General features: G+C 44.6%; 1 protein-coding gene and 1 pseudogene across 36 annotated transcripts; one reads left to right on the top strand and one right to left on the bottom strand.

Moving 5' to 3' along the window:
• LOC118402701 (cystatin-like) overlaps positions 1–1,224 on the bottom strand; it is a 3,063-nt pseudogene extending 1,839 nt beyond the window's left edge.
• Positions 1,225–6,279: 5,055 nt separating this feature from the next.
• LOC118402698 (uncharacterized) lies at positions 6,280–61,270 on the top strand. Of its 36 annotated transcripts, none has more exons than XM_052477601.1 (26): positions 6,281–6,822; positions 7,012–7,109; positions 8,656–8,728; positions 8,936–9,055; positions 9,352–9,468; positions 11,260–11,357; positions 12,830–12,945; positions 15,962–16,104; positions 16,589–16,739; positions 17,226–17,366; positions 17,623–17,798; positions 34,316–34,435; positions 38,610–38,661; positions 43,309–43,391; positions 45,795–45,877; positions 49,656–49,749; positions 52,073–52,513; positions 52,562–52,603; positions 52,736–53,056; positions 53,218–54,822; positions 54,927–55,214; positions 55,365–55,438; positions 59,233–59,457; positions 59,553–59,682; positions 59,792–59,957; positions 60,149–61,270. In XM_052477601.1, exons 1-26 carry the CDS (start codon positions 6,769–6,771, stop codon positions 60,433–60,435), a joined length of 5,298 nt encoding a protein of 1,765 aa, XP_052333561.1. In that variant the 5' UTR covers positions 6,281–6,768; the 3' UTR covers positions 60,436–61,270. The 36 variants fall into 36 exon arrangements, with proteins under 36 accessions (XP_052333554.1, XP_052333551.1, XP_052333544.1 ...); XM_052477611.1 differs by having other exon boundaries at positions 52,073–52,603; positions 52,736–52,801; positions 52,934–53,056; XM_052477607.1 differs by having other exon boundaries at positions 52,073–52,603; positions 52,736–52,801; positions 52,868–53,056.
• The last annotated feature ends 2,683 nt before the right edge of the window (positions 61,271–63,953 follow it).

The raw sequence follows: 63,953 nt of genomic DNA, 5'->3' as shown, positions 1-63,953 counted from the left end.
TCAAGCACCCAGGTAAACGCCGCGATCACATACGCTCAATAAATACAAAATATATGCACCACACGTTGGAAATGAGCAACAAAATGCAATTAGTTTGTTAAGAGTGTAAGACAGTGACGCCATCTGTTGGTCAATGTTAATTACTGCAACTCGAGTGTTTACCGGTGTGCTTGAGATACCCGGAGGTATTGCAATGTACTGAACAAGACTGGTTACTTGCGTCAATGCCTCGGTCTCGTCATTTAACATTCAAACAATTTGTTGCGATTGAACTGTAGTTGGTAAACTTGCTAACTACTTCGAGACAAATTAGTGTACACCTCATGACCATTTTACACTCCCTAGCAGCAGTGGAACAAAAAGCCAAATTACCACACTTGAGTTCGAGTGAAGAAAATGACTAGTTAGTTACCCAGTAAAATACTACTTTAGTTAAAGTAGAAAATAACTACACGTTCCTTACATTAAGCAAACCAGAGATCACGATTCTTGTGTTTGTCTTTAATGGATAGGCAGAGGCACACGCCAACAATTAATGAACTAAGCGTTAGTGTTTAATGAGTATGTCAGAGCAGAGTAGTAGGGATGATCTCTTGATATGGGAACATTACTCTGACTAATTTTACTCCATTTTCCCTAACACCCAAAAGTGCTCGTTACATTTCATTTGATGACTGTTGCTGTCAACAAACTTTTTTTGGCCGACGTTTACTGACCCCGGTCCTATTAGACAAGTGTCGTACATTAACTAAAACATTGACCTTTCTGCCGCATTCGGAGTGCGTTAATAAATTCACTGGTCTATATTAAGATATTTCAACCGAGGAAACTACGCTACACAACGAACGACCAACATTTTGTCTTCGTTCAACTGATAAAAAGGGACTGACCTGTTTCTGAGCCTTGACAACCTTGGCCATCTGCCAAACATACAGGTCGTTTGTTCTCTTGTTGTATTCGGCCACAGCGAACTGCAGCGCGTCTCTGGTAGTTTGGTCGTTCATATCTGCGTCCACGACGCCCCCGGTGTCCCAGCGACGCTCGCCACGATGAATGCCACCGCGAGCAAAGGAACGACGATCTTCCAATCCATGAGCATTTTTCCCGTCTGATATCGATCTTTAATTGTAACTCCGATCGTATCAAGTAACGTTACACCACAACAAATCCTCGCCTCCGACGACTTTTATATGAACGTGTTGAGGTCACTTCTGATTGTTGATGGGTGGGGCTTGATTCCACTAATCACTTCAATTAAAAACCTAACGCCTCCATCACACTGACAGTGAAAAATCGCGCTAATTGGGACGAAGCATCGTCTGGATATGTGTGCTACAAAAGTTAACCATTCACCTTCTGCTACCATTTCTGTCAAACCATTTAATGCATACAGTTTAGAGTGGCACGCCCGGTTTTATTTGCTTGGTTGTAGGCTACAGCTATATAACTCACAATGGAAATATATTATTAAATGAGAGCCCGCACAGCAATGGATTTCTTAAAAAACTATATCTTTTTTTTTTAATATAAGTGTCACCAAACTAAATGGGACTATGCTTTGTCTTTAGGGAAGATCGGCTATTTATACATTCTAGCATTAAGCCTACTGTTAGACCACAGTTAGAAGTTACCAGTGTCTTTGACATTAGACAGTGGTTACTTACAAGCTAGGCCTGGCAAGGACTGTCAAACTCATTCTACTGAGGGCAGAGTGTCAGCGGGCTTTTGGTTTGTCTTTCAATTAAGACCTAGATACCAGGAAAGGGTAGTTCCTTACTAGTTAGTGACCTTAATTCATCAATCAAGAACCCTTACAGGATCATCACAATAGACAAGATTACAGCAGTAGTATAGTATGCTATAGTAGTAGTATAGTATACTATAGCAGTACAGCAGTAGTATAGTATACTATAGCAGGACAGCAGTAGTTTAGTAGACTAGCAGTACAGCAGTAGTATAGTATACTATAGCAGTACAGCAGTAGTATAGTATGCTATAGTAGTAGTATAGTATACTATAGCAGGACAGCAGTAGTTTAGTAGACTAGCAGTACAGCAGTAGTATAGTATACTATAGCAGTACAGCAGTAGTATAGTATGCTATAGTAGTAGTATAGTATACTATAGCAGTACAACAGTAGTATAGTATACTATAGCAGGACAGCAGTAGTTTAGTAGACTAGCAGTACAGCAGTAGTATAGTATACTATAGCAGTAGTATAGTATACTATAGCAGTAGTATAGTATACTATAGCAGTAGTATAGTATACTATAGCAGTACAGCAGTAGTTTAGTAGACTAGCAGTACAGCAGTAGTATAGTATACTATAGCAGTACAGCAGTAGTATAGTATGCTATAGTAGTAGTATAGTATACTATAGCAGTAGTATAGTATACTATAGCAGGACAGCAGTAGTTTAGTAGACTAGCAGTACAGCAGTAGTATAGTATACTATAGCAGTACAGCAGTAGTATAGTATACTATAGCAGTACAGCAGTAGTATAGTATGCTATAGCAGTACAGCAGTAGTTTAGTAGACTAGCAGTACAGCAGTAGTATAGTATGCTATAGCAGTACAGCAGTAGTATAGTAGACTAGCAGTACAGCAGTAGTATAGTAGACTAGCAGTACAGCAGTAGTATAGTATGCTATAGCAGTACAGCAGTAGTATAGTATGCTATAGCAGTACAGCAGTAGTATAGTAGACTAGCAGTACAGCAGTAGTATACTATAGCAGTATTTCATTATTGCAACAAGAGAAGAACAGACATCTGTGATTGAGGGTGCTTTCACACAGTTGTTGTGCAATCTGGAATACATTTGTAATCTGAATTTAAATGCTGATAATTTCATTTTTTTTATTGCAGTATTGGTCCATTATTTTGACTGTATAGCCTTAATATTACACCAACACAATCACTGAGCATGATCATATTGCAGTGTTAACATCAATGATTGACCCAAGTATTTACCTGATAATCAGACAGTGCTTCTGATTTTTAATCTTAGATTAACATTGAAATGTTTTTAGTACAAAGCTACAATTATTATTAAATAGTGTCTCATTGTTTTTTTAGGAACAGCCCATGTCATATTAAACTGGACAGGCCCTGTAGGAACAGCCCATGTCATATTAAATGGACAGACCCTGTAGGAACAGCCCGTGTCATATTAAATGGACAGGCCCTGTAGGAACAGCCCGTGTCATATTAAATGGACAGGCCCTGTAGGAACAGCCCGTGTCATATTAAATGGACAGGCCCTGTATGAACAGCCCGTGTCATATTAAATGGACAGGCCCTGTAGGAACAGCCCGTGTCATATTAAATGGACAGACCCTGTAGGAACAGCCCGTGTCATATTAAATGGACAGGCCCTGTAGGAACAGCCCGTGTCATATTAAATGGACAGACCCTGAAGGAACAGCCTGTCATATTAAACTGGACAGGCCCTGTAGGAACAGCCCGTGTCATATTAAATGGACAGACCCTGTAGGAACAGCCTGTCATATTAAACTGGACAGGCCCTGTAGGAACAGCCCGTGTCATATTAAATGGACAGACCCTGTAGGAACAGCCCAGGTCATATTAAATGGACAGGCCCTGTAGGAACAGCCCGTGTCATATTAAACTGGACAGACCCTGTAGGAACAGCCCGTGTCATATTAAATGGACAGGCCCTGTAGGAACAGCCCGTGTCATATTAAATGGACAGACCCTGTAGGAACAGCCCAGGTCATATTAAATGGACAGACAGAATATCTCTTTCCTCACCAACCCCAACAGAATATCTCTTTCCTCACAAACCCAACAGAATATCTCTTTCCTCACAACCCCAACAGAATATCTCTTTCCTCACAACCCCAACAGAATATCTCTTTCCTCACAACCCCAACAGAATATCTCTTTCCTCACAACCCCAACAGAATATCTCTTTCCTCACGACCCCAACAGAATATCTCTTTCCTCACCGACCCCAACAGAATATCTCTTTCCTCACAAACCCAACAGAATATCTCTTTCCTCACAACCCCAACAGAATATCTCTTTCCTCACAACCCCAACAGAATATCTCTTTCCTCACAACCCCAACAGAATATCTCTTTCCTCACAACCCCAACAGAATATCTCTTTCCTCACAACCCCAACAGAATATCTCTTTCCTCACGACCCCAACAGAATATCTCTTTCCTCACGACCCCAACAGAATATCTCTTTCCTCACAACCCCAACAGAATATCTCTTTCCTCACAACCCCAACAGAATATCTCTTTCCTCACGACCCCAACAGAATATCTCTTTCCTCACGACCCCAACAGAATATCTCTTTCCTCACAACCCCAACAGAATATCTCTTTCCTCACAACCCCAACAGAATATCTCTTTCCTCACAACCCCAACAGAATATCTCTTTCCTCACGACCCCAACAGAATATCTCTTTCCTCATGACCCCAACAGAATATCTCTTTCCTGTTCATGCAAATAGAATAGGTTCATTGTTTTGCTGGGACAAATAAAGTTGTATTGTTTTGGCAGATCTGACCATCATTTGATTACTGTTGTGTTAGCCGTTTAAAATGATAAACTTGGATTAGCTAACACAACGTGCCATTGGAACGCAGGACTGATGGTTGTTGATAATGGGCCCCTGTAAGCCTATGTAGATTTTCCATTAAAAAAACCTGCCGTTTCCAGCTACGATAGTAATTTACAACATTAGCAATGTCTACACTGTATTCCTGATCAATTTTACGTTATTTTAATGGACAAAATATTTTGCTTTTCTTTAAAAAACGAAGACATTTCTAAGTGACCCCAAACTTTTGAACGGTAGTGTATATTTGTCAATTCACAACCCAAAGTAAACAGGCTGAACTGTAGCTTGTACCTCTCCAGCCCCCCATCTTCCAAGTCCCTGTTGTTGTCGTCAGTCCAGGTGGAGAACTTCTCCAGTATGTAAGCAGCCAGGCCTACTGGAGAGTCATTCACTCCACAACCTGCAGGGGGAGACATTTCACAATATGATTAGTACAACTACGACAGCTAAACTATCAGAGGTCTGTGTCCTTACATTAATTTATTTTACCAGGGAGTCATACTGAAACCATGGTCTCTTTTACAACCTTGAAATACAATACAAAACACACAAAATACAAACCCCAAACAGAAAGAAAAACAATCATAAAAAAGAAAGACATTCATCGGTAATAAGGTCATTAATCAGCTTTCTGAATTGCCCTTGAGTAGGGGTGGGAAAAATATTTGGCTCAAGGGCCACATCGCGATTTTGTAATTCAACAGAGGGCTGCATTTTTTAGGGGATTAATTGTTTGTTCAAATCAATTTGCGTGGGCCTCCCTAGTGGCGCAGCGGTCGAAGGCACTGCATTACAGTGATAGTGTAACCAATGTGAAATGGCTAGCTAGCGGTGGTGCGCGCTAATAGTGTTTCAATCGGTGACGTCACTTGCTCTGAGATCTTGAAGTAGTGGTTCCCCTTTGCTCTGCAAGGGCCGTGGTTTTTGTGGAGCGATGGGTAACGATATTTCGAGGGTGACTGTTGTCTGTGTGCAGAGGGTCCTTGGTTTGAGCCCAGGTTGGGGCGAGGAGAGGGACGGAAGCTATACTGTTACACTAGAGGTGTTACAACAGACACGGGTTCGATCCCGGAGCTGGCAGCGACCAGGAGACGCATGAGGCTGCGCACAATTGACCAGGATAGGAGAGTTTGGCTGGTCGCAATGTCCTTATCCTGTCGCACACTAGCAACTCCTGTGGCGGGTCGGGGACATGCACGCTGACAAGGTCGCCAGGTGCACAGTGTTTCCTCTGACACATTGGTTCATTCCGGGTTAAGCGGGCATTGTGTCAAGAAGCAGTGCTGCATGGTTGGGTTGTGTTTCGGAGGACGGCACCTTTGTCTCTCCCGAGTACCTACGGGAGTTGCAGCGATGGGACAAGACTGTAACTACCATTTGGGTACCATGAAATTGTAGAGAAAAAAGTGATACATTTAAAAAATAATATCTCTGGGGCTGATTGAAGTGCCCCCCCCCCCTTGTGATAGGTCCACCTCAAACTCAGATCAGATCACTTTCAAATAACATGTCTTCTCAAACGTTTTAGGATTTAGGCTGTGGTCAGGGTGTGCTAGTTTAATAATCGCATTTCTTTGCAATACAACTAATAACTTATATGCGTCAAATAGTTGATCACCTGACGTATCATACGTGTCATATGACCTGGTTGACGTACCTGACGTATTTGCGATACATTTAACTAGCTACAAATACAAGCAAGTGAACATCATGCCTAAGGGAATAGGAACAGTTAGAAGAGACGCACCAAAATCACTGACGTGTATTTAGTTTCCTCATCTTTCGTGCCGACTACGGTGTCGTTGGGTTTCATCTGACCTGAAGATATATCATTTGCATTGGCGCTGTTTGGTGTGTTTCTATATTTTATTGTTGTTGTCTGTGTTTTTTTTTTTGGGATCGTCGCCCAGAGGTTTCTGTAGCCGTTGATTCTTCTGGGAAGTCGTTTTGTCCAGTTCGGGTAGTGACATTCTGTATCGGATTCAATGTGTGTCGTTACGTTGATCCCCCTTTTTTTTTTTTTTTTTTTTTGCGAAGTTTGGATGCATATTTTTGAACGGAGGTTGTGATAATTTGTGAATGTATTAGATGTTTCTAAACTCACTGCAAGCACTTTCCCGTTTTATTTGTACCGCCATCGTTGTGTTGAAAACCCCTCTGTACGTCGCATCATGGGAAACGTCAGTAGGAAGACTGGAGCCCAGGTCAGTTGGAGCCACCAAGCGGTGAGTCTGTTCAGACCGGGACAAGCACGTGGCGGCAGCACACTGTTCCATTCAACATGATATCAGTCTGTTCTATCGGAAGAGGCCTGTCAAACTAAATTACCCGCAGCCATGAAACTTAATTACTACGTTACCATTTTTCAATTGAACTGATTGTAGTTATGTGGCTGACCGGCTGTATTTGATCAGTTCGCTGTCAGGTGCAGTTCTCAGGTGATTTGGACGAAGGTGCGCCGTGCCATGGCGTCAGTGTGTGTGGCTGTCCGTGTTCGACCCTTGAACAAAAGGTCGGTTTTCTGAGTTATTCTGTCATTTTATTACGTAAACCCGCCTTCAATCGGAATGGACAATCCATAACAATGTTGTTTTCATGTTGCCATATCGGGATTGATATAACTTGATTTATGATGACATGACTCAGCATATGAATGAATCAGTGTAGTCTGTGCCATTTTAAGACGCAGGACGATCATTTCCTAATGGGCATTGCCTTATCTTTTGTTTTATTACAGCATATTGGCTGGCCGTCATTAATTTTCCATTCACCCAACTCAATCGATAGGTTCAGGATAGTACATGATACTCGAATTTCCCCATGAAAGTTTACGATATAGGTGCACTGGTCTAGAGGTTTTTAATCAAGGTGACAGGTTAGTGGCTGGTCAGGGGCTGGAACGTAATTACAAATCATTTGTAGATTGACAAATTGACCACAAGAAGGCCGGACATATGTTTGACTAAAACAATAATTTCAAACCTTGTTTACATTTCTATATGATCAATTGTCTCATGTGTGGGAATACTTGGGAACATTTCTTAAATTAAAATAACTTGGAATTGCTTTCCTGATGTTTTTACAGTCTACTGTCCAACAATGAAAAGAGAAACACCTGTGGGCCACCAGTTGGGGAACTCTATTCTAGTGTAGTCACTAAGCGGTTTAGTAGTTACTGCCCCGGAGAGACAAAGTAAGAACACCAAAAACGTTAATTGTTTTGGAAGAGTTCCATTGTTGGTTAGCCATAGCCAGCTACCTAACATAGCACCCCTCTCTGTTTTGAGTTGGTTGTTTGAGTAGGCTAACTTGCTATAATGTATGCTTTCAGTACTAGATTCATTCTCTGATCCTTTGATTTGGGTTGACAAAAATCTCAGTTAATGCTGCAAGAGCTCTGATAGGTTGGAGGATGTCCTCTGGATGTTGTCATAATTACTGTGTAAGTCTATGGAATGGGGTGAGAACCATGAGCCTCCTAGGTTTAGTTGATGTAAGCAGAGGATGAAAACTACCTGTGGTACACCATGGTGCTACCCTACAGAGTTCTGTTGAGGGCTACTGTAGACCTTCATTTCCTATTACTGTTTTAGTCAATTATTTGGTGACAAATATATTTAGTATAGTTTTACCTGAAAATTATACCTTAAATGTTTCATGTAAAAAATATTCACTGAGGATGATGGTCCTCCCTTTCCTCCTCTGAGGAGCCTCCACTGGAATGAAGGCTATATATAATTAGAAGAGTAATGAAATATGATATATATTCTATATATAATGTTGAGGGATAAATATAGTAATAATTTACTCAACACTTGAAGTCCAATGATGCTTTTTCAAAGAAACTGCACAGTTCAAATTCTTGTTACCCGATAAGGTGTTTTCTTGTTCAAGTAAATTATCATCACGACTGACTGTAATTTATCGTCATGGCACTTACTCACCCACAAACGAACAATATATCGGCTGTAGGCCTACATTGGGCATTGTTTGCTGTTTTCTACATAAAGCAGCCTGACTTCCTGTAAACTGCTCTAAAACCTCCATCTGTTTCACAGAGAAAAGGAAATGTCAGCGAAGGTGATTATCCACATGAAGGGGAAGACCATTTCTGTAGACGGAAACAACAAGGTCAATGCAGCATGCAATCAGCAGAAACCTTCAGCTTTTGGTTTGAGTGACATAGATTTTAGGGGAAGGAACTTATTATTATTGATGATGATGATATGGGGAATGTTTGTACAAATATCGGGACCAACCGAAGGTTCTAGAATGAAGATGGCACAATGGCTCTCCTGTTTATAAATGAATCAAAACATTTTTTTGTTTTGTTTGTAGGACATACACAAAGGTATTCCTGGCATTGGCCTGACGGACCGAGGAAGACATTCATTCTCCTATGATTTCTCCTACGACTCTACTGATGTCGGAAGCCCCAATTTTGTGCCTCAGGAGAAGGTATAGCACACACACACACACACACACACACACACCCCCCCACACACACACACCTCTGAACCTGAAGCCACTCACTGTTCATCAGTTATACCCTCAGTGGGACACCCTTTGGTCAGTTCTCTACGTGGAGGAGAGGCTGTACATCTCTTATCTTTAAGTTCTTATAGCTCTTTCTCCTCCAGAGCAGAACTCCCACATACCAACTGAACTCGCCCTGGTTTCACACATGCATCAGGCTTAACCCCTAATTCACATCTTACCTCCCACCCCCTCCCTGCCATCCCTGTTCATTGCAGGTGTTTAAAGACTTGGGCTGTGATGTCCTGAAGGCAGCGTTTGAAGGTTACAACGCCTGTGTTTTCGCCTATGGACAAACCGGGTCAGGGAAGTCTTATACCATGATAGGAAACTCAGTAAGTCATCCAGGATGTGTTTGTTTTTTTGTATTACAACTTTGAAATTGTGACTTTTTATTGAATTTTTTAAAAAGGACCTTTTTACAGTAAAATTCATAAATTAAATGACCTTGACACAATCTGAAATGTAACTGGTGTGCGTCACTGCACTTTAGGAAGATGAAGAGCTAGCGGTGGCTGTGCGACGATTCGCGCCACTCCTTACTCTGTTTACTACAAATATATGTTGTAACTTGTCACTTTGATCTTTAAGGGTTAGTGTGAAATGTTAGCAATAAAGCCCTTTCTCAGCTTAACCAGAGTGGTTGAACTCGTGGACCCCTTTTTTTTTTGTCTGTGTGCATTTTGAAGTTGCTAACTAGCGTTAGCTCAATTGCTAACAAGCATTAACACAATGACTGGATATCTATTGGAACAGATGGCACAACGATTGTATGCTAACTCAAGTTAGCAATGGCTCGCAAAACTGCTTTCAACTTCATTCAAACTGCTGGCAGATACATAAATGGTATCCAAGCCCGTCTCAGCAGAAATATTTGTAATGAAATTGTATCGTAACAGTCAAGTTTGGACACACCTACTCATTCCTAGGTTCTTCTTTGTACTATTGTCTACATTGTAGAATAATAGTGAAGACATCAAAGCTATTAAATAACACATGGAACCACTGCATATTTGAGTAATAGCTACACGTAATTAAAGTTTATGTTGGTTTACATTACCTCATTTTTGTGACAGTTGGGCTGTAGGCGACTCCTCTAGCAGCTTGCTCGCTAGCTGGCTGGCTAAAAACCTCAAGATAGCCTTTTTGGTTTCTACATCTCCCCCATGTGAAATAATCAGATTTCTAATGAAATAATATGGCCTGGTAAATATTCTTATACTACTTCAATGTATTCTCAACCATAACTGCTGAAAATAGAATTCCATCATATTTTGTTTACAGTGAAAAAGCATGTGGTTTGGGGCTGTTTTTAGGTGCAGGTTGGAATTTGTCATGAATCTTGCCGTGGAGGCTTGCTGGCACAACCAGTCATAAAATGTTATTTTAAACCCTTACCTTAACCACACTGCTAACCCTAATGCCTAACCTTTAAATTATGACCAAAAACAGTATTTTTGTTCATGCATTGTTTTTAACAGTCGCTGAGATTATAGTTGGTTATCAATGCAAAGTAGACTGCTTAGACTATTTAATGCAAAGCGAAACTAAGACTGCGGAATCTTGAAGTTGATTGGTGACAATTACTTTTTAGCCATTTTTCAGACTGTCTTACAGAAGCAATTAGGGTTAAGTGTCTTCCTCAAGGACACATCAACTTTTCGGCTGTAGGTTTAATTATTTTGTGAAACCACTGTTTCTCTTTCAGAAACAATCTGTTTTCCTGGTTCCATTTTCAACCAAAGCGAGTTCGGTGGTAAAATAGAGTTTCATACGACTCAACACCGCCCCGATGCCGCTCAACGAATTGTGCGCTCCGTAACAATATTTGTGCGGCAGGTAACTCAGTAGCAGAACCATGCAAGCAGCATAGGCAGGACTACGTCCAAGGTTCCGCCTTTATTTTTGTGACGTGAAACGACATTCACATATTCCGTTGAGTTTTGTGTAAGGTGGCGTAGACTCTTTAACTTCACATCAGATTCCCTGGTGGTTTGGTTGGGGTTTGTAGAAGGTGTTGCTTGACTGTGTGTGTGTGTATATAGGACAGCAGAGGAGAGGGAGTACAGGATACACTGTATGGATGTTGAATGTACATGACTTCTCCTATTATACTTGTGTTCCAGGGAGATCTAGGTCTGATTCCACGGATCTGTGATGGACTGTTCTGTCACATATCAGAGATGGACCAGGTGGATGGGGCCTCCTTCCGCATAGAGGTCAGGTAAGAGTCGGGGCTGGTGAGAAACTACCAACTACTACTGTAGCGTGCTGTCACGGAACAGTTGATTTGCTAAAGCTACTGATGTCCTTGGGGTGGTAGCGAGACCACTAGCAGTTTAAATAAGTGTGGCAGACAGTGTGGTCCAATGGTGTTGGCTGGATGGCTTGTTAATTTGGCACCCATCTAAAATGTGACTAATTAGCTGAGGGTCGACCATGTACGGTCATCTCTACTGGTATTCACAACGTTTACCTGTCCCGACTTTTAGCCAGTAGAGCAAATTAGAACAACTGGGGGAAGATGAACATTGGCCTCTTCACCTTCTGTATGATGGGTCATCTAGAGTCCCTCAGATTTAACTGCCAAACCCCATACAGTAGCGCTAGGATAGCTGAGCTAACTGCCAAACCCCATACATTAGCGCTAGGATAGCTGAGCTAACTGCCAAACCCCATAGAGGAGCGCTAGGATAGCTGAGCTAACTGCCAAACCCCATAGAGGAGCGCTAGGATAGCTGAGCTAACTGCCAAACCCCGTAGAGGAGCGCTAGGATAGCTGAGCTACAGTAGTGTTAGGATAGCTGAGCTAACTGCCAAACCCCATACAGTAGCGCTAGGACAGCTGAGCTAACTGCCAAACCCCATAGAGGAGCGCTAGGCTAGTTAACCTGACTGCTAGTTGGATGATGTACGAGTACAGCGTGATTACAGTACATCTGTATGCCGATGACCATAAAGACAAACTGTCTTATACCAGCTCCGCTGCAGTAATTCTTATAGGTTTTATGACTAAATAAAATACTTTCCCCAGCCACTGTCGGTATATATATTTTTTTATAGAACTATTTTAATTAAATAAACATTCAGGGTATTAAAACTTAATCAGGTGGAAATGGTGTCTGCTTTCATTTTTGTGTGCTCAGGGAGGGATCGTTGTGAGTGTTAAAGTTGGTTCCAGACAACTAAGCAATAACTTTCCCTGTCTCTATTTCCTCCCACTCACAACAGAATCTCTTTCCTCACAACAGAATCTCTTTCCTCATAACCCCAACAGAATAAATCTCTTTGTTCAGGCTGTGAAAAGATGACTTGCTTTGCTGTAAATGGCACTTTAATCTCTGTTAACAATAGATTAGGAAAATTATTTTGTGTTTTTCTGACAGGATTGAATTAGGTAATTCACTAAGTGAGTGAAAATGATCTTGAAAATACAATTTGTCAGTGGATGATTTGGATCAAGTGATGGGTGAATGAAAGCAGCTAGTCAGTGACTGAACAGGAAATGGAGTAGCTATCTTAACGTCTTCAGAGTATCATGTGATGTGGTTAAAGCTACTTATCCCCCCCTTCCCAACAAATAGCAAACACCTTTCTACAGCCTGTAGATACTGAAGGAAGCTTGCGGTCAATTGTTCTGCAGCCTGATGGTGGGGATGTTTATGATGTGAAATGTTCAATGTCTTTGTTTGTTAGCTACCTGGAGATTGATAATGAGCGTGTACAGGACCTCCTCACGACTAAGACGGACCCAGGGAGCGGGTCAGGACTCCACCTCAGAGAACACCCCAAGGATGGGCCCTATGTGGAGAGTAAGACTTTATCACTCACAATCGCATTGATCGGGGGTCTTACAACCTTTTCTTGCTCAGTCTTGGTACTCAAACTTGTGCCACGTCAGCTTACACCGAGGTATGTGTGGTCTGAGCTATTTGCAACCACAGCTCACGCTGTGGGTTTGGTTAGTCTGAAGAGCATTTCCTAAGGAGGGGTTTTTATTCGTAACAATAGAAAAGGTGCTTCCATGACGCCAGATCATATCTGTGTTCACTGGGGCCCGGCTGGTGACTAGTTAAACTTTACAGGGAATACAATTCTCCCAAAATGTAAAGGTTAACATCACCTTACATCATTTCACAAATAGTTTCATCTTCACTCATCCATTTTATACAATAATTAGATGCAAACACCATAATTGAGAAATGTCCACGTTCAGAGATATAGTTCTGTGTGTTTCCTGTCCTTTGTGAGGTCACCAAATGAAACACACGCAACATAACTGTCCCCTAAGTGTCCACGGACCCTTCCCACATTCTCACATGTGGACATATACAGTTGGAAGTCGAAGTTTACGTACTCTTAGGTTGGAGTCATTAAAACACGTTTTACAACCACTCCACACATTTCTTGTTAACAAACTATAGCTTTGGTAAGTCTGTTAGGACATCTACTTTGTGCATGACACTAATCTTTCCAACAATTGTTTACAGACAGATTATTTCACTTATCATTCACTATCCCAATTACAGTTGGTTAGAAGTTTATATACATTAAGTTGACTGTGTCTTTAAACAGCTTGGAAAATTCCAGAAAATTGTCATGGCGTTAGAAGCTTCTGATAGGCTAATTGACATCATTTGAGTCAATTGGAGATGTACCTGTGGATATATTTCAAAGTTTACATTCAAACTCTGTGCCTTTTTGCTTGACATCTTGGGAAAATCAAAATAAATCAGCCAAGACCTCAGAGAAACTGTAGACCGCCACAAGTCTGGTTCATCCTTGGGCGCAATTTCCAAACGTCTGAAGATACCACATTCATCTGTACAAACAATGGTAAACAAGTATAAACACCATGGTACCACCCAGCAGTCATACCGCTCAGGATGGAGACACGTTCTGTCTCCTAGAGATAAATGGAAAAAAATGGATGGGTCATCTAGAGTCCCTCAGACTTAACTGCCAAACCCCATACAGTAGCGCTAGGATAGCTGAGCTAACTGCCAAAAAAATGGAACTGTTTGGCCAATATAACCATCGTTATGTTTGGAGGAAAAAGATGGGAGGCTTGCAAGCCGAAGAACAACATCCCAACCGTGAAGTGTGGGGATGCTTTGCTGCAGGAGGGACTGGTGCACTTCACAAAATATATGGAATCATGAGAGAAATGTACATGGATGTTTTGAAGCAACATCTCAAGACATCAGCTCCAGTTTCAACTGTTCTGCCTTATTATTATTCGACCATGCTGGTCATTTATGAACATTTGAACATCTTGGTCATGTTCTGTTATCTCTACCCGGCACAGCCAGAAGAGGACTGGCCACCCCACATAGCCCGGTTCCTCTCTAGGTTTCTTCCTAGGTTTTGGCCTTTCTAGGGAGTTTTTCCTAGCCACCGTGCTTTTACACCTGCATTGTTTGCTGTTTGGGGTTTTAGGCTGGGTTTCTGTACAGCACTTTGAGATATCAGCTGATGTACGAAGGGCTATATAAATACATTTGATTTGATTTTGATTTGATCAGTCAGGAAGGTAAAGCTTGGTCTCAAATGTGTCTTCCAAATGGACAAAGACCCCAAGCATACTTCCTGTGGCAACATGGCTTAAGGACAACTAAGTCAGGGTATTGGAGTGGCCATCACAAAGTCCTGACCTCAATCCTATAGAACATTTGTAGGCAGCACTGAAAAAGCGTGTGCGAGCAATGAGGCCTACAAACCTGACTCAGTTACACCAGCTCTGTCAGGAGGCCTACAAACCTGACTCAGTTACACCAGCTCTGTCAGGAGGAATGGGCCAAAATTCACCCAACTTATTGTGGGAAGCTTGTGGAAGGCTACCCAAAACGTTTGACCCAAGTTAAACAATTTAAAGGCAATGATACTAATTGAGTGTATGTAAACTTCTGACCCACTGGGATGTGATGTAAGAAATAAAAGCTGAAATAAGTAATTCTCTCTATTCTGACATTTCACATTCTTCAAATAAAAGTGGGGATCCTAGCTGACGTAAGACAGGGAATTTTTACTAGGATTAAATGTCAGGAATTGTGGAACTGTTTAGCTAAGGTGTTTGAACTTCTGACTTCAGCTGTATCTCTTCTAGACACCCTGTCTCCCACCATGCAGTGCTCCATGGTGCTGGTCTGCAGTGTCCACGATAATCAGACTGTATGCTTTTCCGCCTTTGGGACAACATCTTCCACTCAGTGGTCACTCGACTATCTTGTCAATATAATAGAACATCTTTGTCTGCAGGAGGAGCACTGTCTGTGGAGATCCTAACTGACCGAAGACAGGGATTTTTTTTCCTAGGATTAAATGTCAGGAATTGTGAAACTGAGTTTAAATGTATTTGGCTAAGGTGTATGTAGACTTCTGACTTCAACTGTTTCATTTTCCCATTTTGAGGATTTAGGAGTTTGGCCACGTTAAATCCTTTGTTCACTCTGGTCTCTATCTCTGCTTGAGAAGGGAGAGAGAGACTGCCAGGAGTTTTTGACCGGAGTAAACAGAACATGGGTGTAGGAGAGCCACTATCTATACCTTGAAAGGGCCATGTTATGACTCTGTGGTTGACATGTTGCTAACCCAACACTGGTCTCTGTGGTAGACATGTTGCTAACTCTAACCCAACACTGGTCTCTGTGGTAGACATGTTGCTAACCCAACACTGGTCTCTGTGGTAGACATGTTGCTAACCCAACACTGGTCTCTGTGGTTGACATGTTGCTAACCAGCACAGGTCATAGTGGCTGACCGGATATGAGCATGTCGGTAGATGTGATGTGTCAGGTGTGATTTTTCTCTTCCTGTCGGTCTGGTCAGACCTGTCGACGCGCCTGGTTCAGAACTACACTGATATTGAGGAGCTAATGCATGCTGCGAATGCCAAACTCATCACGGCGAACACAGGCTTGAATGACGTTAGCAGCCGCTCTCACTCAATCTTCACCGTCATCATCACACAGGTAAACACACACACACACACACACACAAACTGCTGGTGACCAAGTTTTCACAATGTCCATTTTTTTTGTTGTACTATAATATACCAATAAGACCTATTTTTATCCATAGGCACTTACAGTACATTTAGTTATTTATTTTGTGTTTTTCATTATGTGAGCCCACAACTTTACTTATGGTCTGATCAACTGACTCACTCAGGACCACATCAAGTCTTCATGTCAGTTTTCACTGGGTTTGTGTGGTTGACCTTTGACTTAAAGTATTAAAGTATTTTCTTGCCTTAGGGTGCAACCAAAGACCAGCCCTAAAGCTTTTTGTCCAATATTATTATGCAGGATTGTTTTGCTTTGAGCCACTTCCAGCTATACATGTTAAGTTGCACAGTGTTGAGTGCTGATTTGTCCCTGTCTATCTCCCTCCTTTACTCAACATCAGGAGGGATGGATAACAGCATTGTGTCTGTGCCCCCCCCTTGGTCTCCAGGTTCGTTTTAACGCAGTGCTGCCATGTGAGACGGTGAGTAAGATCCACCTGGTAGACTTGGCAGGCAGTGAGAGGACTGGTGCCAGACTGAAGGAAGGTGCCAACATCAACAAGTCCCTGGTCACTCTGGGTAGTGTCATCTCTGCTCTGGGTAAATTATGCTTAGTACACACACACACACACACACACACACGTGTATGGAGCACATGAACAGATGGAAATGCAAGCACAGATGTGCACACACACACACCATGTCTAATGCCAACCATGACATGACAACTCAGGCTATTAGTAATACCAATTAAACTCTGCGCCAGGAATCGGTCTATCAAGCGGCAGCTACACTACTGGCAACCACACTACTAAGTATTCATGATTGTGTTCCTATCTGGCTAGCTTTGTGGCATGAAACATAAGTCCTTTCACGCTTTTGTAGTTGTTTTGGAAGATGTTATTGTGGAATTTTCCCAGTCTTTCGTTTCAGTCAATTAGTGATTCATGTTGGTCTCTCCGGGGGGGGGTGTTTACTACTTCGTCTGTCTTGCCTCCTAGCTTAGTGTGTGGAGGAGTTACAAAATAATGTAATAACTGCTCTTCACCCCCTATAAAGTCTCTGTCTGTCTGTGTTCTCTCCTAGCTGATACATGTGTGACTGGAGAAGGGAGCTCCCACACAGGGAAGATGAAGAAGCAGCTGTTTATCCCCTACAGAGACTCTCTTCTTACCTGGCTCCTGATGAATAGCCTGGGGGGAAACTCCAAGACAATCATGATAGCAAGTACGGTTGATCTTAGTCAGTGGTATTCAGTCGGGGTTGTTAACAGAAAAATTGACTAGTAGTGTAACCTATTTTGGTGGTGAATGTTCATAGTATTAATTTAACATTTTTGAGTCATTTATCAGACACTTATCCAGAGTGATTTACATTTGGTGCATTTCGTGTTGACTAGTTCCTTTGGTATTGCCGTTTAGCTCAACTGCTGATTTGATTGGTCGCTCTTTTTGTGAGAGATCCACCTCCTGTTTGTGTCCAGCCATTTCTCCTGCTGACGTGCACTACGGTGAGACACTGAGCACTTTGCGCTATGCTAACCGAGCTAAGAACATCGTTGACTGTGGGCTTGTTGACGAGGACGGTGGCGTTAAAGTCATCAGAGAACTGCAGGAGGAGATCAGTAGACTGAGAGGACTGATGGAGAATAACAACCAGGTTGGTGTTCTAATATCCCAAAGGTCGTTAGTTTGATTCCCAGAGCTGACAAAGTGAAATAATCTCTGTGCTCTTGAGAAAGGCACTTAATTGCTCCAGGGTAGCCATTGATGATGGCAGGTGGGGAAACAGCCTCACCAAGGGGGTGTTGGGATAAGCAACAAAAACAAACAAATTTCAAACATACATTTGCCTTTTTTTTTTTTTACACCTACAAGTGTAATATGGCCCCTTTTCTTCACCCCCCCCCTCGGGCTCCCCCCTTTTTTTTGCCCCCCCTTGAGTGTGACTCCACACACTAAAGATGCATGCGTTCACTGTCGTACTATTGTAAGTGGCTTTTGGTAAACGTGTCTGCTTAGTGGAATATACAGATCTGCCACAAAGGAAAGGGCATCATAAATTGTCTTCATAGGGCGTTGGGTTACCACCAGCCAGAACAGCTGCAATGCACCTTGGCATAGATTCTACAAGTGTCTGGAACTCTCTATTGGAGGGATGTGACACTGGTCTTCCATGAGAACTGCTTTGCTTTATCTTGGCCAGGTCGCAGATGTAAATCAGAACTTGTTCTCAACTGGCCTACCTGGATAAATAAAGGTTAAATAAAATAAAAAAGAAGTTCCATCATTTTGGTGTTTTGTGGTCAGTGGTGTAAAACGCTGTGTCCAGAATCTCCCGTTTGGGTTGAGATCTGGTGTCTGAGATGACCATGGTGTTGGGTTCTAATTTCTCAGAGTTAACTCCACGGACATTATGAAAGATCAACCCAAGTTTATTCTTCCCAGATGACCAATACAGCTGCATTTAAATCAAGACATGTTGTCATCCTATGGGGGCAAAGCTACAGTAGCCAAAACAATGGTCTGCCCAGAATTTTTATACATGACCCTAAGCATGATGGGGATGTCGATTGATTAATTAACCCTGGAACCACACCTGTGTTGAAGCACCTGCTTTCAATACACTTTTCTTCTCATTTACTCACGAGTTTCCTATGTTTTGTCACTTACCTGCATGTGTTTCTTTGCTCTTTGTAACGGTTGTGTTGGTGAATGTTTTGGGACTGGTCAGATCAGAGGACTGTGCTACAATGCAACATCAAGAAGTTAGCCAGCTAACTCTCCTAAACATCCTGAAATAACTTAAAAAAAAAAAAATTATTTTAAAAAAATGTAATATTGGGAATGGTCTAATTCAGGATTGCTCAACCCTCTTTCTGGATAGCTACGGTCCTGTGGGTTTTCAATTCAACCCTAATTTAACACACCTGATTCTACTAATTAGCTGCTCAACAAGACCTTATCTAGCTGAATCAGAACGGCTAAATTCGGGTTGGACTGAACCTACAGGACAGTAGATCTCCAGGAAGAGGCTTGGACTGAACCTACAGTAGATCTCCAGGAAGAGGGTAGGACTGAACCTACAGTAGATCTCCAGGAAGAGGGTAGGACTGACCTGGTATAATTGTAACAAACCTATATGCTTTTTCTGTTATTTATCTTAATAAACCAGAAAATCAAGTTATTTCTGATTTATCAAAGTTAGCTGGCTAAATCATTGCTTTGTCCTCTCCAACACGTGTCAGGATGGACCAACAAGTGGGGGTATTATCTCAGTCATATTCCTCTCTTACTGGTATGGATATAAAACCTATGTATAACACTGGCTATAACTCACTCATCCATACCGCTAATCAGTAACAGAGGCTCTCCGCTAGCCAGTTGGTTTCTAGTAACTGGGGGTGTGTTTGAGTCCTGGGTAACTGGAATGTCAGTAACTTTGAAGTGTATGAAGTCATAGAAACCCTGCCTGAACTTTCTCATCTCTCTCACTTTCTCAGACACACACACACACACACACACACACACACACACACACACACACACCTCCCAGTAGATCAACCCAACAGATGGCTGTTTCAGTGTCAAGTCTGAGGTCTGAGCTTTGGGCTCCATCTGTCCCTCTATCCGGTTCAACAGATCCATCACAAAGCCTCAGGAGGTTGACATGTATTAGTAGTGTTTATCTTCCCAGATAAACCCTATTCCCTTTATAGTGCACTACTTCATTCCCTTTTTATAGTCCACTACCAGGGCCCAAAGACGACGGTCTTTACTGCTGCTCACTCTTGTTTATGTGGCAGCTGAAAATAAGATGACAAAAAAATATCCAGGAAGCAATTTGCTTTTGGTTCTGTCGACTCAGTAGCTCTGTAGTAAGTGTCCCTTTTATTCCCTTTATATGGCACTACTTTTGACTAGTACCCATAGAGAATAGGGTGTCATTTTATAGGGCACTACTTTTGACCAGGACCCATAGGGAATAGGGTGTCATTTGAGACATCGTAACATAGGGTTCGTGTGCTTTATAGTGCCGCCTGGTTCATTTACACTGAACAACAATACAAATGCAACATGTAAAGTGACGGTCCCATGTTTCATGAGATTACATTTAAAAAATCCCAGAGATGTTCCATATGCAAAAAATAGCATTTTTCTCAAAAAAGCTTAAGGAGTTTACTTCCCAGTTAGTGAACATTTCTCTTTTGTCAATGTAATCCATCCACCTGACAGGTGTGGCATATCAAGAATCTGATTAAACAGAATGATCATTACACAGGTGCGCCTTGTGCTGGTGACAATTAATAAGGAATATAGACAAAATTGAACACTCTCTAAAATGTGCAGTTTTGTAATACAACACAATGCTACAGATGTCAAGTTTTCATTGTAATTGACAAGCTTGACTGCAGATCTGGACATGAGAGCTGTTGCCAGAGAATTGGATGTTAATTTCTCCGCCATAAACCAACTTTTTAGAGAATTTGGCCTTATGTCCAATCAGCCTCACAACCATAGCCCATGTGTAACCACTCTAACCCAGGACCTCCATATGTGGCTTCTAAGCCCTTTTGTTAGGGGAAAAAACGCACTTTGATTGGCTGGGCCTGGCTCCCCAGCGGGTCGGCCTGGCTCCCAAGTGGGTGAGCTCCTGTCCAGTCATGTGAAATCTGTAGATTAGGGCATAATTTATTTCAAATTTGATTGGTCACATATACACATGGTTAGCAGATGTTAATGCGAGTGTAGCGAAATGCTTGTGCTTCTAGTTCCGACAGTGCAGTAATATCTAACAATTCCCCAACAACTACCTAATACACACATCTAAATGGATGGAATAAGAGTATGTACATTTAAATATATGGATGAGTGATGGCCGTGTGGAAAGTAACAAATTGACTAACTCAGTAAAATCTTTGAAATTGTTGCTTGTTTTTATATTTTTGTTCAGTATAAATGAGTTGGTTGAGAATTCCACTTTAGTGGAATAGTTTCTAGTTTTTCAGTGAACTTTTTTTTTTTTTCCAGCATCTTTGTTCTGCTGTGGACTGATTTTTGTGGTGATTTATTAATTGAATAATGTTGCTTGGAAAGAAGAACCTAATTGTTTGGAAATGAAAGTTGATATATATAATTATTTTGCCAAAAGGTAAACTTTATTAGGAGTTTTCAGGACTGTATGACAATAGCTGCCAGGGCGGCATGTAGCCTAGTAGTTAGAGCGTTGGGCCAAAAGGTTGCTGGATCGAATCCCTGAGCTGACAAGGTAAAAAATCTGCCCCTGAACAAGACAGTTAACCCACTGTTCTCCGTTAGGCTGTCAATGTCAATAAGAATTTGTACTTAACTGACTTGCCTAGTTAAATAAAGGTTACCTACATTTTTTTTTTAACAAGACACAAGTGCTCGTCCATGTCCCCTTTTGCAATCTACCTATCAGCGCTGCGATTGGGTCTGTTAACTTACTCACGACGAGGACCAAGCAGGTGGTTTAGATGTGGTGAGTGTTAAGTTAGAGGTTGGCGTCATGGTTGCATTGTAACTTCCTTCAGTATTGGAAGACGTGCACACACACTGCAATACTTATAAATGGTTATATAGCAGTCTAATGTGGAGTTAGATGCAGGTTTTCCTACGTTCTAGTTACCAAAACAGTAACCAACATTTCTGATATTAGTGTGATTGGATGGAAAAGAACCACGTGGAAATTACATTTGGCGTTTTCAGTAAACATTTGCACGTAGTTTGCCTTCCCTAACTCTTCCCTCTTTCCGTCCCATGTAACAGGTGCTTGTAGTTCCCATATCCTACCAGTGGGTGTCAGTGTTGCTCCGCTGAACCTCTGGCTCGGGCTCAGCCTCAGCGACTGGAGAAACGGAGGGAGGGATAATAAAGGGAGAGTCAACCTGGCGTTGCTATTTAATTTTCCAGCTATTTAGATTAGAATGGCATCCTACTGGCATTAGAGCTGCTTAAATGGTCCTGAAGTCAACATCTGACACTGGGGAAGAGATGGAGGGGAGAGATGGAGAGCGAGCAGGGGAAACATCAGACATTCCTAATCACTTCCTCTCTCTCTCTGTCTCTTTCTCCATCCCATATGGCTCCTCAGTGTGTAGAAGAGTGAGCAAATTTCTTCCTTCACACTTTAGTCTGCCAGCCCAGAGTTTAGAGAGAGGGAGGACAGCAGGAGGAAGACAAGATGAGTGACTCAACATTTTTAGCTGGTTGGCATTGGCAACTGTCAAACAGGGTTAGTTTGGAATGTTAATGTTACCACAATGCTGCACAGTGGTCACTTGACTAACGTTGAAAAGTTTCATTACGTTTCAAAGTCTTTGTAAACGTTTGCAGCTGAACAGGACCCACCCATCTGCTAGAACCCTATTGTGGATTATTGTAGGTGATCACCAGTCACTGCTGATAAGAGGTCTTTATTAGCTTCATATGGATCTGTGTTTATTATGCTATACCGTCTGTCCCTCATGTTCGTTAAGACAGCCAGCCATGTAGTAAATCTCAATGTTGAAGTCGTGATGCGGGGGACAATCTATACGGTTATATATCGCTATATTTTCTGCACTAATTGGCTGTACCTCCCACAACTCCAGTATTTTTCCTTCGTAGCTTATTCTCTCATCTTTTTTTAAATAGGGAGACAATTTTGTTTTTCTGGCTGTTTTTTTTATTTCTGTAGAAACTTGTTCTCTCATGGCTTGTCCTTATTCAGCAGACATATGGTGAGCAATAGTGTGATTTCTATCGCAATAAACTCCCACTATTGAATAGCAATGAAATATTGAATCGTGAGAATCTCGATACATATCGACACTTTTAAAGTAGCCTGATAATATCTTATCGGGAAGTTCCTGGCAATTCCCAGCCCTGTGTTTTGAAGGGCGAGTCTGTGCTTCTGAAATCGTAACTGGGCCCTTGGTCAAAAGTAGTGCACTATTAAGGGAGTCAGAAAAATGCATGGTGTGTCCTACAGACCAGCTGGGGGACCTGAGGGGAATGGACAACACAATGAAGCCTGGCTATGTTTCTCGTTCAGATGGGAATCGGGATGCCCTCTGACACTCGGGCTAAAAGGCTACTGTTCTGGCAAACGGCCGGCACACTGATGGCGTAACTCTCTTAAGTGTATGATGAACGGCTTTATGGATTTGACATTTTTCTCTTCTGCTACATTTGCATTCTGTACAAGATGACGAATGGGAGAGCCAGGCATGGAGCTAGGGATACTTTGATGAATGCAAGGGGACATATTAGAGGTGTGTGTGTGAGAGATTACTAGACTGCATCTGTGTCAATTTAGAACGGAGAAAGGCACATCCATTCAGCTTCCTCCACTGTTTCACATTTCAGACGGCCTTATCAACAAATGCCGTTCACCTTTCTCCATCAAATGCATTTATGTAGCCCTTCTTAGATCCAGCACTACCATTCCATCTCTGGAATCATTTAGTGCGATTGGATGGAAAAGAACCAGCAGCTAGCCAGTCGGATCGGAGAGATTTATTTGACAAACCACGACTGATACTCTTAGCTGTGACCTTTTTGACATGTGGCATTCTAGTAAGGCGACGCCAGAGTAAGGCGACGCCAGAGTAAGCGACGCCAGAGTAAGGCGACGCCAGAGTAAGGCGACGCCAGAGTAAGGCGACGCCAGAGTAAGGCGACGCCAGAGTAAGGCGACGCCAGAGTAAGGCGACGCCAGAGTAAGGCGACGCCAGAGTAAGGCGACGCCAGAGTAAGGCGACGCCAGAGTAAGGCGACGCCAGAGTAAGGCGACGCCAGAGTAAGCGACGCCAGAGTAAGGCGACGCCAGAGTAAGGCGACGCCAGAGTAAGGCGACGCCAGAGTAAGGCGACGCCAGAGTAAGGCGACGCCAGAGTAAGGCGACGCCAGAGTAAGGCGACGCCAGGGTAATGTCCATCCTGAATGGTAGTGCAGGGAATTGCCAGGTACCTCACCATATGATATTATCCTAATACTTCGATGCTGATACGATATTGCGATTGTCACGATTCTAAACTCGACAAAAAAAAATCCTCACTGTCAACTGCATTTATTTTCAGCCAACTTAACACGTAAATATTTGTATGAACATAACAGGATTTCATATCAGTATCAGATGTGGCCACCAGCTGCATTAAGTACTGCAGTTCATCTCCTCAAGGACTACACCAGATTTGCCAGTTCTTGCTGTGAGATGTTACCCCACTCTTTCACCAAGGCACCTGCAAGTTCCCGGACATTTCTGGGGGGGAATGACCCTACCCCTCACCCTCCGATCCGACAGGTCCCAGACGTGCTCAATGGGATTGAGATCCGGGCTCTTCACTGGCCATCGCAGAACACTGACATTCCTGTCTTCTAGGAAATCACGCACAGAACGAGCCGTATGGCTGGTGGCATTGTCATGCTGGAGGGTCATATCAGGATGAGCCTACAGGAAGGGTATACATGAGGAAGGAAGATGTCTTCCCTGTAACGCACAGCGTTGAGATTGCCTGCAATGATGACAAGCCCAGGCCGATGATGCTGTGACACACCGCCTCAGACCGTGACCGACCCTCCACCTCTAAATCGATCCAGGTGTAACGCTCCTTCGACTATAAACACTCTTAGGTGTTTATCGTAGCCCTGTCTTAGGTGTTTATCGTAGCGCTCTCCTAGGTGTTTATCGTAGCCCTGTCTTAGGTGTTTATCGTAGCCCTGTCTTAGGTGTTTATCGTAGCGCTCTCCTAGGTGTTTATCGTAGCCCTGTCTTAGGTGTTTATCGTAGCGCTCTCCTAGGTGTTTATCGTAGCCCTGTCTTAGGCGTCTCAAAGTACAGATAATTGCAGTGTATTTCCCTGGCCACATCTGCAGTCCTAATGCCTCCTTGCAGCATGCCTATGGCATGTTCACGCAGATGAGCAGGGACCCTGGGCATCTTTATTTTAGTGTTTTTCAGAGTCAGTAGAAAAGCCTCTTTAGTGTCCTACGTTTTCATAATTGTGACCTTAATTGCCTACAGTCTTAACGACCGTTTCCACAGGTGCCTGTTCATTTAATTTAATAATGGTTCCTTGAACACAATGGGGAAAGTGTTAACCTTTTACAATGAAGATCTGAAGTTATTTTGATTTATACAAATTATTTTTGAAAGACGGGGTCCTGAAAAGGGGACTTTAAAAAAAATATTTTTGCTGAGTTTGTGTTTTGATATTGAGATTTTGAACTACTACTGAGCTACAGAGAAGAAGAGCAAGAGAAAATGAGTTTTGACCAGTCATGTAAATAAGTTTTGGCTCACGATTTAAAAAAACAATACAGAGAACAGGCTATAGGATGAGAAATTCCAGAGTTTTGGCGCAGGTACAGACGAGGAGCACTAGCTAATATTGACAGATTTAATATTTTTATTTGTTAATTGATACTCCCAAGTCGGCACTATTATTTTGTAGGATAGATACTAGGTAACTGTGGACTTCTTCCCTCTAAACGGCTCTGTTAAGCACATTTCCAGCAGTTGCAGTGAATGAAGGCTGACAACGTGTCGCTGGGCAGTCCTCCGTCGCTCTCTTGTCCATGCTAGTTGTTCCCTATTCTTGGTGTGTGTGAAATATAGGGCTTTCTTCTGTTAATCAGAGCTGCTTCTCTTCTCCCTGGGAGATAAGAGCCCCACTGCCTCGTCGTCCTTAGAGAAAGTAATAGCAGTGGAAACAGAACGTTAATATCCAGGAAGGGAGATATACAATGCTAATGGCACCCAATTCCTGATGTTAGTGCACAACTAGAGAATACGGCACGACTTGTGACTTGTTGCCCTATTGGTCCTGGTCAAAAGCATTAAATAAGGAGTAGGGTGCCATTTTGGGAGGTTACCGATATTTGGTCCCAGGGCTCGCCGGGAAAGGTCATTAATTTGAGATGGGTTGAAGAGCAGCCTCTTAGAGAGGAGGGAGTGAAGAGCGATGAAGGTAAGAGGGAAAGATACCAGAATGTTCTCTCCTGCAGGGGCCCGGGTATGCTGTATCCACACACACACACACACACACACAAAGATTACAGGATGTACCCACCCATTTGTTATGGAAAGAGATTAATGCAAACCTGGGGTGTAATCATTAGTCCAAAGCATTTTTTTTTTTTTTTTGCAATTCAAACTATTTTACTCCAAATGGCAAATGTTTTGCAACAAATTTGAGTTTCTATTGAGTGATTTCAGTCAGTTCCCTCCGGGTTCTGTTTGGTTTCTAGGGAATACACCATTGTGGTACACTACTCTGGTCAAAAGTTGTGCGCTATATAGGTAATAGGGTGCCATTTGGGATGCTCATGTACATAAGAGGAATGCACTTTGCCCTCTAGATATGTTGAAATAATAAACTAAGTGTTTATATTTTGGTTAGACACGCGGCAGAAAGGCGGGGCAGAAAGGCGGGGCAGAAAGGCGGGGCAGAAAGGGGACTTTCTTTTAGTTGGATGAATCCCCCGTCTCACTTTCTTTTCTCTCGTGCCCTTTTTGACCAGGGTCCATAGGGTGTAATTTGGGACCCCCCCCCCTCTCCCCCACAGTGTCTTCAGTCATCTCCACCTATTTCCTTTATGAATGGTTTCATGACCTTAGTATTCACCCTGTCAGCACTTATACCTTAATACTTCATTTGAGACAACTTTTATATGAGAGCTGGAGCCCCGTTTTCAAGTTGCTTCACTATGACTCCAGGCACTTATTTTCTTTTTTGTCTCTCAATGGAAATCAATAAGCAATCAAGTTACTAATGAGTTTGAGCCCTCATCTTCAAGTCCACAGTAAATTCCAGTAATATTGTTCTATGAGCTTTATTTCAATGTCTTTGGACCCCCCCAGACACCTGTTCGGTGTTGTATTGTTCCGGGGTGATTTGTTTTCTTCGGTGTGGGTGAGGTGGACAGATGGTTGAAGAGCTGGACAGGTGATTGGCGTTCCTACAGTAGTGTTGGCGTGTGATATGAGGAGGAAGGTGAGTGACATTTTTAATTGAGTGTGTAGGCTACCCAATATGACATTTTGATGTTCTGGAGAACCTCCATGTAGCTGTAAGCATGGAGATAAAACCCGTTATCTCTGTTACTGGAACTGCGGAAGCCTGGGTACCAGTCTGTTTGTGCCATCATGACACTTATTGTCATGCAAACAAACAAGGAGTTGACATGATGGCAGATCTGGGACCAGGCTTCTTGGACTGAGTGATTACAAACCACATCTGGGACCAGGCTTCTTGGACTGAGTGATTACAAACCACATCTGGGACCAGGCTTCTTGGACTGAGTGATGCAGTTATTTTTAAGACGACTTGACTACTTACCATGACTTGATTCACTTCTATGACTCGTCATGAAAATCAATAAGAAGTCAAATGTCTGCTCTCAAACCTTCAAGCATTTTGTTGTAACTCACAATTTATAAATCCCAATGTATAGATCTGTGAAAGGTGAACTAAATGTCAACGTCTTTGAAGAGATATGCCCCCCCCCACACACACACACCCACTGGCCAAGCCTGACCAATAGACGTGAGTGTGTCTGTCCTGCACCTGCCTCAATTAAGGGATAGAGGGCAAAATACACACGCTTAGTTCTGTGTGTGACATTCTGCTGCATGCCCTGGACTCTGATTGGTCTGACATGGAAAGCAAGAGTCTCATTTACCCAGTCTCTCAGGGAAGTGTGTGTGTGTGATTCTGCCCGGGCCTATGGTTAATTAAAGGGATCCTTCAGACTTCATTATAGGTGAAGAGGGGAGCCTGACAGATTAATGCACTGTGTCACTTCACTGAGAAGGGACAGGGAGATGAGACGCGCGCACACACAGTCGGTCAGTCTCCGCCTCTCCCTCGTCATTAAGCGCCGCTTCCCCCTCTGCTGTCTGTCTTCTGTCACTCTGCACAGCCGTAGCTATACAGAAACAGTTTAAACTGGTTCGTGCACATGGTTTTGACTTCTCTCCAAGGGGTTCTGATTTCTGGTCCGCCTCCTGAAGGTACTTATGATAATCTGTAGGAAATGCAAATCCTGACAGCCAGCCACACACAAGCTGAGTGAGTTTGTTATTCAACAGGAGCCACTGACTGAACAGTCTGTTGGCCTTCCCTCAGTGGGTGCTCTGCATCCGTCTGGTGACTTAATTTCCTTTTCAAGTCTATAGTCATATCTCCTACACACAGGTGGCTGTGCTATATATATCATATTATAATTTATTTCTCCCCCCTCTCAGTACAGTTTCCTCACGTACTGTTGGGCAGTGACGACAGGCCGGCCCAGTGTATGGGGGCAGGCCGGCCCAGTGTATGGGGGCAGGCCGGCCCAGTGTATGGGGGCAGGCCGGCCCAGTGTATGGGGGCAGGCCGGCCCAGTGTATGGGGGCAGGCCGGCCCAGTGTATGGGGGCAGGCCGGCCCAGTGTATGGTCATGCTGTCGCTCGCTAGTTTTTAAAATGTCTTCCACAGATCAAATCCATTTATTCTTATCGCCGTCCTCTTCTGAGGGACAGGAACCTGAAATGCCATTAAATACATATTTAGCAGGGAGTTCTGGACGAGCGGTCTTGTCGACCTGGACGTTCATTGATTTGAGGCTGACTTTTGAGTTGATGATCCGACTAAAGGTGAACGTATGTAATGTGAATGGCAGCACTATAGGGCAGACACACACACACACACACACACACACACTCTCTCACTATAGGGCACACACTCTCACTATAGGACACACACACACACACTCTCTCACTATAGGGCACACACTCTCACTATAGGACACACACACACACACTCTCTCACTATAGGGCACACACTCTCACTATAGGACACACACACACACACTCTCTCACTATAGGGCACACACTCTCACTATAGGACACACACACACACACTCTCTCACTATAGGGCACACACTCTCACTATAGGACACACACACACACACACACTCTCACACTATAGGGCAGCCACACACACACACACTCTCACACTATAGGGCAGCCACACACACACACACACACACACACACACACTCACTATAGGGCAGCCACACACACACTATAGGGCAGCATTAATCAGACTCTTATGTGAAACACGGACGTTAAAACCATTCCATTAGTCACTGTTTGACATGGATGTTTTGGTGTGTGAATAAATACACTTGATTTATGTTAAAGATGGAGATACTATCCAGAACACTACCATGAAATTGTGTTTCCATGATGATTCATACTCACCCGATCCTTCAACCTTTCCTCGGGAAAGGAATTGCATTGCAAGATAGTTTGCCACTGATCGGCAGAGGAAACATATCATTTCAAATGTTATTTGTCACATGCCCCCCCCACCCCGAATACTGTGAAATGCTTGTTGTATGAAGATGAAGAGGAGAGCAACATCACTTTATATTAATGTGGAAGAGGGTTGAGCAGCGTGGCTTTGTGTGGAGGTGAGCGGCGTGGCTTTGTGTGGAGGTGAGCGGCGTGGTTTGTGTGGAGGTGAGCGGCGTGGTTTGTGTGGAGGTGGGCGGCGTGGTTTGTGTGGAGGTGAGCGGCGTGGTTTGTGTGGAGGTGAGCGGCGTGGTGTGTGGAGGTGGGCGGCGTGGTTTGTGGAGGTGGGCGGCGTGGTGTGTGGAGGTGGGCGGCGTGGTTTGTGGAGGTGGGCGGCGTGGTTTGTGTGGAGGTGAGCGGCGTGGTGTGTGGAGGTGAGCGGCGTGGTGTGTGGAGGTGGGCGGCGTGGTGTGTGGAGGTGGGCGGCGTGGTTTGTGTGGAGGTGAGCGGCGTGGTTTGCGTGGAGGTGAGCGGCGCGGCTTTGCGTGGAGGTGGGCGGCGTGGCTTTGCGGAGGAACAAATTGACACAATCACTTACAGGTAGTGGTTCTCAACGGGTTACTGGAAGTATCCCCATCGTGTAAATGATCACTAGACCATGTTCTTATGAGTCTTCTCATGTAGCCCCTGTGGATAAGCCAGGTACCTCCAGGGTTAGTTGTTCTCCAGGTTGAGAACCACTGACCTACAGTATGCTGTGTCTCTGGCGATATATTGTTTTAAAGGACAGGTTCACCCATTTCTCATGTTATATTGTTTTAAAAGGACAGGTTCACCCATTTCTCATGTTATATTGTTTTAAAGGACAGGTTCACCCATTTCTCATGTTATATTGTTTTTGTATCTCTGATTTTGATGTTGTGTTTTTTTCCCTGGGCCATTTAGTGGTTAGAGCGTTGGGCCAGTAACCTAAAGGTTGCTGGATCGAATCCCTGAGCTGACCAGGTAAAAATCAGTCGTTCTGTCCCTGAACAAGGCAGTCAACCCACTGTTCCCTGGGTGCCCCCGGGTGCTCCCCCCCGCACTTCTCTGATTCAGAGGAGTTGGGCTAAATGCGGAAGACACATTTCAGTTGAGTACATTCAGTTGCACAACTGACTAGGTTATCACTCTTTCCCATGTTTATCTTTTCATGTGTATCAGAGTTATTGGTGTTCAAGCAGGCAGTAATTTGTCCGGGATGACGTAGCGTTGTGATAATCTCTCTCTACACTGGAAGTCAACAGGAATATGACTCTTAGATCTGAAACGTCCTGTCTGATGTCATAACTCGGGAGGTTGCCTTCTCTCCATTGAACCGTTGATCTTGTGTTTTGTTGTTGATCTTCCTACCACCCTAGAAATGTTTTCATGTATAATTTATTCTCCTATACGTCTGCCTCTTCAGTCCAGGGTGCATTGCATTGTGCCGTTGTGAATGTGAGACTCTGCCGGTTGAACAGGGTGAGATTGTAGACTCCTGAATTGATAGCTGTAAAATCATTTAAAACTGTGTTAACTAGCTAGCAAGCCCATAGAGAGAGCATTGCATTGTGTATTTTGTAGGCGAGTTGAGCTGCAACAGATTTCTAAAACCAATTTTCACGTTGCTACCGACCTTTATTATAACGCGTAAGTTAAACATTTGTTCACAAAAAAATATTACCTTTCCATATTACTGTGATGTAATAATGGAGTTGTTTTGGGGGGGGGGATTTTTTTTTCTTCTTTTTAAGTTGTCTCTGGTCTGTGTAAAGTTGACTCTATTCCCCCAGTCTAGAGTTTTCCTACCGTAGGCAGAATAGTTTCCATCTTAACCCAGAGGTGTGTAGTTCCTGTTGTGTATGGCGTTATGTTGGTGGAGGGATCCGCCTGCTGAAACATTGTCTACAGTTAAACACGTCGCCATGGGAATCTCAATGATTTATAGTCTCTCTCTAGCCGTTAGCCATTCTCCCGCTACCACGGCAACGCAAGGGTTGGAGTGTCCCAAAGGAAACCTTGTTCCCTTCATAAAGCACTGCTTTTGACAAGGACCCATAGGACTCTGGTCCAAAGTATTGCACTGAACAGGGAGCCATTTGGGATACGGAAATAGTTGGCACTATTATTCTGCCTAACCCTGGGGTGAGGAAGAACCAGAACTCATAAATTCAATTTTCTACTGTTTTTGCCATTAAACGTCTGACTGTCAGCGGTTCCTTTTTCGTTGTTATTATTGTGGTCCAGACTTTGCCTAGGAGATGCACAATATGAAGATATTGTTCTGTAGTACTTCACTATTCTGTTTCAGCTCTGTTTGTCCCCTGTTGTGTATGGTTGGAGGAGATGATAGTGTAGCTCTGAGGGTAAAGAACTTTCTTTGTCTGTTTGTTTACGGTCTGTGTTACACTGTTACTCTCACCCTGTCTGTTACTCTCACCCTGTCTGTTACTCTCACCCTGTCTGTTACTCTCACCCTGTCTGTTACTCTCACCCTGTCTGTTACTCTCACCCTGTCTGTTACTCTCACCCTGTCTGTTACTCTCACCCTGTCTGTTACTCTCACCCTGTCTGTTACTCTCACCCTGTCTGTTACTCTCACCCTGTCTGTTACTCTCCTGTTTCTGTTACTCTCACCCTGTCTGTCTTACTCTCACCCTGTCTGTCTTACTCTCACCCTGTCTGTCTTACTCTCACCCTGTCTGTCTTACTCTCACCCTGTCTGTCTTACTCTCACCCTGTCTGTCTTACTCTCACCCTGTCTGTCTTACTCTCACCCTGTCTGTCTTACTCTCACCCTGTCTGTCTTACTCTCACCCTGTCTGTCTTACTCTCACCCTGTCTGTCTTACTCTCACCCTGTCTGTCTTACTCTCACCCTGTCTGTCTTACTCTCACCCTGTCTGTCTTCCTGTTTCTCACCCTGTCTGTCTTACTCTCACCCTGTCTGTCTCACACTCTCACCTGTTCTGTCTGTCTTACTCTCACCCTGTCTGTCTTACTCTCACCCTGTCTGTCTTACTCTCACCCTGTCTGTCTTACTCTCACCCTGTCTGTCTTACTCTCACCCTGTCTGTCTTTCTCTCACCCTGTCTGTCTTACTCTCACCCTGTCTGTCTTACTCTCACCCCTGTCTGTCTTAGCTCTCTCACCCTGTCTGTCTTACTAACCCCTGTCTGTCTTACTCTAGCCCTGTCTGTCTGTTGTGCTCGCCCTGTCTGTCTTACTAACCCTGTTCTGTCTGTTCTTAGGAAGAGACTAGCTCGAGGGATGAGGGTATCCTGTCTTACTCACACCCTGTCTGTAGTTACTAACCCTGTTCTGTGTCTGTCTGTCTGTCTGAGGGATGAGGGTTCCTGTGTTTCTGTTATACTCTGTTACTGTTCTGTGTCTGTTCTGTAGGAAGAGACTGTAGCTCTGAGGGATGAGGGTATCCGTGTAGTGTTGTGCTCACACCTGTTGTTGTCATAGTAGTAGTACTAACCCTGTTCTGTGTCTGTTCTGTAGGAAGAGACTGTAGCTCTGAGGGATGAGGGTATCCGTGTAGTGTTGTGCTCACACCTGTTGTCGTCATAGTAGTAGTACTAACCCTGTTCTGTGTCTGTTCTGTAGGAAGAGACTGTAGCTCTGAGGGATGAGGGTATCCGTGTAGTGTTGTGCTCACACCTGTTGTTGTCATAGTAGTAGTACTAACCCTGTTCTGTGTCTGTTCTGTAGGAAGAGACTGTAGCTCTGAGGGATGAGGGTATCCGTGTAGTGTTGTGCTCACACCTGTTGTTGTCATAGTAGTAGTACTAACCCTGTTCTGTGTCTGTTCTGTAGGAAGAGACTGTAGCTCTGAGGGATGAGGGTATCCGTGTAGTGTTGTGCTCACACCTGTTGTTGTCATAGTAGTAGTACTAACCCTGTTCTGTGTCTGTTCTGTAGGAAGAGACTGTAGCTCTGAGGGATGAGGGTATCCGTGTAGTGTTGTGCTCACACCTGTTGTTGTCATAGTAGTAGTACTAACCCTGTTCTGTGTCTGTTCTGTAGGAAGAGACTGTAGCTCTGAGGGATGAGGGTATCCGTGTAGTGTTGTGCTCACACCTGTTGTTGTCATAGTAGTAGTACTAACCCTGTTCTGTGTCTGTTCTGTAGGAAGAGACTGTAGCTCTGAGGGATGAGGGTATCCGTGTAGTGTTGTGCTCACACCTGTTGTTGTCATAGTAGTAGTACTAACCCTGTTCTGTGTCTGTTCTGTAGGAAGAGACTGTAGCTCTGAGGGATGAGGGTATCCGTGTAGTGTTGTGCTCACACCTGTTGTTGTCATAGTAGTAGTACTAACCCTGTTCTGTGTCTGTTCTGTAGGAAGAGACTGTAGCTCTGAGGGATGAGGGTATCCGTGTAGTGTTGTGCTCACACCTGTTGTTGTCATAGTAGTAGTACTAACCCTGTTCTGTGTCTGTTCTGTAGGAAGAGACTGTAGCTCTGAGGGATGAGGGTATCCGTGTAGTGTTGTGCTCACACCTGTTGTTGTCATAGTAGTAGTACTAACCCTGTTCTGTGTCTGTTCTGTAGGAAGAGACTGTAGCTCTGAGGGATGAGGGTATCCGTGTAGTGTTGTGCTCACACCTGTTGTCATAGTAGTAGTACTAACCCTGTTCTGTGTCTGTTCTGTAGGAAGAGACTGTAGCTCTGAGGGATGAGGGTATCCGTGTAGTGTTGTGCTCACACCTGTTGTTGTCATAGTAGTAGTACTAACCCTGTTCTGTGTCTGTTCTGTAGGAAGAGACTGTAGCTCTGAGGGATGAGGGTATCCGTGTAGTGTTGTGCTCACACCTGTTGTTGTCGTCATAGTAGTAGTACTAACCCTGTTCTGTGTCTGTTCTGTAGGAAGAGACCGTAGCTCTGAGGAATGAGGGTATCCGTGTAGTGTTGGACTCAGAACCACCTCATCTAATCAGCATCGACGATGATCTTCTCAGCACCGGTGTTATTCTCTATCATTTAAAAGTAGGTAAGACACACACACACACACACACACACACACACACACACACACACAGTGTATGAAACATTAGGAATTCTTTCCAGGGGAATCCAAGTGAAAGATTTGATCCCTTATTGAGGTCACCTGTTAAATCCACTACAATTAGTATAGATGAAGGAGATGAAAGATTAAACTTTTTTTTTTTTAAACGCCATGAGACAGTTGACGTGTGGAATGTGTGCCGTTCAGATGAGATGGTTGACGCGTGGAATGTTCAGAGGGTTTAAGGTCAAGACACATTGTTCAAGTGCCTTTTTGACGGTAGTCGGTGCCAGACACCGGTTTGTGTCAAGAACTGCACCGCTGCTGGGTACAGTTTCCCATGGGCATCAAGAACGGTCCTCCACACAAAGGACATCCAGCCATCTTGACACAACTGTGGGAAGCATTGGAGTCAATATGGGCCAGCATCCCTGTGGAACACTTTCGCCACCTTGTTGAGTCCATGACCCTGACAAATTGAGGGCAAAAGGGGGAGGATTGCAGCTCAATATTAGGAAGGTTTCACGTTTTTATGTCACAAGTACAGTGAAAAGCCTTTATTGCAAAGCTCTAAACCTAACAATGCAGTAATCAATAACAATGTAATACTAGAAATAACAAGGTAGAACAGAACCACACTAGAAGACGATTTAGTAAGCATACTATATACAAGGTCAGTTCCTAATGGAAGGTGTTCCTAATGTTTGATATACTCTGTGTTATATATATATAAAAAGAAACGTCCTCACTGTCAACTGCGTTTATTTTCAGCTAAATGAACGTGTAAATGTTTGTATGAACATGAGCTTCAACAACCGAGACATGAACTGAACAAGTTCCACAGACGTGACTAACAGAAATGGAATAATGTGTCCCTGAACAAGGGGGGTTCAAAAGTAATAGTCAGTATCTGATGTGGCCACCAGCTGCATTAAGTACTGCAGTGCATCTCCTCCTCATGGACTGTACCAGATTTGCCAGTTCTTGCTGTGAGATGTTACCCCACTCTTCCATCAAGGCACCTGCAAGTTCCTGGACATTTCTGGGGGGAATGGCCCTACCCCTCACCCTCCGATCCGACAGGTCCCAGACGTGCTCAATGGGATTGAGATCCGGGCTCTTCACTGGCCATCGCAGAACACTGACATTCCTGTCTTCTAGGAAATCACACACAGAACGAGCCGTATGGCTGGTGGCATTGTCATGCTGGAGGGTCATATCAGGATGAGCCTACAGGAAGGGTATACATGAGGAAGGAAGATGTCTTCCCTGTAACGCACAGCGTTGAGATTGCCTGCAATGATGACAAGCCCAGGCCGATGATGCTGTGACACACCGCCTCAGACCGTGACCGACCTTCCACCTCCAAATCGAACCCGCTCCAGAGTACAGGCCTCGGTGTAACACTCATTCCTTTGACGATAAACGTGAATCGGACCATCACCCTTGGTGAGACAACCATGACTCATCAGTGAAGAGCACTTTTTGCCAGTCCTGTCTGGTCCAGCGACGGTGGGTTTGTGCCCATAAGCGACATTGTTGCCGGTGATGTCTGGTGAGGACCGGCCTTACAACAGACCTACAAGCCCTCAGTCCAGCCTCTCTCCAGCCTATTGCGGACAGTCTGAGCACTGAGGGAGGCATTGTGCGTTCCTGGTGTAACTCGGGCAGGACATTTTCCACACAATGTACAATGTATACACGTATACGAGGAAAACTACTATGTTTCTGTAATAACGTCGAGAGTTATCTATTAACCTTTAATAACAAAATAAAAATGACGTACATTTTCATATTCCATCTATCGTCATGACCACCATTGTTCCAAAGTCATGATTAATGTTCTGCAGGTTGTTCTCCATATTGAGGGGACACAGGAATGTTGTCTGTGGCCTAAGATTTACCAGGGGCGTGAGGGGTCATAAAACCCCCACGTCTTAAGACCCCTAGATCTCTCCTCTGTTGCGGTTGAGAGATAATCTGTAGGGTTGTGGTCTCCTGTAACCTGACCTGATCAGGACAGTCATGACAGGACATTGCCATTTATTTCCCTGGCCACATCTGCAGGCCTCATGCCTCCTTGCAGCATGCCTCAGGCACGTTTACGCAGATGAGCAGAGACCATGGGCATCTTTATTTTGGTGTTTTTCAGAGTCAGTAGAAAGGCCTCTTTAGTGTCCTACGTTTTCATAACTGTGACTTTAATTGTAAGCTGTTAGTGTCTTAATGACCATTCCACAGGTGCATGTTCATTAATTGTTTATGATTCATTGAACAAGCATGGGAAACAGTGTTTTAAACTCTTTATAATGAAGATCTTGGAAGTTATTTTTTACGAATGATCTTTGAAAGACAGCGTCCTGAAAAAGGGGAGTTAATGAGGGGCGTTAATACACACACGGTGCATTCGGAAAGTATTTGGACCCCTTGACTTTTTCCACATTCTGTCACATTACAGCTTTTTTCTAAAAATGGATTAAATTGATGAGGATCAATCGACACACAATACCCCATAATGACGAAGCAAAAAAAAACGTTTTTTCAACATTAATCATTTTAATTTAATTTTAATTCAAGAAACAAATATTTTACAACTTTACAGACCCTTTACTCAGTATTTGTTGAAGTGCCTTTGGCAGCGATTACAGCCTCGCGTCTTCTTGGTTACGACCCTATAAGCGTGGCACATCTTTATTTGGGAAGTTTCTCCCAATCCTCTTTGCAGATCCTCTCAATCTCTGTCAGGTTGGATGGGGAGTGTTGCTGCACAGCTATTTTCAGGTCTCTCCAGAGATGTTAGATCGGGTTCAAGTCTGGGCTCTGGCTGGGTCACTCAAGGACATTCAGAAACTTGTCCCTAAGCCACTCCTGCACTTTCTTGGCTGTGCGCTTCGGGTCATTGTCCTGTTAGGTGAACCTTCACCCCAGTCTTGGGTCCGGAGCAGGTTTTAATCAATGATCTCTCTGTACTTTGCTCTGTTCATCTTTCCCTCGATCCTGACTCTTCTCCCAGTCCCAGCTGCTGAAAAGCATCCTCACAGCATCATTCTGCCACCATCATCCCTACGGTGAAGCATGGTGGTGACCAGGTGATGAGCGGTGTCTGGTTTCCTCCAGACGTGACTCTTGGCATTCAGGACAAAGAGTTCATTCTTGGTTTCATCATTCCAGAGAATGTTGATTCTCATGGTCTGAATGTCCTTTAGGTGCCTTTTGGCAAACTCCAAGCGGGCTGTCATGTGCCTTTTTACTGAGGAGTGGCTTCTGTCTGGCCACTCTACCACAAAGGCCTGATTGGTGGAGTTCTGCAGAGATGGTTGTACACAGAGGTATTCTGGAGCTCTGTCAGTGACCATTGGCTTCTTGGTCACTTCCCTGGCCAACAAATCATGTCCTATCAATTGAGTTTACCACAGGTGGACTCTAATCAAGTTGTAGAAACGACTCAACGATGATACATGGAAACAGGATGCACCAAAGTTCAGTGTTGAGCCTCCTAGCAAATTGTCTGAATACTTATACAAATAAGGAATTTCTGTTTTTATATATATAAATTTGCAAAAATGCCAACCTGTTTTTGCTTTGTCATTATGGGGTATTGTGTATAGATTGACTTTAAATAAATGTTATTTTTTTAAATCACTTTTAGAATTAGGCTGTAATGTAACATGTTGAAAAGGTGAAGGGATCTGAATACTCTCTGAATGCACTGTACATTCTCAATGCGTTTTTTTTTTTGTTGGTACGAGCCAATATTGCACCTTGTTCTAAAACTACTGCGAAATCTGAAAAATCCATATTACTGATCGGTACTAAAGTAGTGCACAATATAGGGCTCTGGTCTAAAGTAGTGCACAATATAGGGAATAGGGCTCTGGTCTAAAGTAGTGTACAATATAGGGAATAGGGCTCTGGTCTAAAGTAGTGCACAATATTGGGAATAGGGCTCTGGTCTAAAGTAGTGCACAATATAGGGAATAGGGCTCTGGTCTAAAGTAGTGCACAATATAGGGAATAGGGCTCTGGTCTAAAGTAGTGCACTGTGTAGGGAGTAGGTTTCCATTTGGGATGCATCCTTTAGATTGGATTCTCTCATAAAGAGATCACTTACTACCTGGCAGACTTGGTAACATTGGCCTTGGGATCTGATTGCAGGAATGCAGGACGCTGGTGGGTCGACACGAGGCGCCGTCCAATCAGGATATCGGTGAGTCAGGAGGAGGAAGGGATATCTGCTGTGGGCTTCATGTGAATTTGGTATGTTATTCTGGAGACTTTTAGGCACTCTCCTCCCTTTTGACTTGGACTACTCATTATGTGACCAAGAGAAGTTGTTCTGAGCCTCACTTTTCTTCAAACTGACCCCCTTAAACTCACCGTTTCTGTCTCAACATCTGCTCGCTTCCCTCCTGTTCTCCATGGTGCTGGTCTGCAGGAGGAACACTGTCTTTGAACTCTGACCTCTAACCCTGACTCCCGGGCATTTCTAGATGGGATAGAGCTTTTTGTCAAATTGCATTGTAGCTAACCCTTTTTCCTAACTTTAACCTGCTACGTTAATTCTCCTAACCTGCTACGTTAATTCTCCTAACCTGCTACGTTAATTCTCCTAACCTGCTACGTTAATTCTCCTAACCTGGTGCTTAAGCTCTAACCTGCTAAGATTAGTAGAATTTTTTAAAATATATATTATTATTATTATTATTATTTTTTTTTACAAAAGCGGTATCTCTTCTAGACAAACTCTGTCTCCCATCATGCAGTGCTCCATGGTGCTGATCTGCAGTGACCACGATAATCAGACCGCATGCCTTACCATCTTTGGGACGACAACTTCCATTGTCAGAGTGGTCGCTCGACTATCTTGTCAATACAATAGAACATCTTTGTCTTTTTGAACTCTGACCCCTAACCCTGTCTCCCACCATGAAGCTACTTCATTTTTATGCTGATGGTACTGTTATTTACTGTTGTGCCTCGTCTCTTACAAAAGCTTTCCAGAACTTGCAAACTGCTTTTTATACTGTTCAACATACCTTGTGCCAATTGAAGCTTATCTTCAATACTGACTAAACTAATGGTGTTTTCTAAAGCAAGAAATAGACCTCTGAACCGTTCACCTGTTATTTATCACCTATCAGGGGATTGAGACTGTAACCTCATATAAATATCTTGGAGTTTTAATTGATGACGGCCTCTCTTTTTAAATTGCGTATTCAACAACTTACAAAAAAATTGAAGCTGAAATTGAGATTTTATTTTAGGAATAAGGCCTGTTTTTCATTTGAAACCAGAATGAGGCTCGTATCAGCTACATTTATGCCTTTACTAGACTATGGGGATATGTTATATAGGAATGCTTCCGCTCAGTGTTTGAGATCAATTGACACTCTTTACCATGGCACTTTGAGATTTATTTTAAACTGCAAAACCCTTACGCACCACTGCACTTTGTATACCAGGGTTGGCTGGCCTTCTCTAGTCACTCGTAGGCTCAGTCACTGGTATACTTTTATTTACAAAGCCATTTTGGGTTTACTACCTTTTTTATTTGGGCATTTTTATTGTTCAGAAATGTGGTGGGTACTCTCTTCGTTCGCTGGACTTTATCCTGCTAACTGTTCCAAATGTCCCAACTGAATTTGGTAAAAGGGCTTTTGTCCTCTGCGCCATCGTCTTGGAACACCTTACAAAATACTTTTAAACTGGAAGAACTTGTCCCGATTGGTGTTTTTAAATCACCGATGAAGGATTTTGTTATACTCTTGTGAATTCTATGGTTTTACTAGATTACTTTAGTTTTTCATGTTTGTAATTTTTGTAATGACTTTGCTGCCTATCTTGGCCAGGACACTCTTGAAAAAGAGATTTTAAATCTCAATGAGCCCTTCCTGGTTAAATAAAGGTTAAATAAGAAAACAATGTTTTAAATTAAGTGAATCATGGTGCTGGTCTGCAAGAAGAACACGGTTTGAGAACTGTGATGGCGTTGTGCTCTGATCCCCCAGACGGGGACGCTGTGCTCTGTTAACGGACTGGAGACGACCCGGCCCTGCCAGCTCACACAGGGTAATGATCCATGTGTGGGTAATGATCCGTGTGAGTGTGTTAGGAGACTGTGTGGACTTGGAAGACATGCTAAACCTCTAGTAGCTGCTCTACCCATGGAGAGCTCATCCACCCCCTTCTTCCTTTAAGACTAGATTACACAACCTGACTCCGCGCTGAACTTTCAGGCAACTTGACAAAATAAAACTGAAAAGTTTTACTCAATTCTCACTCCTTTGCCGAGGTTAAGTGAATGCATTGCCGTGAAGTACTCGATCTCTCTGACATGATTGGCTTTTGTCCAGACTCCAGCTGGCTGATTTTTACTGGAGATAACAGGCTACAACAACTCTGCAATGCTTTTGTAAAGCTATGGCATAGAGGCTGATATCAGGGCTTATATAGCTATCTGCCTCAAACTCAGATAAACCACATCAAGAGATTTTTTTTTTTCTTTTTCTCCCAGAGATCTCCTATCTCGTTCTCTCTTCTACCCCTCTCTCTCTCCATCTTTCTCTGCAGCAAATACTAATCTTGCTTCTGTTAATGGCTTTTGATGAGTGACCAAGCACCTGAGAGGATGGTGAGTGATTGATAGATCTGAGCTGCAACAGGAACAGGAATTACTATCAAATGTCCTGGAGAAAATAGCCTGAGACGCAGCCTCAAGAGGGGGATGTTGGTTCAGACGCAGCCTCTTCGGGAGGGGGATGTTGGTTCAGACGCAGCCTCTTCCGGGAGGGGGATGTTGGTTCAGACGCAGCCTCTTCCGGGAGGGGGATGTTGGTTCAGACGCAGCCTCTTCCGGGAGGGGGATGTTGGTTCAGACGCAGCCTCTTCCGGGAGGGGGATGTTGGTTCAGACGCAGCCTCTTCCGGGAGGGGATGTTGGTTCAGACGCAGCCTCTTCCGGGAGGGGATGTTGGTTCAGACGCAGCCTCTTCCGGGAGGGGATGTTGGTTCAGACGCAGCCTCTTCCGGGAGGGGGATGTTGGTTCAGACGCAGCCTCTTCCGGGAGGGGGATGTTGGTTCAGACGCAGCCTCTTCCGGGAGGGGGATGTTGGTTCAGACGCAGCCTCTTCCGGGAGGGGGATGTTGGTTCAGACGCAGCCTCTTCCGGGAGGGGATGTTGGTTCAGACGCAGCCTCTTCCGGGAGGGGGATGTTGGTTCAGACGCAGCCTCTTCCGGGAGGGGGATGTTGGTTCAGACGCAGCCTCTTCCGGGAGGGGGATGTTGGTTCAGACGCAGCCTCTTCCGGGAGGGGGATGTTGGTTCAGACGCAGCCTCTTCCGGGAGGGGGATGTTGGTTCAGACGCAGCCTCTTCCGGGAGGGGGATGTTGGTTCAGACGCAGCCTCTTCCGGGAGGGGGATGTTGGTTCAGACGCAGCCTCTTCCGGGAGGGGGATGTTGGTTCAGACGCAGCCTCTTCCGGGAGGGGGATGTTGGTTCAGACGCAGCCTCTTCCGGGAGGGGGATGTTGGTTCAGACGCAGCCTCTTCCGGGAGGGGGATGTTGGTTCAGACGCAGCCTCTTCCGGGAGGGGGATGTTGGTTCAGACGCAGCCTCTTCCGGGAGGGGATGTTGGTTCAGACGCAGCCTCTTCCGGGAGGGGGATGTTGGTTCAGACGCAGCCTCTTCCGGGAGGGGGATGTTGGTTCAGACGCAGCCTCTTCCGGGAGGGGGATGTTGGTTCAGACGCAGCCTCTTCCGGGAGGGGGATGTTGGTTCAGACGCAGCCTCTTCCGGGAGGGGGATGTTGGTTCAGACGCAGCCTCTTCCGGGAGGGGGATGTTGGTTCAGACGCAGCCTCTTCCGGGAGGGGGATGTTGGTTCAGACGCAGCCTCTTCCGGGAGGGGGATGTTGGTTCAGACGCAGCCTCTTCCGGGAGGGGGATGTTGGTTCAGACGCAGCCTCTTCCGGGAGGGGGATGTTGGTTCAGACGCAGCCTCTTCCGGGAGGGGGATGTTGGTTCAATGGCTGTAAAGGAGTAGTGGCAGGTATCTTTGATGTGATACTCTCTTTCTCTAGCGTGTTTTTTTTTTATCTCAGAGCCATGTCGGGTTGGAGTAAGCCAGGCTATAATGGGAGAAGCTCCCAGGCAGGCAGCCCAGGCCTGGCAGAGCTAACTGAATAATGGGGTCTTCTACGGGGGGCTAAAGTTGGCTCTCTTCAGCTCTCTGCCTGCCTGGCTGGTTCTATTCCCAATGGCTAAAGGCTAATCCTGGTCTCCACTTCAGACTCTGCTCTACTATCACCACCATCTGCCAATTAAAAGGAGAGGTCTGGAGCTTTGTCTGGAGCTTTGTCCAGGGCCTGTAGCCCTCCAAAATGTTTAGTAAGAGAAATGGCATCTGGCCTGTGGAGGGGATGAGCGGGGATGGGAGGAGAGGTGAGTGGTTCACAGCCGTTCAAGAGTGCTAATGGTAACCCTGAATTCCTCTTGAGGTAGCCAGCACAGAAGAGGTGGAGAGGCAGCAATTTAATCTTAACATTTGGGAGAGATGTTTTGTGCCTGCCACTAGAACTGAACACACTTATCAACAACGAATGCTTTTAATAGACTGCTCCAATTAACATCCGCCCACTGCCACAGCACTCAACTTTCAGGGCTCGTTTCCCAGACAGATCAAGTCGTGGGACTATAAAGCTATTTCTTTGGAAATTCTCTTTATTCCTGGACTAGGTTTGGTCGGTGTCCAGGAAACTGACACTTAATGTATTACTTTTTCTTTTTTTTACTGTAAAACGGGCTGATCTGTTCACATTGAGCCAGTTTCCATAACGTGCTTGTGTCTGGTTTCAGGTTCTGTCATCCAGCTAGGGAGAGGAACGATGTTCCATTTCAACCATCCTAAAGAGACTGTCCAGCTCGGAGAGCAACGCAAGGTGAGCCACAGCACTACCACTCTCACTAACCCCCAGACCACAGCTCAACCACTCTCTCACTAACCCCCAGACCACAGCTCAACCACTCTCTCACTAACCCCCAGACCACAGCTCAACCACTCTCTCACTAACCCCCAGACCACAGCTCAACCACTCTCTCACTACCCCCCAGACCACAGCTCAACCACTCTCTCACTACCCCCCAGACCACAGCTCAACCACTCTCTCACTAACCCCCAGACCACAGCTCAACCACTCTCTCACTAACCCCCAGACCACAGCTCAACCACTCTCTCACTAACCCCCAGACCACAGCTCAACCACTCTCTCACTAACCCCCAGACCACAGCTCAACCACTCTCTCACTAACCCCCAGACCACAGCTCAACCACTCTCTCACTAACCCCCAGACCACAGCTCAACCACTCTCTCACTAACCCCCAGACCACAGCTCAACCACTCTCTCTCACTAACCCCCAGACCACAGCTCAACCACTCTCTCTCACTAACCCCCAGACCACAGCTCAACCACTCTCACTAACCCCCAGACCACAGCTCAACCATTCTCTCGCTGACCCCCAGACCACAGCTGGACCACTCTTATTCTCTTAGGGTCAGTTTCCTGGACACACGCTAAGCTGTTAAATTAACATTGAACGATCTTTAGTCTAGGACTAGTTTTTAATAAAGTATTTCTAGGAAACCAGCCCTTTCGACACAACCAACTCTTCCTCCTGGACAAGAGAATACTCCAGAACGTAACCTACATTTCCCTACTTTTCCTCCTATAGAGCACTTTGCTTGTGATTTTTGCTGCTCAAGTTTACTTTATCTAACTCTGTACAGCTTAGTTTGTGTAAAATTAAAGTCAATTTGCAAATTCTTATCTCGGAGTCATAATTATTACTGTGCCGTCGGTTAAACTCTTCCTGCCAAACCAGAAACAACACACAGATGGCTCTCTTCAAAGAAATACATGTTCCATCTTCCACTTCCTCCGAGCATATCTCCTTCTACATGACCTGTGTGTACACACACACACACACACACACACAAAGCCTTTCTTCATAGCTCGTTATCAACAACTATTTATTTTTGTCTGTTTAATGAGTCCTGTAATCCTCTCAGAACGGCTGGTATTTAGACAGGATCATTATGACATCATAAAGGTATGCTTATGACCAATGTTCTGTTATAACCTGCAGGGTTCCAGTGAAGTGTTACCCAACTGTTTCCTTGGGTAATAGTCTCAATAACTCCGCGTTCTGTAATAGTAGCAATCTATTCTTTTCTATCTCATACTCAGTGTCCCAAGTGACACCCTTTTTCCTCTTCATAGTGCACTTCTTTTGAGACGGGGCTCATAGGGCACTATAAAGGGCATAGGGTACCATTTATTGGGATGCAAGCCATACGTTTTACAGAGGCAGATTCAAAAGCTAATGGAACAGATCAAGGCTGTTAAGTCCTTTTGTGTTTTAACAGTATATTTAATGTGTATGTGAATTGTATTCCAAATGGTACCTGGTCTCATTGTCGTGCGCTATAAAGAGAATAGTGTGCCATTTAGGAAGAATGGCTGATGTTAAAGGTGGTCTTTGGGCAGGAACAATTTTTAACGTGTTTTTAAAACTGTATAAATGGTGAGCACATACTGGAGCAGTTACTGGCTATCTTGGCTAACCAACTAGCAATGTCGGTCGTGGTGCGCATGACCAAAATGACACAATGACCAACCACCAAAAAGCACACCACATTTCTGTTTTGAACGTTGAGAAAAAGGTTGGAGATGGAGCCCAAAGTCCTACCTTTTTAACCACAAGGTACCCAAACTACTGCTACTAATTCAGCTTAAAAAAAATATACATCAATATTTGGCTGCAGGAGTTTCTAGCAATAATTTTAGCACTCACATATTTTCATTTGTATTGTGTACATTTAAAAAAAAAAAAAAATGGGTTTAAAGAATGTTTAAAACATAATTTTGTTTTAGGGTGACTTGACCATTTTTATTTGGACTTTTTAAATGTTTCAATAAATCAATTTAAAGTTTGTCACGTGCACAAAATACAGCCAGTGTAAACGGTATAGTCAAATGCTTTCCCTCCAGATTTTCCTCAACAGAATACTTGTCGTGTTTCAATGGACAATCGAGAAATTAAGAGCACACACGTGAAGGTAGTGAAATGTTCAGTCAGTCAGAATTAGAATCGCCCACTTTGGAAAGACTACAAGCGTTTTTGATCAGGAACAGTTTGACGACATCATTCATGTGGATCCTAGGTACCAATATGTGTATAAAGACCATTGGTGGGATCACTGATGTTCACAACGCCCAGTTTTCTGTTCGCAAAAGGTGTGTGTAATAGTGTATCTTATGTTTGTGTTTTTTTCCCCCCCCAGAGTGCCCTTCTCTCCAGTCGGTCCATGGTGCACCTCTCCGAGCCCACAGAGAACCTGTCCAAGAAAATGCTTTTCCATTCCGGGTCAGTTTTTACGAGGAAATCATGAATAAGTTCGCGCACATGTCGGTTTCAAGCGTGGGAAAAAAATGACACCATTCTCCAGACAGTCTTTTCTAAATGTAAGATTAATAAGAGCTACAGTAGCAGTCAAACGTTTGAACACACTTTCTCATTCAAGGATTTTTATTTATTTTTACTGTTTTCTACTTTGTAGAATAATAGTGATGACATCAAAACTATGAAATGACACATGTAATCATGTAGTAACCAAAAAATGGTTAGACAAATCAATAAAAAAAAAAAACTCTAGAAAGGCCGAAACCTAGAGGAACCAGACTGTGGGGTGGCCAGTCCTCTTCTGGCTGTGCCGGGTGGAGATTATAAACCTAGAGAGGAACCAGACTGAGGGGTGCCCAGTCCTCTTCTGGCTGTGCCGGGTGGAGATTATAAACCTAGAGAGGAACCAGACTGAGGGGTGGCCAGTCCTCTTCTGGCTGTGCCGGGTGGAAATTATAAACCTAGAGAGGAACCAGACTGAGGGGTGGCCAGTCCTCTTCTGGCTGTGCCGGGTGGAGATTAAAACAGAACATGGCCAAGATGTTCAAATGTTCATAGATGGTCGGCAGGTAGCCTAGTGGTTAGAGCGTTGGGCAGTAACCGAAAGGTTGCTAGATCGAATCCCTGAGCTGACCAGGTAAAAATCAGTCGTTCCTCCCCTGAACAGGCTGTTAACCCACTGTTCCTAGGTCGTCATTGTAAATAAGAATTTGTTCTTAACTGACTTGCCTAGTTAAATAAAGGTAAAATAATTATAACCATCAGTGGTTGTAGAGGGTGCAACAGGTCAGCACCTCAGGAGTAAATGTCATTTGGCTTTTGAAAGCCGATCATTCAGTTAGACACAGCAGGTGCGTTAGAGTCAAAAACAGCAGGTCCGGGAGGTGGCACGTCCGGTGAACATGTCAGGGTTCCATAGCCGCAGGCATGACAGTTGAAACTGGAGCAGCAGCACGACCAGGTGGACTGGGGACAGCAAGGAGTCATGCCAGGTAGTCCTGAGGCATGGTCCTAGGGCTCAGGTCCTCCGAGAGAGAGAATTAGAGAGAGCATACTTAAAGTCACACCGGATAAGACAGGAGAAATACTCCAGATATAACAGACTGACCCCCATATAAACAAACTACTACAGCATAAATACTGGAGGCTGAGGCAGGAGGGGACGGGAGACCCAAACAGGCAGGATATAACCCCAACAAATCAAAATATATTTTATTTTTGGCATTGTTCATAGCCACCCTTTGCCTTGATGACTGCTTTGCACACATGGCATTCTCTCACTCAGTTCTCTTTTTCTTTTTAAACCACTTATCATTGTAAATATTAGTCTATCAGGAGCCACCTTTCAATAACACACATTCATTTCTATATGTCATTTTAGTCTTTGTTTTCCTTCAGTTTGTAGCCTACATATTCCATTCCGTTGACCTTTCTCCTTCCTCGGTCAGGTCTGTGTAGTTGTTCCTGAGTCGCTAGCAGTAGTTAATCACACTAGACTAACTTTGTACAAATCGTTTGGGACATGTAGCTTATTTTAATCACATGTCCCAAATGATTTGTACAAAGTTAGTCATGTAGCTTATTTTGGAACTGCAACCTCTGGAGCCTTGTGTTCAAGATGTTGGGACCGTTGTCCATCAGTGAGGTTTGTTTTTATATTGACTATTAGTCAACCTATTGTATGCTTTTCTCACCTTTTTAAAAAATATGACAACTTTCAGGATGAATCAAACTGCTTTTATTCATCTGTATATTTAGTTTTGTAAAGGCTTTCCAAACCTGTTTTTTTAAATGATTCATAAATACTTTCCTAACCCTAAAATAAGAATATTTTTTAAATAACCCGAGTTGGTGCTGAAATGGAGATAAAAAATGGATTTATTTAATTCATCCCTATTAATTCTGAACCTGTTCTCTCCATTATATTTTAGTCTGTGGACACAATTCTAACTAAAAGGTACACTGTATATTAAAGGGATGGCTTCAGGTAAATGTACTGAAACTCCACGAGAAAATCTGTTGGCCAGCAAGTGGGAGGGTTTTCAGAATGACATATGTTTGTTGTGTGTAGGTCGCTACACCCGTAGAGCGTTGGGTCCCTGCATGAGGTCAGTCTTAATATATATAAGATAATACCACCTACTGAGACGTGTGTAGGAAAGATGTACATTTAGCTAATTCTGAATCGGCCCCAAACATAACAGAACAAATAGTCTAGTCCGCGTGCACTAATGTGTGTGTAAAAATTAGGGGGGGTGACTAGGCCTAATTACGTTATTTTGTGAAGAAGCCTTTGACTCTTCTCCTGAACTGCCACTGTAGACCTACACTGCACAGCCATTGGTTAAAGCAGCAAAGTAAAAGGTTTTGATCAGCAAGAGCAGATCAGGCCGCCGCCCAGGGTTGGAAATTTTTTCCTGTAGTCCACAATCATCTCTTTGGCAGGAACTAATGGGTATCCATAATACATACAAGTGGTCAGAGACAGCGATCGGCGACGACCTCTTTGTAGACTGCTCTTTTACCTCTCAGGTTTTTATTAGTTTGACCTGTCCAAGACTGTCTCTGACTACATGGTTCTGGAGCAGCACAGACTGTAAGAGCATGTGGATATATGACTCGTCCCACACTCCTTTTAATGGCCATTTTAGCTGAACCGACAGAGGAAAGACATCAATTCTTTGCCACGTGTAGTTTTGGACACAATGGTTTAGCGTGGCTACAACGGTTTCCCACCTGACTTCCTGTTTTTAGACCAGTGGTTTGTAAGGGCGGCAGTACGAATGGGGAATGGCTATACAGACTTAAAACCAACCATCGGTTGGCGTGCCATCTGTTTTTAATGATCAGATTTGAAAACACATTCGCACACACTTAATGTCGAACGTCTGGATAAAGATTAGCAGACACTCAACTCGCCGTGAAATTAAACAAAATGGCTGTGTAGATTTTGAAGGATTTAACAAAGTACTGTGGCTGTGTCCCAAGTGGCAACCAATTCTCTAAATGGGGCACACAACTCATCTATTAAAAACACACTCACTAATACATTTAGCCCTAGCTAAGTCTGCTGTCACAACATCTTGAGCTGAATTTGTGGTTTCACTTGTGTTCTCTCCTAACCCCCCCCCCGAGCACCTTAGGATAAAGAGTGCATTCTAAACGGCACCCTATATAGTACACTACTTTTGTCCAGGGCCCTATGGCACCCTATTCCCTATGTAGTACACTACTTTAGACCAGAGCCTTACGGGACCTGGTCAAAAGTAGTGTACTACGTAGGGAATAGGGTGCCATAGGGCCCTGATCAAAAGTAGTGCACTAAATAGGGTGCCGTTTAGAATGCACTCTTTATCCTAAGGTGCTCGGGGGGGGGGTTAGGAGAGAACACAAAGTGAAACCACACATTCAGCTGAAGATGTTGTGACAGCAGACTTAGCTAGGGCTAAATGTATTAGTGAGTGTTTTTAATAGATGAGTTTGTGCCCCATTTATTGTCTTGTATTTTACCATGTATAAAATGGCTTTTTTTAAGAAACAATAAAACCCGCCAGCAGATCATTTGAACGTAAACCCAACTGCTATGTGTGTCCCATAGGGCTCATCAAAAGGAGTGGGCTATAAGGGGATAGGCACCCTAAATATGATTTTAAAACGAGTCATTTTTTTGTTGTCGTTGATTTTAGAATAACAAATGTATTATTTAAATCCTCTGGGGTTTAACTGCTGTCTCCTCCAACAGGATGGATGTGCTAGCTGCAGTAGGACTGACTGGAGACACTAGACAACAGAGGAGCTCTGTGGTCTCGTCTCCACTAAAGACCTGTACGGTAATGGTATGTAAACACACACACCTACACTCATCTGAATGGATACTGTGCATGTGGACAGGTAACTTTTACTAGCTAACATTGTTTTCCTGAAGAAAGTTAAACATGAAGGTGAAATATGGTTTAATGTTAATGAATCTGTTAAGGCACTCAAAGAATTCAGACCCCCATATTTTATGTTACAGCCTCATTTTTTCCTCATCAATCTACACACAATACCCCATAATGGCAAAGCGATAACAGGTTTTTGGCAATTTCTGAAAATGTTTTTTGCTTATTTGCATAAGTATTCAGACCCTTCGCTATGAGACTGTTAAATTCAATTGATTGGACATGATTTGGAATTGCACACACCTGTAAGGTACCGTAATTGACAGTGCATGTCAGAGCAAAAACCAAGCTATGAGGTCCAAGGAATTGTCTGCAGAACTCCGAGAGGATTGTGTTGGCACAGATCTGGGGGTGCGTGCGTCAGGAAGTCCAGGATGCAGTTGCAGAGGGAGGTGTTTAGTACCTGGATCCTTAGCATAGTGATGAGCTTTGAGGGTACTGTGGTATTGAATATTGAGCTGTTGTCAATGAATAGCATTCTCACATAGGTGTTGCTTTTGTCCAGGTGGGAAAGGGCAGTGGGAGTGCAATAGAGATTGCATCATCTGTGGATCTGTTTGGGCGGTATGCAAATTGGAGTGGATCTAGGGTTTCTGGGAAAATGGTGTTGATGTGAGCCATTATCAACCTTTCAAAGCACTTCATGGATACGGATGTGAGTGCTTCGTGTCTGTAGTCATTTAGGCAGGTTACCTTTGTTCTTGGGCACAGGGACTATGGTGGTCTGCTTGAAACATGTTGGTATTACAGACCCAATCAGGGACATGTTGAAAATGTCAGTGAAGACACCTGCCAGTTGGTCAGCACACATCCTGGTAATCTGTCTGGCCATGCAGCCTTGTGAATGTTGACCTGTTTAAAGGTCTTACCAACGTTGGCTACGGAGAGCGTGATCAGTCATCTGGAACAGCTGATGGTCTCATGCATGCCTCAGTGTTGCTTGCCTTGATGCAGGTATAGAAGTGATTTAGATCGTCTGGTTGGCTCGTGGCACTGGGCAACTCGCAGCTGTGCTTAACTTTGTAGTCTGTAATAGTTTGCAAGCCCTGCCACAAGACGAGCGTCGGAGCCGGTGTAGTATGATTCAATCTTAGCCCTATATTGACGCTTTGCCTGTTTGATGGTTCGTTGTAGGGCATAGCAGGATTTCTTGTAAGCTTCCCGGGTTAGAGTCCCACACCTTGAAAGCTCTACCCTTTAGGTCAGTGCGAGTGTTTGTTTCCTGTAACCCATGGCTTCTGGCTGGGGTATGTACGTACGTAAATGTGACATTTTAAGGGTTTCTTTTTCATTTGTATTTTTTTTGTGTGTGTATGGAGAGAAATGTTATCATTTAAAATAAATCTGAATATTTTCCGAATTGGGGGGGGGGTGGTGTAATCCTCTATCCACGTTTGGCCAACCACTTACAATAATGGAATGTATTGGGCGTGCATTATGAATTGTATCTTAGTGTGCAGATGTCCGTTTTGTTTGGGCCCGCAATCTCACACACGGCTTGATACAGACTTATGGAGCATGAAATGCCTGTTCCCATGGCTTGTTTTCTTAGTTTAATATTTAAAACCTATTACCTTTTTAATGAGCCCACCTCAGAAAACAATTAACGTTTTGTGAAGGCATGTTGTACACAGAGCAGTTCAAGACGGTAGTTTCTCTCCTCTCGCCTTCCTCACTCCTTTGGCTTGTCAATTTGAAGCATGCTATTTATACAGATGATAGATGTTGAGTCCTGTTTTCAATTAACAACGCCATGGCTGAGTCCTGTTTTCAATTAACAACGCCATGGCTGAGTCCTGTTTTCAATTAACAACGTGGGTTAACTATTGCTTTTTTTAATCCTTTTACTTTAAAATGTGTTTTTTGTTTCTTGGCTTAACAATAGATGACATGATTCCTGATTATGAGGAATGACTTTGAAGTTGAAACATGAAACGGAAGTGATTTTATCGAGCATGAGGGAGGGGAGGATGAGGGAGGGGAGGATGAGGGAGGGGAGGATGAGGGAGGGGAGGATGAGGGAGGGGAGGATGAGGGAGGGGAGGATGAGGGAGGGAGAAGGGAAGAAATGGAGACTCCCGTAATCAATCAGAAACAGGAGGGTGGTGTCAGAGGTGATTGGAGGGAGCGCTACCTCTGCCTAGAGGGAGGATGTTATGGGGAGAGGAGGCCTTGTCTGGGGACTGGTCCCTTCAGATACCTGTCCTCTCTGGTCCAGCAGGCTGATGGGTGTACTGTGGAGCCTAACACGAGCCCAGGTGTCCTGTCAGGTCTCTCTTCTGACGGCTGCAGCAGGAGACTGTACAAGGCCGGAGCCTGTTACAGTGGCCCTGCAGAGACTTCATTAGGTGCTGTTGTATCCCACCTGCAGAGAGGAGACGAAGGAGGAATAGACGGAGGAACAAAGGAAGGAACGCACCACGCACACTTCCCGCTGGCCAGCAGCAGCTCAACATGCACACAGATCTCTCGGTTTGACAAACACACTGCCTCTCTGTCCCAGACCGAACACACAGCCTCCCGGCTGGACAGGGACAGACACAGACGCAGCCAGGCGGTACGCGGCCTACCGCTAGCAGCATTGGAGGCCCAGTTCAGTCGTTGCATCATGAATTCATCCAAGACCACGGTGGAGGGCTACGGAGACTATTACAAGGAGGCTAGGAGGGAGGAGGTTGAGAAGGTTAGCAGGGTGTCTAGGGGTGAGGAGACCCAGGCTGAGGCTAGGAGGGAGGAGGAGGTTGAGCAGGTTAGCAGGGTGTCTAGGGGTGAGGAGACCCAGGCTGGGGCTAGGAGGGAGGAGGAGGTTGAGCAGGTTAGCAGGGTGTCTAGGGGTGAGGAGACCCAGGCTGGGGCTAGGAGGGAGGAGGAGGTTGAGCAGGTTAGCAGGGTGTCTAGGGGTGAGGAGACCCAGGCTGAGGCTAGGAGGGAGGAGGAGGTTGAGCAGGTTAGCAGGGTGTCTAGGGGTGCGGAGACCCAGGCTGGGGCTAGGAGGGAGGAGGAGGTTGAGCAGGTTAGCAGGGTGTCTAGGGGTGAGGAGACTCAGGCTGGGGCTAGGAGGGAGGAGGAGGTTGAGCAGGTTAGCAGGGTGTCTAGGGGTGAGGAGACCCAGGCTGGGGCTAGGAGGGAGGAGGAGGTTGAGCAGGTTAGCAGGGTGTTTAGGGGTGAGGAGGCCCAGGCTGGGGCTAGGAGGGAGGAGGAGGTTAGCAGGGTGTCTAGGGGTGAGGAGACCCAGGCTGAGGAGGGCCAGTTGAGCTAGCAGGGTGTCTGGGCTGGAGGTGCTCTGGTGGGGCTAGGAGGGAGGAGGATCCCAGGGTGTTTAGGGGTGAGGAGGCCCAGGCTGGGGCTAGGAGGGAGGAGGAGGTTAGCAGGGTGTCTAGGGGTGAGGAGACCCAGGATGAGAGCCAGTTCTCTGCTTCTGGGCTGGGTGCTCTGGTTAGCAGAGTATCCCAGATCTCTGGGCTTGGGGGGAAGCGTGAGCTAGACTCTCTGGGGGAAGAGGGCTCTATCTCTGGGATGGGTTCTGTGGTCAGCAGTGAGGTCTCTATCTCTGGGATGGGTTCTGTGGTCAGCAGTGAGGTCTCTATCTCTGGGATGGGTTCTGTGGTCAGCAGTGAGGTCTCTATCTCTGGGATTGGTTCTGTGGTCAGCAGTGAGGTCTCGGTGAGGTTCCCGGACACGTGGCGTCTCCTCCACAGCTCCCTCCCGAGAGTCCTGCAGCAGTTCTGGGACAGTACAGGAATTCGGCTGCCTGGAGATGGGGGAATAGCTGGGAGTCTGCAACCTGGAGCTGTGGGAGGAGCCTGCTCCAGTTGGCCCAGTCAGGTTGTCTCAATGGTGAGGGAGAGTCTGGTGCTGTCAGTGGTCAAAGACAGCCAGGTCTTCTCATTGGTCAGAGAGAGTCACATGTTCTCCTGTGTTAAAGACAGTCGGGTGTTCTCTATAGTCAGTGAGCTGCCATTGGTGCAACAGATGAGCACTGAGCTAACTAATTACTTCAGGAGCATTCCCACTGAGCTAACTCATGACTTCAGGAGCATTCCCACTGAGCTAACTCATGACTTCAGGAGCATTCCCATTGAGCTAACTCATGACTTCAGGAGCATTCCCATTGAGCTAACTCATGACTTCAGGAGCATTCCCATTGAGCTAACTCATGACTTCAGGAGCATTCCCATTGAGCTAACTCATGACTTCAGGAGCATTCCCATTGAGCTAACTCATGACTTCAGGAGCATTCCCATTGAGCTAACTCGTGACTTCAGGAGCATTCCCATTGAGCTAACTCATGACTTGAGCATTCCCATTGAGCTAACTCGTGACTTCAGGAGCATTCCCATTGAGCTAACTCATGACTTCAGGAGCATTCCCATTGAGCTAACTCATGACTTCAGGAGCATTCCCATTGAGCTAACTCATGACTTCAGGAGCATTCCCATTGAGCTAACTCGTGACTTCAGGAGCATTCCCATTGAGCTAACTCGTGACTTCAGGAGCATTCCCATTGAGCTAAATCATGATCTTCAGCAAGTGGAGTCAACTGGAATACAGCAGAGAGCTGCACCAAAAATGAACCTCTCCCTTCTTACAACCCAGAATACTGTCTTCAGCCCAGCACCAAGCCTGTACCCAGCCCAGAATGCCACTGAGTTCCCACATAGAGAGAACACTGGTAAAGAAGTGGATTGGAGAACAGGGGAACAGAATCCCATCCGAGAACTGGAGTGGACTCCGGAAGGCAGACAGGAGGCTCCATCTACGTCAGAGGTACAGATTACAACCAAGGAGGAGCTGTGGTCACCAGAGGACCAGATCAAGATGGCGGAGGACCCACAGTGTGTCACCGATGGCAGCAAACCACAGTCCCCTCCAGAGCAGGGGGACAACGCCAGGTCTGCAGGTCCAGAGAAGAGCTCTGTTCCTGGGCAGGCGAAGCAGTGGACTGAGGGTGTCCAGGTATATTACCAGGTGTGTTTTTAGTCATTCATATTAGGAAATGTACAAAGTGAATCTAAATGATTCAGCCTTCCTATGTTGCTTTATTAAAGTAAATCAAATAATTTTTCTTTCAGAGACTGGTGGAGTTCCCAGGGGCTCTGGTTCAACTCCAGTCCCTTCCCGTGTTCACCCTGCTGGGCTGTCTCCAGTCTGTTGTCCCCTCTGTCTTCACTTCGCAGAGACTCGTGGCTCTCTACTGGCTGGGCGTGGCCAACTGCAGCCAGCCCCGCCCACACCCTTCTGTCGTCCTCTTATTTGAGTCCTGCCTTTACGCCCTGACCTTTGACCCTGACATGTCTGATCAGACCACGCCTCTGACAGTGTTCCACCACCTCCCCCTGCTGCAGATCAAGGAGATCCAGGTAGGTATTTTTTTTATTTAAAAAATGTAAAACAATTAAAATATTTGATTATTCTAACAATTTACCTATTTTCTTTGTTATTTTTATCCTCGTCTTTATCGTCAGTAGTAATACGATTATCATCATTTTTCTGTCTAAATATCCATCTAGGTGGGTTTTGGCGGTCAGAGTCTTCGTCTCACAGCCTCCACTAAGGAGAGTGTCCTGACCCTCTACACCCACAGGTAAAGGAGAGGACCACTGTGCTCAGGTCTTATCCTCTAGCCTAGTGGAAACCAAAGGAGAGGACCACTGTGCTCAGGTCTTATCCTCTAGCCTAGTGGAAACCAAAGGAGAGGACCACTGTGCTCAGGTCTTATCCTCTAGCCTAGTGGAAACCAAAGAGGACCACTGTGCTCAGGTCTTATCCTCTAGCCTAGTGGAAACCAAAGGAGAGGACCACTGTGCTCAGGTCTTATCCTCTAGCCTAGTGGAAACCAAAGGAGAGGACCACTGTGCTCAGGTCTTATCCTCTAGCCTAGTGGAAACAAATGGAGAGGACCACTGTGCTCAGGTCTTGTCCTCTAGCCTAGTGGAAACAAAAGGAGAGGACCACTGTGCTCAGGTCTTATCCTCTAGCCTAGTGGAAACAAAAGGAGAGGACCACTGTGCTCAGGTCTTATCCTCTAGCCTAGTGGAAACAAAAGGAGAGGACCACTGTGCTCAGGTCTTAACAAAGAGGACCGCTGTGCTCAGGTCTTATCCTCTAGCCTAGTGGAAACAGGTCTTATCCTCTAGCCTAGTGGAAACAAAAGGAGAGGACCACTGTGCTCAGGTCTTATCCTCTAGCCCAGTCTGTGCTCAGGTCTTATCCTCTAGCCTAGTGGAAAGAAAAGGAGAGGACCACTGTGCTCAGGTCTTATCCTCTAGCCTAGTGGAAACCAAAGGAGAGGACCACTGTGCTCAGGTCTTATCCTCTAGCCTAGTGGAAGGTAAAGGAGAGGACCACTGTGCTCAGGTCTTATCCTCTAGCCTAGTGGAAACAAAAGTGTGCTTGGAGCCATCAGTTGGTCACGATCAATTGCAAATCAGTCTCACTTTAATTTTTATTTTATTTTTTAAAGTAGGTTAGCACTTCAATAGAAGTAGGTTAATGTCTTTGTGTGGTCTACTAAGATGCAGGTTTGAATTTATTGTCCTGAATCTTGTCCTGGAGGCAGCTCTGCACAGCATGGTCACTATCTGCCACAGCCACAAAGTTGTGGTTTGATTGTCAACCCTGCCTTAACCACACTGCTAACCCTAATGCCTAACCCTTACTTTAAAGTGGAACTGACAGCGTTTTAGCAACATGAAATCTTATTGAAATCTGTTCATATACACCACAGGAGGCTAATTGAGGATGGGCTCGCGGTAATGAGTGGAGCAGAATCACTGGAATGGTATCAAATTCATCAGTTTCCAGGTGTTTGATGCCATTCCATCTGCTCCGTTCCGGACATTATTATGAGCTGTGCTCCCCTCAGCAGCCTCCACTGATATACTCCCTCAGGGAGAATGTCACTTATTTTATTTACATTTTCTAACAATGGACGTTTAGACAATTAATAGACACTGCAGTAAGTAAAACGTAATAAAAACATTGGTCTTGTCCAAGTTCCGGAGTCGATGTAGACCAGTGCGCCATAGCCAATCAGCGCTACACTAGGCCTATATGCAAATAAGGCGTTTGCCACACGGCCCTGCCATCACTCACTTTGAACTGGTCTATGGGTATACAGACAGACAGGCGGTCAGTCACTCACTTTGAACTGGTCTATGGGTATACAGACAGACAGGCGGTCAGTCACTCACTTTGAACTGGTCTGTGGGTATACAGACAGACAGTCGGTCAGTCGCTCACTTTGAACTGGTCTATGGGTATACAGACACAGGCGGTCAGTCACTCACTTTGAACTGGTCTATGGGTATACAGACACAGGTGGTCAGTCACTCACTTTGAACTGGTCTATGGGTATACAGACAGACAGGCGGTCAGTCACTCACTTTGAACTGGTCTGTGGGTATACAGACACAGGCGGTCAGTCACTCACTTTGAACTGGTCTATGGGTATACAGACACAGGTGGTCAGTCACTCACTTTGAACTGGTCTATGGGTATACAGACACAGTCAGTCACAGGTCTATGGGTCAGTCACTCACTTTGAACTGGTCTATGGGTATACAGACACAGGCGGTCAGTCACTCACTTTGAACTGGTCATGGGTATGGTCAGTCACTCACTTTGAACTGGTCTGGTCACTTTGAACTGGTCTGTGGGTATACAGACACAGGCGGTCAGTCACTCACTTTGAACTGGTCTATGGGTATACAGACACAGGTGGTCAGTCACTCACTTTGAACTGGTCTATGGGTATACAGACAGACAGACAGTCGGTCAGTCACTCACTCATCCAATGACATGACATTCTCCCAGCAGCTAGCTAGCTGAGGTTGGGCTCTGTTTTGTTTTTGCTTGTTAAATAAATGGCTAGCTACATAAATAGATACGCCCAGGGGTGTCAAATCTCAATATTGAAAAAAAATACTACAACAAATTCCTATAATTCCTAAATTCCTATTTGTTTTTTACAACAAAAAAACTGCCACCCTTTCTATCCATTGTTTTATTAGAAAAATATGGCCCTTATACTTAAGTATGTGGATACCTGCTCGTCGTTCTTATGCTGACGGTGCTTCCAGAGGCAGTTTGGAACTCTGTAGCGAGTAGTCAGCCCAGGCTACTGCTGTATGGTGCACTCAAAATGTATTGAGTAGTCAGCCCAGGCTACTGCTGTATGGTGCACTCAAAATGTATTGAGTAGTCAGCCCAGGCTATTGCTGTATGGTGCACTCAAAATGTATTGAGTAGTCAGCCTTGGCTTCTGCTCGACTGCTCTAATAGGACTACGTGTTTGTCCTTTGCATGGTGTTTTGATTGCCGGTTCTGTTCTGTTTATTCATTGTCGAGCTTTAAAAACCAATATTAATATAAGCCTAGATAGGACTGTGGTATACTGTATGGCTGTACACTTCCCCTCCACTGCACGCCGTAAACGGGACACACGAAATCAGCGCAAGTTGAATTGTGTACAGCTGCAGTGATCGGTAAGCTGCTCTTATAGCTGATGCTTAAAGTTAGTGAGGGAGCTACATGTCTCCAACTTCAGTGATTTTTGCAATTCGTTACAATCATTGGCAGCAGAGAACTGGAAGGAAAGGCGGCCAAAGTAAGTGTTGGCTTTGGGGATGACCAGTGAGATTCTTTTTTTTTTCTCACCTTTATTTAACCAGGTAGGCCAGTTGAGAACAAGTTCTCATTTACAACTGCAACCTAGCCAAGTTGATAAACTAGGCAAGTCAGTGAAAAACAAATTCTTATTTGGAAAGACGGCTTACCCCGGCCAAACCCTGACTTGGACGACACTGGGCCAATGGTGCGCCGCCCTATGGGTCTCCCAATCATGGCAGTTTGTGATACAGCCTGGAATCGAACCAGGGTCTGTAGTGACTCCTCTAGCACTGAGATGCAAGTGCCTTAGACTGCTGCGCCACTTGGGAGCCAATGCCTTACTGTACGTCATGGGATTTATTTGTCAAATAGAAACTATTTTTAAAACCTATAAAGTTGGTTTTGAAACAATACTGGGAATCTTATATTTTCACTTACGATTGTCTGTTTTGTTTCATATCTGCGTAGTAAAAACGCTGTCAGTTCCACTTAGATTTGATTTAAATTAAGACTAAAGAGCAACATTTTTGTTCTCGTGAATTGTTGGCCGATTTTTTTAAAATATTTTTTTTATTTTTTATTTTATTTTATTTTTTATTTTTTATTTTATTTTTTATTTTTTTTGACTTTGCAGCTGGCTTATCGAGCAGAAATCGCTCAGTTCTGCCTCCAGGACAAGATTCATGACGACAAACGGCAGCCTGTTACTGAGGCATGTTGCTTGAATAATATAAATACATTTGATCAAATCTTCAATTACCTCCACAGCCAGACCCTCACCCAGGCCCTCACCCAGAACCTGCTAGGTGTGTTGTCCCCTGGGGACCAGCGAGTGGCTCACCACCCCTTCCTGAAGGAGGATCTGATGGCGCTGTCTCTGGACTGGAAGGCCCAGGTACCTGACCTGCTGTTGGATGCTGGGCTCAGGTTGTCTGGTCACTTCCACAAGACCCTAGCTGACCTGGTGTATATTCTACACGGCAACATGGACAGGTAGCAGGATTCTAGTATTTGTTGGTCTTAAAGCTCATAACACAAAATAACTGAAGACAGACAAAACAATTTAGTTTTATTTTACATCTTTTTAGAGAGAAGCCTTGTCTGGGAGAGGTCAGACTGCTGCTCTACACTACCGTTGGTGTGACAACGACCCCTGACCCCAGACCTGACCCCTGGGCCCAGCTCTTCCTCACAGAGACACACCTGGGATTGGTGCAGGTAACTATGTTTTAATATGTATTTATTCATTTATGCAGGAAGATGCCGTGCACTCACTCTCACTGTGACATTTTGTCAGATTCATCCATCCCTTCCTTCCTTCATGCAGGAGAATGCAGTGTTCCACCCTGCTCCGCGCCACCTCCCCCTGCTGTCCCGACAAGCACAGTTCCAGGGGGTGTCCCTTCGGTGCCGCTCTGACATCCGCTGTTTGATGGTCGGAGATTGGGCTGGGAGCTCCCCCGCTGTGGGGGGAGATGGAGCTGGTGATGAAGGTATTTGTTTATTTATTTTTTGGTCAATAACAAAAAAAATCAACCACATGTTGATGCAGTCCATTTAAACTTGAGGAAAAAACTAGAAATGTGTTAGTTTTTACCAATTTAAAATATTTAGAGCATAAATAGTGTGCAACTTTTTTAAAATTTTGAACACAAAGTTTAGCGTATTTCGATTGTTGTCGTAGGCGGGGCAATTAGACTGGACATCATCCTGTCTCGGAACCGGAGGACCAGGGGAGAGAGGTGGGACAGGCCTAGAGAACAGCCTGGAAGAAGTGCTGCTGCTGTGAGGACGGTAGGAAGGGTGGCTGAAGCTGCTATCCTGTATGCTGACTCTAATTCATGTCCTTCGCCGCATCAGCAGGCTGAAGTGTGGAAATTAAATTTCAGCTGCTCGTCGGAGGCCGCCTGTCTGATTAATCACTTGTCAAACGTCTCAATGGTCACTGGTCAAGGACTGGACAGACCGTAATGGAACTAGAGCTTAGACAGCACCGGACTGGACAGAAGAACTGGTACCTAACCCTCATTGAGAGGAAGTCGAGGTGGCAGTACAGTCCATCTCAAAACAACAAAGATGGAGAATGTTTCTACTTTGGCACAACTAAAGGGCACTTTCCCCAAACACTGACTAAGATGAGTCCATGGACTTATAAAGGCTTAAAAGACAATCTCCTTGTACTTGAACTTTCATCTAGGACTCGGGTGAATCTGTGTCCAGGAAACAGGCCCATAGAGTACATGAATATATATGAATGTGTTTTGTTGTTCAATGTTTCCATGCACTGATTTCTATGAAATATTCATATCCCATTTTCCACATCTTTCTGAAGTGCACTTTATTTTTTGGTCTGCTGTTTTCCATGTTGTGGTGGGTGTTTTTTCATTCACTGTTCCTGTTTACACTGTCGAAGGACCCCAGGACACTTCATTAGAGAGAATATAGGCCATTCTTTTTAAGGATAAACATGCAAAGGGAACAAATAATTGCAGGGTATGCCATTTTTTAAGCATATTTGCACGTCTGACCACACAAAAGACATGTGTTATACCTCAAATATTTGTCATGTTTGTGTTTTATGGACATATGTAAACATTTTTTTCTTTAAATTACTTTATGCCGAATAATATTATGCAATCTAATTAATTATATTTGTGGAATATTTGAATTACTTGGTAGTTTCAGACACTTGTGTGTTTAAAAATATGTGTGTTTAAAATGGTCATGTTTACGATGCTGCAGGTGGAAAAGCAGGTGGAAAAGATGTTTGTTTAGGTTTGTCAAGCATTAAAAGTTATACAACTTCTCTTAGTCTGTCAGTCAATCGTTTATAGTAGACTAGTCAATGGTTTATGGTAGACTAGTCAATGGTTTATGGTAGACTAGTCAATGGTTTATGGTAGACTAGTCAATGGTTTATGGTAGACTAGTCAATGGTTTATGGCAGACTAGTCAATGGTTTATGGCAGACTAGTCAATGGTTTATGGTGGACTAGTCAATGGTTTATGGTGGACTAGTCAATGGTTTATGGTGGACTAGTCAATGGTTTATGGTGGACTAGTCAATGGTTTATGGTGGACTAGTCAATGGTTTATGGTGGACTAGTCAATGGTTTATGGTGGACTAGTCAATGGTTTATGGTGGACTAGTCAATGGTTTATGGTGGACTAGTCAATGGTTTATGGTAGACTAGTCAATGGTTTATGGTAGACTAGTCAATGGTTTATGGTAGACTAGTCAATGGTTTATGGTAGACTAGTCAATGGTTTATGGTAGACTAGTCAATGGTTTATGGTGGACTAGTCAATGGTTTATGATGGACTAGTCAATGGTTTATGGTGGACTAGTCAATGGTTTATGGTAGACTAGTCAATGGTTTATGGTAGACTAGTCAATGGTTTATGGTGGACTAGTCAATGGTTTATCTGCTCATTCTTTGTATCTGTCTCTATGGTTAAAGATCAGAATTGGGCAGCCTATGTGGTAACTCTGTCAGTAGCCTCCTTGTCCCTTACGACCCAGCCTCTCCAGTCGGAAGGAACTAGGTTAAATCTGTATTATACTCTCGGCTCAATGCCGCGCTCCCTTCCCCTCTCGGCTCAACGCCGCGCTCCCTTCCCCTCTCGGCTCAACGCCGCGCTCCCTTCCCCTCTCGGCTCAATGCCGCGCTCCCTTCCCCTCTCGGCTCAATGCCGCGCTCCCTTCCCCTCTCGGCTCAATGCCGCGCTCCCTTCCCCTCTCGGCTCAACGCCGCGCTCCCTTCCCCTCTCGGCTCAACGCCGCGCTCCCTTCCCCTCTCGGCTCAACGCCGCGCTCCCTTCCCCTCTCGGCTCAACGCCGCGCTCCCTGATTCAGAGGGGTTGGGTTAAATGCGGAAGACACAAGGTCCAGGTGAACATCGAACTCATATTGAAGCCATCCTTTACCTCCTATTGATCCCATCCCAGGAAATTAGCACACAGGAAACCGCTCACCCAGAGGCAGCACTCCTAGTGGCCGGAGACTTTAATGCAGGGAAACTTAAATCAGTTCTACCAAATTTCTATCAACATGTTAAATGTGCAACCAGAGGGAAAACAATTCTAGATCATCTGTACTCCACACACAGACTGGTACAAAACTCTCTCCCTCGCCCTCCATTTGGTAAATCCGACCATAATTCCATCCTCCTGATTCCTGCTTACAAGCAAAAATTAAAACCGGAAGCACCGGTAACTCAATCAATAAAGTGGTCAGACAAAGCAGATGCTAAACTACAGGACTGCTTTGTTAGCACAGACTGGAATATGTTCCAGGATTCTTCCAATGGCATTGAGGAGTACACCACATCAGTCACTGACTTTATCAAAAAGTGCATTGAGGACGTCGTCCCCACAGTGACTGTACATACCCCAACCAGAAGCCATGGATTACAGGAAACAGTCGCACTGAGCTGAAGGGTAGAGCTTTCAAGGTCCGGGATGCTAACCCGGCAGCTTATAAGAAATCCTGCTTTGCTCTCTGACAAACCATCAATACAGGCAAAGCATCAATACAGGGCTAAGATTGAATCAAACGACACCGGGTCCGACGCTCGTCTTATGTGGCAGGACTCGCAAACTATTAGACTACAAAGGGAAGCACAGCTGCGAGTTGCTCAGTGACACAAGGCCACCAAACGAGTTAAATCACTGCCTGCATCGAGGCAAGCAACACTGAGGCATGCATGAGACCTGTTCCGGATGACTGATCACGCTCTCCGTAGCCGACGTGAGTAAGACCTTTAAACAGGTCAACATTCACAAGGCTGCAGGGCCAGACAGATTACCAGGACGTGTACTCCGGGCACGTGCTGACCAACTGTCAGGAGTCTTCACTGACATTTTCAACATGTCCCTGATTGAGTCTGTAATACCAACATGTTTCAAGCAGACCACCATAGTCCCTGTGCCCAAGAACATGAAGGCAACCTGCCTAAATGACTACAGACCCGTGGCACTCGCGTCCGTAGCCATGAAGTGTTTTGAAAAGGCTGGTAATGGCTCACATCAATACCATTATCCCAGAAACCCTAGACCCACTCCAATTTGCATACCGCCCAAACAGATCCACAGATGATGCAATCTCTATTGCACTCCACACTTTCCCACCTGGACAAAAGGAACACTTGTGAGAATGCAATTCATTGACTACAACTCAGTTTTTGACACAAGTACCCTCGAAGCTCATCACTAAGCTAAGGATCCTAGGACTAAACACCTCCCTCTGCAACTGAATCTTAGACTTCCTGACGGGTCGCTCCCAGGTGGTGAGGGTGGGTAGCAACACATCTGCCACGCTGATCCTCAGCACTGGAGCTCCACAAGGGCGCATGCTCAGTCCCCTCCTATTCACGAATGCATGGCCAGTCACGACTCCAACACCATTAAGTTTGCAGATGAAACAACAGTGGTAGGCCTGATCATAGACAACGATGAGACAGCCTATAGGGAGGTCAGAGACCTGGCTG

Source organism: Oncorhynchus keta, chromosome 24 (genome assembly GCF_023373465.1).
Source record: "Oncorhynchus keta strain PuntledgeMale-10-30-2019 chromosome 24, Oket_V2, whole genome shotgun sequence".
Taxonomy (NCBI): Eukaryota; Metazoa; Chordata; class Actinopteri; order Salmoniformes; family Salmonidae; genus Oncorhynchus; species Oncorhynchus keta.
Note: the sequence above shows the minus strand (reverse complement) of the source record. Positions and strands in the feature narration are given on the sequence as shown.

What these genes read in the sequence shown, in the direction of transcription:
- LOC118402698 (XM_052477580.1), top strand. Translation starts at nt 6,769, where the DNA reads ATGGGAAACGTCAGTAGGAAGACTGGAGCCCAGGTCAGTTGGAGCCAC. An exon ending in CTGTAGACGGAAACAACAAG is followed by an intron (nt 8,729 to 8,935) that starts GTCAATGCAGCA and finishes TTTTGTTTGTAG; the next exon opens with GACATACACAAAGGTATTCC. An exon ending in GCCGTCCAATCAGGATATCG is followed by an intron (nt 38,662 to 43,308) that starts GTGAGTCAGGAG and finishes GTCTGGTTTCAG; the next exon opens with GTTCTGTCATCCAGCTAGGG.